The 54,737-nt window shown below is 40.4% G+C and overlaps 1 long non-coding RNA gene across 2 annotated transcripts; it reads left to right on the top strand.

The window, feature by feature from the left end:
• The first annotated feature begins 13,430 nt into the window (after positions 1–13,430).
• LOC308197708 lies at positions 13,431–48,851 on the top strand. Of its 2 annotated transcripts, XR_013953230.1 has the most exons (4): positions 13,431–13,612; positions 22,472–22,603; positions 37,753–37,984; positions 46,598–48,851. It is a non-coding gene; the product is annotated as an uncharacterized lncRNA (long non-coding RNA). The 2 variants fall into 2 exon arrangements; XR_013953231.1 differs by lacking the exon at positions 46,598–48,851 and having other exon boundaries at positions 37,753–39,096.
• Positions 48,852–54,737: the final 5,886 nt, after the last annotated feature.

The raw sequence follows: 54,737 nt of genomic DNA, 5'->3' as shown, positions 1-54,737 counted from the left end.
AGTGGTACTAGTGGGTATATTTTTGTCAGTATTAAGTTGCATGGAGACTAAAACTGTTCCTGTGAGAAATCTCTCAGTGCCTTCCTCCTGGACAGCAAACAAGCAAAGTGACAGTCTGTGAAACACAAGGTACTGTTTGCTTTCATTAGGGCTGATTTCCCATTATGCCATATCTGAGAACTGGTGGTGTTTCCTCACATGCCTAAAATAGACTTGGGGTTTTCTTTCTGCTTCAGCTTACTAACAGATTTTGGACCTGTTAAAAAGAGAGTCACAGGACATTATTGCTCTGCTCTGAGGGCATCTATGAATCCTGCAGCTTCTCCACTAGCTGTACCTTGTGTTTCTCCCAGTTAATCTAAGCTGCATAGACAAGCCATATCAATCAAACCATGCTCTTAAGCTGAGTTGCTTCCTGCCACAATGCAACGGTAATGTATCACCATCTTTCTACAGTAGCCAACCCTCCCTGATAGGACACGGATAACACCAAAGCCTTTCTGTCTCTGTCTGCAGCTCAGCATTTGGATTTTCAGGTTGGCCATGACCCAGGTCCTGCTGTCAGCAGAACTGGCAGTGGCTCATGGTGCACATTGTCTGGCCTGTGGTCCTGGGTGCTCATATATGATAGCAGACTGCCACAGAGGATAAGCTAGCAGCCACACAGGGTGCTGTACCCTGGGCATAGCTCCCACCAGATATTTCTATATGGTTAAGAAGCCTTGAGATGGCTCTCCCTGGGAAAGGTGAAGGCATCTCTAAAGCATAACCTGTAAAAGACCTAATAGATAGTCTTACCTGCAGACATTCAAAATGGAAATACTAATTCCTGAGGTTTTCCTTCAGACACCAGCACTGCAATGGATGCTTTTGCAATGCAAATGAAAGCAATGGTGACTGTATAATTGCAATATGCAGTGGCGTTTCTATTAACAGGTGTCTCGGTAATGCTGCAAGTAGGGAAGTTTTAATAGTCTTACAATCAGCAGTGGCCAGCCCACTATTTTGTGTAAAGCTATAAAAACATCTGGTTGCAAACTTGGTAATTTTACTGAAAGGAAGAATCTTTAATCAACAGAAATCAAAACTGTTTTGATGGAAGAATGTTGAGTTTGTGTCAGAAAACTAACTGCTTGATTTTCTGGATTTCCATCCAATTTAAAATGGAAATGTCTATTTAATCAAGAAAATATTTGGAGAAAAATATTCACAACCATCTGTATTTAAGTCTTCTTGATGACAGATTCTTTTCTTTCCTTAAGAGCTTGTCTCAACATCAAGTTGTGCTGGAATAAGTCACTCAAGACGAGCCACTTGTTTCTGGATAGCACCATGTGTGAATGTTCTTACTCACTAAGAGCCCTACACATCTCTGTACAGATCTTGTGCACAGATCAGGGACAGGAACAAAGATAACCTACACTTCTCACCACTCAGGGAGGACAGGGTGTGAAACCTCGTGTCGACATCCACTCCATGAAGAACTAGTACGGTAATGCCCAGGAGCAGATCAGGCTCCCTGTCACAGCTGACTGTCACCTACAACTGCCTTCCCTGAACATCCACGCCAACAGTCAGTGATCATCTGCTCTACCACAAGTCCCCCTAGTGCTGGGGCAGTGGATCCCAGCTGCTTCAAAAGCACTCTGCAGATGTGTCCAGGACTGTGCCTCCAGCAACACAAGTACATGCAGAACGATAGGTCTCAGGACATATTCATGGAGTGTTTCAGAAATGCTGATGGAAGTATTGTCTCTGTACCTATACCCCAGCACCACAGCTTAAATCCTCCACTAAATCACTGGTTCAGAGATCTCGGTTATTATGTCACTAACACGATCTGAAAGGGACGTATGTATTTTACATTATGCACTTCCCTTTCATTAGAGGATGGCCAGAGTATCCTGTTATTTTGATATGCAATGCTATCATACCCGCCCTTTAAACTTACTCCTCTCCCCCCCCCCAAAGCCTCTGATAATTATGAAAGCAAGAAAATATACACATACACTTTGTTAGCTTAATTTCTAATAACATTTTCTGCTCTGATTTCATTTTGTTAGTCTCTTTTTACATTTAATTTGGCATCTGACCAATTGAAATGATGCTCTATTTATGCTTTTCAGCAAATGGCTTTGGCTTCGAATACTTAACATTTCATTCATGGTTATTTGTTCTTGCATTTAGTACATATCTAGCTTGCCTGCTTTGTAAGTTCCAAATGAGAATCTTATAAATGGCTGGAGGCTTATTAAATCTTGGGCACTTTTCTTTTTTCTTGTAATGTGAATATGAGACACACTTTTAATATTTAATTTTTCATGCATCTGAAGCAATGAGTTACCAGGGTGCTTTGTGGATAATATTCTGAGTACATTTCCTCTGCATGATGATCTCAGGGGAAGGGAGTGTCTGTGTGTCTGTGTCTGTACGTGTTTTTTGATTGCTCTCCAAAACTGTCACTTCACATATGAACCCAGTATTGACACTGGTATATCTACCCAATATGCCATGAGTAAAGACCTAATATCCAGTAAAGTAGCTGCAGCTGTCCAAGGCCTAATGCGTTGACACAATTAACAACAACTACAACAAAAAGAGAGAGACAGAGAAAGAGAGGAGCATGGAGTCAAAATTACCCAGTTAAATGACCTGTGCTGATATCATCAGATTACATGCATGTAGGAAATCCAGCACCCTGCTAATTATGAACCATATCCTTATGTAAAAGTGGCTTCATTAACATCTGGAGGAAGTAAGAAACCAGCACAAAGGAAGGCTCAGGTCTAAAATGTTAGACCTAAAGCTGCCTCTTTTACTCATCTTGAAAAGCATCTTATTCTACTAATATTCCCCCCATTTGAGCATGATTGTGTAAAAAGTTACCGGGCCAAACTGAGAATGTCAGAAATAGCGAGCTTCTGAAATTTACTTTGGAATGTTTTTCTGAGTTACCATACAGACAGCACAACTGCGTCATGGCAATGGTGTAAAAATATTTTTGCTTTCTTATGGACTAATATCAGAATTGGATATTGTTTGTTAATCATAGCCATTAATACCTCTGATGTTTTTTATAAGAGACGTTCTCTTACTACTCTTACTTGGTGTAGTTTACATTTTAATGCCTTACAATCCACCTCCAAGTTTGCATGCAAAATTCCTAATTTCCAGTCCTAATCTATCGTGTCCTACTAACAGCTGAAGTTGATTACATCATATCCTATCACCTTCAAAAGAGCTAAGCTCTGCCCTTGACTTCAAGAACATTTGACAATGTAGAAATCTATCATTACAGTCCTCTCTTACTTTTTTGGAATTAAATAGATCAAATTTCTATTGCCTTTCTCTATAGGTCATGTTTTCTCAACCTCTTTTTACCCATGTTGCTTTCCTTTGGATTTTCTCCCATTTTTTCTAAATGTCTGTTAATGTAGGATGTCTAAAATTATACCCTACCACAAGATCTCATGAGGGCATTGAAATAATTACATCCCAGATCTGACAAATTCAGCAATAGGGGGAAAAAAAGGTCCAGTGAAGGTTATTAAGTACAGAGAGACCACCTTCCCTGAGCTTCAAATTGGTGGTGGCCAAAAGCCTATTTTGGAAAGCGGTCTACATTTTTATCAGCAGCATGCTACGGAATCCTATTCATCTTATGGCCTACAAAAACCCTCAGTGCCTTATCAGCAGCCTGACTGCACAGCCAGCTCCTCCTCACTGTACTTTACTGAGTCTGCCCTTTTTCTTTCTCACTGGGATACCTTGCATGTTTCTGCTCTGAATTTAATCTGATTAATTATAGTCTGGCTCCCTCCTATATAAGCATAATCTACCAAAGACAGAGAAATGAGCTTCCTCTTTCCGTAGGGTGATTGTTCCCCTGTTGCATATTTGACATATCTTTCCAAACCTCAGTTGTGCACACAGCAAAAGACCTAAAAAAAAAAAAAAAAAAAGGAGTCTTTCCAACGGGGTCAGTAAATGCGCTGTGTAATGAAGATGTGTAAAACAAAGGTCTACGTGTCTGTCCATCTGTTTTGGCTTGTCTGGCTGGGAAAAGTGCCCCACAACAAGCCTATGTTTAATGCCTGGACGTGGTCTCTGGCCTGTCAATGCTCATGTCCGTCTGTTTGGAGGGCATGGTACCCATTCCATGTTGCTGAGGCACTTGGCATCACTTTAGGCACAGAGAGATTTGTGTGGGCAGACCACACAGGCTTGCTGGGTTGCATCTGTTCTTCTGGATCCCCCACTGCTGCGTTTGCTGGCTGTGCCAGCACAGCTGCCACATGTCTAGTGTTTACCTTGTGTCTGTGAAAAGCCTGGGCCAAGGAAAACCAACAAGGAACCAGGAGAGACTTGGAAAGCAAGACAGGAGCTTGCGGCTACTGGCTTTTTTGGGCTAGGCTACTTGGAGCTCAGCTGGGTGAATTAAACCCAGAAGCACTCTCCTCTATAGCACCAGTGCTTTACCAGGCTTGAAGGAGGGGCTGGCTGTGGTGGGAGGTGACCGCAGATCCTGCAGGGCTGTCAAACCAGAGGGGACTTTGGCACTAAAAAAGACGCCCATATTGTCCTGTTGGCTTTGTAACTAGAAGGGTCTCCCAAGGGTCTTTTCACAGATCCAGCCTCTGCTGTAAGCAAGCTCATTATGAAATTGATTTTGTGTTCCTAGATGCCACCTGAGTTAGTGTTGGTGTGCTTGAAAATGTAAGCATGACCAAAAGGGATCAGAAAACAAGGCCATTAAACCTGGTATATTTTCTCTCACTGTGCTTACATGTGAATAAGAACAGGGAGAGCAGGGAAGCACAGGTGCTTCCTGATCCAGGACTGTTACTTTCATGTTTCACAGCTCTCAAAGGATTCCTATGCACAAATTTGTACAGTAGCTTTTAAACCCATGTCAATCTGAGCATCCATACCCATGACAAGGAGTTCTACCAGTGAAGTACTTAGTGCGTGAATAACAACCGTAGTCCACCTATATCCAAGACATCAGCAAAAATACCTGTTTATTCACTTAGCAAAGCAAAGCTGCTTCTTTCACTCCTCCCTCAATGTCTGTTAAATTAATGATCAGGCTCAGGCTAGGAAGAAAGTGACTTCAATTCCAGGCAGGCTGAGGAGGACTAAAGACTAAAGTCTCATGATTCTTGGACAAGTCTTTCTATCCTTTTTTTGGAATGGTTAGATCTTTTCTCACTACTTTCCCCAGAAAGAGATGAAAAGGTACTTTTCTTCTTCAGTCAACATATGAGTCTAAAGCCCAATATTATCGGCAACCCACTTAACTGAAGGAATCTCTCCCTGTGCCATGATTAAAATAATAACTACAGTGATTGATTATTTGTACTGCAATGCTACTTTAGAGCCCCAGCTGTGCACCCAATGAGACGAGCACTGTACAAGCACAGAATAATAAGCCAAAGAATGCTTTTAAAGGTATGTAATCACTACTGGTTTTGTTCCAGAAGCATTTCAAGTTTCATTCTGCAGCTACAGAGCTGTTCTCCCAAAGGCTGCATATGCCTGTGTTAAGAGCCAACCCTTATTCTCAGACCTTGCCTATATAAGAATTGAAGTATTTGCAAAAGGTCATAAAGTCTTGTGACAAAATCAGACCTTGACACCAGTTTTGGCTTAGGCTTTTGAATGTTGATATTGTTATGTCTGCTTGTGCAAGGGGAAGCTGCCTTCAGCAGAAAAATTAATTTAGAGATTGAGTTTTTCATTTCTCATAAAGAAAAAAGTTTATTAGAGATATTGTCTATGGTCTGCAGCCTATCTGTTATATCTAAGCCAGAGAGGATATAATATATGCATAAAAATTAGGGGTTTTTGACAGTCTAGTTCTGATATTTCTCCATGTAACACATACTGAATGAGCTGAAGGTCTTTCTGACAGAAGGCCAGGATGGCAGGTGAGGTGACTCAAGCATCTGGCATAGCTGCATCATAAAATTTAGACTTGACCTAAAAGATGAGGTAATAACTGAAAATTTTACTTTGATAAAGATGGCAAGATTTGAAAAAGAGTTGTTATGACCACAAGAATGAGAAATGAGTTTGAATTTGCTGAAGGGTTGTCACCTTTGACTGTTTATAATGACCTCATTTGAATGACAGCTGAACCATGAAGTTCAGTCTATGCTTACATGGGAACTTTTACATCCATCACAGATGCCCATGTCTTTGTTTAAGGTAGAAATTAATTTAAGGTGTTTGTTTAAGGTAATAATTACTGATCTTGGAGTCAGCTGCTAAAAAAACTGAGCAATCTTCAATAATTTGAGGATTAGGGTAAAGGAGGAGATAAAACTGAAATGCAAGAAGAACAGCAATCTGAAAAAAAAAATGTGTAGAGGTTGCGAAAGCCAGCATTATCTGAATGGCAAAAAGACCTTTCTTTCTGCATGACTGCAGTTTGGTGCTGCTGGACTAGTGCTCCACAGTGACTGACCATCTTGAAACTCCCACAAACCCACCCTGACTAGTCAGATCACAGATTCTTCACTTAGACATTTATTTTGTGCTTCATTTACCCCCCTCTTTGATTTTCTTCTCTTCTATTTTGTCAAATACATTTGATTTAACAAAAACTGCGCATTGATCCAAGATTGACAAAGAAATTTTTAAAAGAACTGAACCCAGCAAGAAACCAACATGGGTAGCTCCAAAACAGCCTGAACAAAAGAGAGTGTTTTGAATTTGTGAGTTTGTTGTTGTTTTGTTTTGTTTTGTTTTTAAATTAGGGTAAATGTTTTCCATTAAAGTTTCCAAATAGGAATCCAGAAAACAAGGAGATAATAATAGTAAAAATAATAACAATAAAAAAATGCAATTACATTCTGTATTTCTTGGAATAGAAGCAATTTCAGTTATTGTACAGATTAAATTCCCTCCTGAGGTTTACACAGAAATGCCAGAGATATAGCAAAGGACAGTGCCAAAAAAGCCTATTACAACACAGTGTATGTCTTCACCTTTTTGTCCAGTCCTTCCAAGGTTACTGTCAACAGTTTAGGGGGAGATATTTACTGGGGAAAAGTGAGGGCTAAGACAGGCAAGGGTACTGGGTTCCTTATTACTGTAAAATTTGGTTGTTCTATTCTTTGAAAATTGTCCATTTCAAAGAAGGAGCTGTCTTTCTTGGATTTAGCTGTCATTTACAAGTGTCTCCCATTTCCTTTCTATGAATAATTCATAATCTGCAGATGGAGCCCAAGCCATCCATCACAAATATCAAGCTATTGAAAGCCAGACACTGGTCCAACAGTTACAAGTCTATGTGCTCCAACTGGAGAGGCATCAAATGCCTGGTTAGAATATGATGAATATGAAATCCTCACTTGGAAATATTCTGTAACAGGGATTTCAAATTTATTCCTTTCTCCCATAAATTCATTTGATGAATGTATTCATGGAAAGCTGGAGATAAAAATCAAGAAGCAGATAAATAGATTTGCGCTCAAGCCTCTGCATGCCATAGATCTAGATACAGTTCTTACAAACTTCCTGTGACCCATTAGGCATACCAGTTAAACTATTTTATGCCTCACCAATTCCCACTTTGAAGGCGAAGGCATAATAAAGGATATGTGGATGAGTATTTCTTTGTTGTTTCTGTATTCCTTATTCTGTAAGTAAAACCAACCAGGTGAGGTATTTTCCATCAACAGGAAATTTCCAGTGAAATTTCATTGCAAGGGAGAACAACAAAAACAAATAAATAAATAAACACAGCAACACAGAGTCTGGTATGTCTGTCATGGTAGGACTTTGAAACTTTTTTTTTTAAGAAAAAGTATGGTTTATAGAAGTTGGTATTCACTTGAAATTACACTGAGAATAGGAGGTATTCCAGGAAGATGAATTGCGGAATTTGTTAGTGGTCTAAAGTGTTTTACCTAAAAAGTTATACTAGAAACAGTTCAAGTCTCTGTGGCAGTCCTTCCTGCAACCCAATTTGTTATTCTAGTTCTTCTTCTCAGCCTCCCAAAAGAGGGACCCCGGAAAGGTAAGAATGAATCAAAAAGGAGGTTAGTGTATATGAAGGTGGCATATGTATTTCACCCTGTCTTTATTCCATGCCAGAGTGGGTAAAATAATAATAAAGCTTTTTTTTTCTAACTGGATACTACTCAGGAATTATGGACTTTCACAGACACAAAAAAAAAAAAAAAAGCCACTGTAGCACTGATTGCCTGTTTGATTAGACTACACTGCATAGCTGTAAAGCATAGTCCAACTAAAGCACAGTTCAAAGCACAAAGAGGCATTGTCTAATCACTGTGCCCTGATAAGTAAGAGTTTCTTGGTCCAGCCCCTACTCATGTCCCTTTACCTGAAAGGGATGACTGGGCTGCAGGTCCTCAGCTCTTTTTGCCCTCCCGACATTTTTCATTAAGGGCAATCAGCCTGCAAGGGATGCATCCCATTTGTTAAGTTAGGCACCTGTAACCTCTCTTCTGTATGTTTTTACACCATTATAAAGCATCAAAAAAATATTTGATTTCATGAGTGGTACATTTCCTCAGAAATAACCTGGACATCCCATCCTTCACCTTATTTTCTGCCTGTATCAAACTCTGAATTAAGAGATGAAATAAAGTGAATTTACACAGGCATCTAAGAGAAAAATTACCTCGCTGTTAGTCCCCACTCATTGTCCTCACTCTTGTTTGTGGGATGGGGTAAGGATGGAGCTATCACTATTGCACATCTTCTTTGTCTTTCTCTTTAAGCTGTCTGCAGCACTATTGCATCTGGTCCTGAACTAAACCGTGGCACATATGACAGATTTTTTTTTGGAAGCTCTTGGGACATACCAAAGGCAGTAAATATATGGATGAAAGACAGAGTGAGTGAAGGGATCTAGGTGAACTATAAATACGTGGGACACTTCAGGAACAGGACTATGTGGAGAGGTGCTTCGGATATCCTGAACCAAATGACAAAAAGAGCAGATGGAGCAAGTAGGCAGGGATTTGAATCCTGAGTCTTACTCTCTCTGTGGCCTTTGGAAAGCTACATGGTTGAATGAAGCTGTAGATGTCAGATATATTGGCTATTCCACAGGGGGCTGGTGGAGTCTATCTCACCCAAATTAGTCACTAATGCTGCTGTGCAGACCCCTGCTTAGATAGTCTTATTTGAGTGATGTTGCAGTGAGCACAGCACAGCTCTGGCTGCAAACAGTGTGAATGCAGAGGTGTAGGGGTGGTATAGAAAAGCAGGGAGGATGGATTTTGGAGGTGGTGCTCTAACACTTTCATGAAACATCTAATCTCTGTGTTTTCTCTTCTATTATTAGAATTATTCTCCCTGGATGGGCTAATGACAGGGTAAATTTAAAAGAATGAGGTGCATTAAGAATAGAGTCATTAACAAAATTAAATTTTGCTTGTTTAAAATACTGTGTAACAACTGTGAAAGCTTCCCCCACCCTTGTTTACATCTAGCATAGATTTATTGGCAGTTCTCTTTTCATTGTTGAAGCTATATTCAATTTTACCAGCAACAATGTATTGTGATTGGAGTGAATTGAATTTTCTTTTCTATTCAAAAATGATTAGATGCACAATGTAGAACTGAATAATAAAGACCTGTCCATAAATATTTTGCCTGTGGTTATATAGCATCCTATGCCTTCATGACTGCTATGTACAGAAAATATCATTACAGGAACTCAATAGGGTTGAACCAAATGGTCACTTCTGCTTAGTTATGTCAGGTACTATACTGCTTTTATAACCTTGGAATAAAATTCCTACTCAGTTCCCAAATACAGACTCCTAAGGAGAAAAACCTCACTCAAAATTGTAAAATCAATGAGGATTGAGTTATAAGTGAGTTGACTCCATTTTCCTATCCTACACTTTTATAAATATGTTATAGACCCACTTTAAAGTGAGTCTTCTAAGGCAGGTGGTTGAATCTTCAGGCAGGGAGCAGGGGTGATCTGAACCTTGTCAAAATCAGTGAGACTCTGTGTATTTGCCTTCAAAATAAATTTCAGCTGTGTCTTGGAAAAGGGTTCAGTTTCCAGAAAAGAAGGGCATTTCTCACAGTCAAGCCAATGTGTCCAGTATTGCACAGTCTTAAGCATCATGTTACCTTCCAACCCAGTCAGTGAAAATGCACAGCTAAACTGATGAGCTGTATCAGAACTGGTTAAAGGAAGGGAAAGAAAAAGAACAAGATGAGAGTCCTCAGACCCCAGAATTTCTTCCTGCACATATTCCATCATAGCATTACTTCTCCTTTCACTTCCTCCTGATGTCAAACTTCTAAGAGATAAAATAGCAATAAAGTCAGAGAAATCTGGAAGGGAAATGAGGCTGCTCATTTTATTACTCTTGATTAACAGCAAATTATTCTCCTAACATTTACTTTCCCTTCATTTATTTGATAGTGATTACATACAAATAACAGTTAAAAACATCAGGTTTTTATTAATAGTTTTATTTACTGCTGCAATTGCTTTTGTAGCATCTCTGAAGCCTGAAACACACCCCTTCTGACACAAAATCAAACAAGCAGCCTTGCCTCTTTCTCTCTTTCAAGCACAGTGTCCAAAACAGTATAAGGAAGATGAGCCACAAGATGTAGGAGTTTATTATGTTGGTGGTTCAAGCTCAAAGACTGCACCCATATTCCCAGATGAAGATGTCTAAAAAGCCATTTCAATTTCCTGTTCCCTCAAAGATGAGCCATGCTACTTAGCCAAACTACTGATCCACAGTCCCCTGTACCTGTTTTCTACAATCACACTTAAAGCTCAGAAGATCTGACTACCAAACTAAAACTTCCACCAAAGAACACCAGAGGTAGCATGGTGAAGTTATTACTTGGCTGTTCATTACTGAATGTTCCATGAACAATTTTTTTTCCCTTTCACCTCTAATGTGAATATTTTTGAAAATCCCACACCAATAAGAAAATAAATAGCTCAGACTTTTACTTTTAGCTCCAGGTGCTGGTTTCTGTCCTTCTTTAAAATCCATGGCTGGGATAAAGCCTGAGCATCTGTTCCAAAAAGGGGATGGAGTGTGTCCTCAGATAGCATTCATTGCACTTAGTGTTGTTGTGCACTTGTCTTTTTTCATTTGTAGTTGTCACTTATGTTGATTTCTTTAGCATCTGGGAGCTAATGCAGACTGAATGGTCAGTAACAGAATGGCCATACTTTTCCAGAAGTACTGTGTATCCGGGAAGAGTTCACAGGATATCCACCAGTACAGATTCAATCTATTTTGTTTGAAATATAGCACTGGTGGGAGCTGGAAAAACATCATCTCAAAGTGAACATGACCTTCTCATGAAGGAGCACAAGCAACTATCCTCCATGGAATTAGAGCATGGCTACATTTCGTTACCGGGAATAAATTTTCGATGTGGGTTTCTTCATGAATGTGTATTTGGTCAACTTCACAATATATGCAGATCCAAAAATAAAACATAAAAATCTTAAGTAGAACCACAATGCTGGAGAGTGGGAGTGCAGAGAGTATCCAACTTGCTGCCTTCTTGGCAAAAGGAGTTTTAAAAAGCAACACAAACTGCCTTTCTCAGCAAACCAGTAGGTCTCTGAGGACTTACAAGGAGTAGATTTGTTAAAATCAGAATTGCCAATTTTGCAGTTACTTTCTGAATAACACCACACTTTTAAACAAACTTTATTAGAATTCAGATCCAGTTATGGAGCTGCACAGGGCTCCCTTAACAAGCATAGTCTGTCTGGAGGCAATAAATCTGTCTTTGTCACTAATGATGTTTGTATTATTTTAACACTGTTGATACTGTGGATTCGTGTGTGGGACTGCAAGCAATCATCTTTTAACCACAGCTCACCTGCCCTGCATCCTGAATAGAAAAATCCTTTCCCTTGGTGATGTCAGAACCACAGTGAGGTACACCAGGTGTGCCTAAGGAAGCCACATAGGAGCCCATTGAATTACAAGGTCCTTTACCTATGCCATGTCAGGGAAAAAGGTCCTCTGGCAACATTTTTCAGTAATCTACGTATTATGTGGCAAAGGTGGTAACCAGTCAGGAGGCTTCATGCTGTGCTCATTTGATAGATAGGCATTTTCTGAATGACTGAAGTGTCTGTTATACTTTTGAACATGAAGGTTGTCCTGGACCAGGTCCAAGCAGCTCAAGAGCTGGGAAATGTGTTTCCCAGGTGCAGTTCAACTGAATCCCTTAAACACATTTCTTAAATTCATTTCTTTCGTGGGATTTAAGTTCTTGTCTAATGTTCCAGTTTACAGTCCTTTATCTCCTGAGCACGAGCATTAAAAAGATCTGTTTTCTTCCAAACGGTTCTGCTGATAGCCTGTGATGCAGAAGATCCATCTCTGAAATGAGTGAGTTCATCTGCCCTCTGTGGAGGACATCAGGTTTGCAACAGGACAAGGCATCCTTCATCAAACCCTAGCTGGGAATCAGGACACTGGTGTCCTGGTTGTCCTGGGTGAAGTAAAGCAAAGATAGCTGCCTTCTTATACCTCAGATTTGATAATGGTCAGTGTTATGTGCTATATCTCTTCTCTGTCTTGTGATGCTACATGTGCTCCCCCAAACACAATAACTATACCCTTACACTTACAGGTGCAAAAGGGAACAACTCTGCATCTCCCTTTGAAATATTTTTTCTTACACTGAATTTTCTTCTGATTTTTCTGATTTGGCTAGGAAAAAAAATGTATTAAATACAGGGCAGGGATGTGATGGTGGTATGGAACGAGGCTGCCATTCCTTGCCCTTGTTTGTGGGGGCAAGAGACTGACAGGGGTCCCTGGGCAAATGGGGGGGGTGGTCTAAGAGTCAGGTCTGGAAGCTGGAGGATGAGGGATCAGGGAGAGTTTCTGCACTTATTTTTCTTCTGACTGTGACTTTTTTTCTAAGGCTGGGCTAGAAATTCCCTTGTCACACTGGAGAGTACGTCCCTTTGAACAGAGTTGGTCATACATCCCTGCAAGCTCATTAACACATGGCAAACAGTGCAGGGGCTATGTGAGTGCTCTTCACCTGACGCAGGAACACTGGAACATGGGCAAGTAAGAAAAATCTCCAGATGAAACCCTACAGCATGTTCCAAGCTGAATAATTTCCCCAGCTTGTGCTAAGACACCACTTCACCATGAAAAAGGGCTGAACTCTTGGCACAAAGAGCTGACTGCTGACCCCTTCTCCCCTAGAAAGCTGCTCATGATGCCACAGGTCCTGCTCATGATGCCGAGGCAGTAGCTAGAAGAAGCAAAGATATTTCTCTTCAGGCAGGAAATTATTTCAGCCTCTTAATCCCAAAGTCAAAATGTCCCTATTATCTCAACAACTAATCACTATATAAGCTCATGTATTAATGTTTTAAGAAATCAGCATTTAGAGATACTGGGAAAGAGGAAAATAGTGTGCATAAAAGTTGGGGAGGGGAGACAAGAGGAGTATTTGGCTTTTACACTTGATCAGATTTAACCTTCTAAGCAATATTTTTATGTATGTTTACAGGGTGCCCTTTTTGTTGAGTCAATAAGAAGAATATCTACAGGACAGACACTGGTAACTCAATTATGAAATCAACCTGTTATTCAGATAGGTATAAAATCTCATATTTTGCACATGATTTTGACATCAAATATCAAATTTCACTAAGAGCCTTGGCCATCAGGAATTTTCAGTCCCTGACTCTATTTCTTTGTGGAGTTTCAAACTGGTCACCTAATACCGGGGAAGGAGGGGAACATCACCAATGAAACTTTAGGCCATGATGAATTATACTTTTAAAATTTCTAACCTTGAAACTTTACTTGTCTATGTAACCCCATTTCTGTGGAGTTTTATTGCTGATTTCATAAGGGTTATTTGCTGGAATCAATTTATGAGCAGTGTATATTCATAACCATGCTTCTTGATGAATTGAGATCTTGTGTAACTTCAAAAGCAAATTGAAGAACTCAAGTACATCCACGCTTTTCACTTGAAAAAAAATATATCTTTGCTATTATTTCATACTGCTTAAATACTAGGCTACCTTGTTTTGAGGTCTAGTACAGTTACCTGCAAGATATCAAAAAAAGGGAAGAATTTCATCAGTGGGTGGACACCTCCCAGACAACTGCTGATTTCAGTGACAGAGCTTAAATGAAGTGAAATCACTCTCTGCCATGTATTATCCCAGGCTGGTGATGACTCCTGTAACAGACCTGTGGGGTTCAACCATCCAGATGAGTCATGTAATCATAAAAGAGGAGCACTGTCCCTTTTAGCAGTTACCGTATTGATGGCTTCCTCCAATCCACTAGCTGGGAAGCAACTTAGTGCTAAGAGGCACGATGAGATAGAAACAGGATCCAATATTTAAGTTATGTCTCAAAGCAAAATGAAACTTATTTTGTGTTCAGTTTGCTTCATTGCTGTTTTCATTAAAGATAGGTCATTTTTAAAGTAGTAAATGTTAGCTCTTTGCTGTTGGCATGTGAGCATCAAGAGCCCACCCTAACCTTGTTTTCATATTTTGCTCCTCTAAAAAATAGAGAGAGTTTTTCTGCTTTAAGCAAGTGAGGTTAGCTTATTTTTGAAGCAAGCAGCTAGGACTTGTACTGACACCTGAGAGAGGATCGACTGACTGCAGTCATAAGCACAGGTTGTATGGCTGCCCTAACTGATGAAAATTGGTGGCAATGAATCTAATTCTTTTGTTTATGTGAATCACCAGAAACTGTTGCCTTCTTTCCCTCCCAAGGCTTATTCCTAAACAAAGCTGAATTGGAAAGTATAGATTCACAAAGTCTCCCTGGAGAAAGTGATCTCCTGAATTTAACCCAAGAAAAAAAGAGAAGCCTAAAATCCTGGTACTGAGACTACCAATTTGGGTCTGTAGCAATTAATTATATTGAGTTTCATTAAATTTCTCCATGCTGGAATCATGAGATTGTCTGTAATTCTGCCACCTACAGTGTAAAGAATATAAACTGTTCCCTTTGCATTTGTAAATATTTCCAACTGTTATTTTTAATCAAAAGTCCACTTAAGCTTAATTGTTCCATAAGGTGGTTGTGGATAAAATGCTCAAATTTCATGTTACTTGTAAGCAAGACAGTAGTGTGATCACCTTTTCTATCTGGGAGCTCTTCACTGAGATCATTTATCCATGGACTAAACATTTAAATTAGCATTTAAACCTGGGTCAGGTCTGTGAACTCTGGATCAGAGTCCCAGGCCTGTGTGAAATCCCCGTTCAGCAGTGTGAATAAGAAACAATTCTTGATTGATAGTGACCCAAACTCTCACCCCATGCCATGGTTGTATGTCCTGTTCCTGGCTACTTTATGAGTAGCATCCACCACTGTGCAAGGAATGTCCTTGCCCCATGACTCACTTGCATGGAATAAAGACAGGTTCATTGAAATTTCATCCTTTGCAGCCAATATAACTATCATTTTTTTTGTAAGTAGTGATGAGGCCTCCAGCAAGATCAGACGAGTTAAGAAGAAAGAAACACCCCCCCCCAAAAGAAAAAAAAAAAAAAGGTTTTAGAGCAAATCCTTTCTCACTGGTTCTTTGAACAACACAAACTATATTTTTCCTTCCTATTTCGGGCCAGAGAGTCAAAGGCTCAGGGATGTGACCTCTCTCATTTGTAATGACCAAATAAGTCCCAACTACAGCTACCCCCATGTGACTCATCTGAAACAACACAACTCCAAATGAAATTGCTAACGGTCCAGATGGCAAATCAAGCTTCCGAGAGACTGATGGACTGAATTTCATTTATTCCAAATGCATTTTGAATAATATTGAAGGACTTTTCAGAGTGCCTATGTACTGGATACTCTCCAGATGTGTCAGATGTAAAAGTGGTTGTTCACTTTAGAACCTGAAAGAAATAATCAGCTACTTTTATGCAAAGGAAGAAGACTGCACCTGTAGTTGACATTACTTAACAAGTTTCATTGTGCCAATACATTCTGCATGCTTTGAAGTGAAACCTATTTGTAGTGTTCCTTATGGGCATTTAGGTATCAGTATTGGTCTGGAGACTTGTGATGGAAATACTGCTTGAATTTCTTCAGCTGTCTTGGTTTGACATCATAAAAGACTTCTGTATTTTGCTCTGAAATGTTTTTAAAATAAATGCACATACCCCCCCCCTTTCTTAATACATATAACTTATTACGGGAATACTTGATTTGAAACAAAAATAAAATTTATCCAGACAGTTATTTTTCTCTTAGCAGATACAGATGCAAAAAAACACCTGCTTGTTTTCAACTAGCATCTCTAAAATAAATAAATAAAATGAAACTGGTTTAAAGAGTTCAGTCTTTAATCATTTTATCATTATTTAATGAGGTAATGAAATTTTAGCTGATAGCTTTCTGGTATAACCAGCAGGGATGTTTCAACAATTGCCAAATCCAAAAAACAACCATCAGACAACATGGAAAGGTAATCCTGACAGTTATGTTAATCTCTACAAACAAAGCTGACCCAGAACTCAGTTTTCAAGCAGTGCCTCTTACTTCCCTGGCCAGAGCCTACAGCACTGTCTGGAGCCAATTCCCAATTTCTGCTGAAATATCCAGCCCTGAACCTGGCCAGGCTTCATGCGATACCATGTGAAGTAAAGGATATTAACTTCCCCAGGATGTCTCGAATCTCTGTCCCTTAGTCAGCAGGATCAGTTCACTTGGGCTAGTGAGTACCTAGAAAGCCTTTCACTAAAGCCTCTCCAGAGCCTTCTGTCTAGAAAGCATAACAGTGATATTACAGGTGGTCTTAGTGCTTATAGGTGTTTTGACATGAGAATTGTGAACAATTAAAAGAGCAACAATCGGCATTGCTTAGAGAATAATATTGCTGCAGGCTTCAGCAGAAGCATGACTGAGCCTCTAAAGGATGGTCTTGCAGATGTGTAGTTCCTGTAAAAGGGTCTCCTGGGCTGAGCTCTGCCACAGATAGCTGGCCACAAAGCATCCTGCTCCCAGAGGCTCTCTGAATTTGATTTGCCTCTCACAGGGGTTTTGCAGCTGACTTAAGCCACCTTTCCTTGCTCTTTCCAAACCAGATCTGCTCTTGACAAGAAGAAATCCTGGCTGTTCAGGAGTGGTTTAAAGCCAATTTGGGTGAAGAGTGGCATTGGAGCCATGGGGGCTTCTCCAGGTAACAAGGAGAGCCCATGAAATAGGTAGGAACTGGTAGTGGTCTTGATTTCCAGCACAGGGAGATTTTTGTTGTTGTTGTTTTAATTCCATGTTCTGGTACACATACACAAATGCTGAATTAATATGTTTGATACCGTCTAATGCATTCTTAGTGAGAAATCTCACAGTGTGGTGGCAAAGAAAATTCAACTGGTTTGTTTACTTACCCTAAAAGCTGAATATGCTGCAATAACCAGCAGTGTATCAAAATGTCAAATTTATATTCAAGCCCTTTGAAATTGTTTCCGAAACAATAAGGCAGTAGTTTTTTGTTGTTGTTTTTTTTTTTCCTTTTTTTTTTTTCTAGTGTTGTCCTGCAATCCATCATTGCAATGCAGCCAAAACTCCTAGGTATGAAATGCTTCCTTTTCCAACACATAAAAGCATTACAGACTATTAATTACATTATGATTAGCTGGGACATCTTAACTATAAATCATTGTTGCTTAAATATAGGCTACAAAGAATTAATTGGCAGCCTGCCAGTTCAGGGAAATGAAATCTAGCACTAGAAATAATATCAAAGCCAAGGTGTCTGTGAAAGCCTGAGTAGTCTAGAGATATGTGTACTTGCACTGTATACCTACAGGCTCAGCTCCTCGAGACTCCTACAGTCACTTGTGACAGGTGACATCAAGGAAAAAGTCCATCTGACCTTCCTGCCTACTGCTTGCCCCCAAGAAAATTGTTGCAAACCATTGCAGACTTCTTGTTAAAAGACAGCCACAGCCACCAAGCTGGCTGGCTGCTCAATATTAAAGGGCATGTTTGGGTCTGTACTAAGTTGTAAGGCAGGTTCAGAGATCTTGCTGCAGATTTTCTCCAGCCTAGCTCAAAGTCTGTATCTGCATCTAAATGAACAGTTTTTGAGTGAATTCAGAGATGTGAAGACTTACAAGTAGAGATACAACCACTGTCTCTGTTTCAAACCAGAGAAGTCAGAAAGTTTCCTCAAGACAGGTACTTACAAGAACACAATTGATGTTAGTACATCAACACCATGTGACAGAGCTTTTACAAACTGTCTTGAGAACTTATACTAGGGATCTCAGCCTTGTGTGTGAGATTTTCACAGATATAATCTTTCAAATAAGAGAAAAATAGAGACTGCTGCAAATTTAATAACTAGAGTGAGATACATTTAGCAGTCTTTGTAACTTATCAAACATGGAAATATATCCACACTGCAGGAAATTCATTGCTGTAGTACAAACACAGCCAGCTTCTGACAATAATCCTATTAAAGTAACAATCTCTGTTCATGTTGCTATCATTCATATCATACTGAAATTCCATTTAGCAAGATTAAAAGTGAAATAACTGCCTTTTACTTTCTCATTTTTTCCACCTCTCTTCATTGTGTTCAGGAGAGACATTGCTTTTCCCTTTTAAACTCTGTCTGTCCTTTTTAAGTTCTGTGGTCTGTCTTCTGGCAAGCCCTATATCCTATGCTCTCACTAGATGTTTTTGTCCCTAACACTCTTACGTCTGTAATATCTACCCCCTGAGAAGCACCTTCTGGCATCTGAAGAAATTTGGATTAATCCTATTTGTTGGATCCAATCCAGATTTCCTTCCTATAGCAAGGCTTTCTTTCTAGTTAGTGGATCAAGACCAGAGGGGTTCTACTCCAGGTTGAAACAGCTGCCCAGGAGCAAGGTGGACAAGATTAAGTCAGGTCCATAAGGGTACCTCTGCGTATCTACACAAAAGCATTGAATTGTTGCCTCCAGCTTGAAGATCTGGCCGAACTGGGATTAACAGAAGATAGTGATTTGTCTCACTTCCTTGATTATGCAGTACCACAGAATTTGGCAGAAGTTTTGCAGGAAATGACCTTGTTAAGTGCCTTGTAGGAACTGGGTAGTTATCCCCTCAGGGACCCTAGGAAGTATCAATTAGCATGGGATTTCTTTAACGTCACATCAGTGTCTCTGCTTTCAGTTCATGACAGAAATGAGGGGTGAGGTTCATAAGGTAGACACCTCTCACTGAGCCCCCCTCAACATCCTTGGCAGTCAAAGGAGAGAAACAGGCACTTCTAAGATGTGATTAATCCAAGCATTACCAACTATTTTTCCTTCAGTAATTAGCATGGAAGCCTAAGGGAACTACCTCAGATGTAGGCATCCAGAGTTGTGTGGGATAAATTCCAAATACAAAGAATAAGATCTTCAAGAGCAGTAATCCTATTTATACTGCAAAATACCCTGTGCTTCCTCAGGGTGCAAGAAGCTTTCATCTAACATGAGCACACTGCCAGAATGGATAGTCTTATCCCTGGCTGTGCAGTCTCTCCCACTCCGTTGTGCTGGGGAGAAGTATTGATGTGGCCATGTGCTAAATTGTACAAACTGCAATAGTTGAAAACAAATGAATTTCAAGGCTTCATGTGCTGGTAAATCTACCAAATCCTTAGTCACCTTGTTCAGTGATTCCCTTCACTGTTGCAGGAAGGGTCGTACTTTTTTTTTCCTGAAATCCATGTCACTGATTCCTAATCAACCTTTGCTTGCTAGTTTATGGCAGTATCTATTGTTAGCAGTTTCTCTTTGTTTTAAAAAATCAAAGCCAAAACTGTCATGGTCAGGCACTTGTTTTAAACAGACTGAAAAAGAAGAGTATTCAATGCCACTTTACCATCTGATCTGTAATGAGTCTACTCTGATTTCTGATTAAACATAAACTTTCATTAGGGTTTGAGATCTAAAAAATATCTGTTCATGAAATACTGCGTTTCACATCACATGCATTTAAGTAGCTTCTCCAACTGGTGCTGAAGAATATTTAGTCCATGCCCCTTGAAGGCACCGGTTTTGCATGCGGTGTGTTTTTTTTTGTTTGTTTGTTTTTTAATCCAAAGCGACATTGTCTCATTAAGTGGTCAGTAATTGTCATTATTCACCATGTATTGTGACTTGTAAATGAGGATTTCAAAGTCTATTCAGAAACAAGTTGTCTGTAAATACACAGATTAAGAAGACTAATAAAATTTCCCTTGCTTTAGGAAAAAAAAATGACCTTTTTATTCAGCAAGGGTTCTGTAGCAGTATGAATCTTGATAAACAATCCCTGTCTCTGCCACGTGGAGACAAAAGGAGCATTGTGCTATACGCTTTGGTTTACCAGAGCTGCAGAGGACTTGGACTCATACCAAAGTGGATGTCTTGCCCAAAACAGGTCAAAATCTCCTGCTCTTCTGGCACTTCAGAACCTTGGAGCCTAGACACTTGACACTCACATCCAGCTTAGGTTATGAAGTATGCTGTGAAGTAGGCTGTGTAGTAGTTTAGGCTACTACAGCTCAGAGGATGAGCATGGGTAAGTGCCAGCTAGTTGTAAAAATGAGAGTTTCCCTTGACGTAAAAATAACAGAGAGCTGTGTCAAGGACCAGGTGACAAATCTCTACAGGGTTATGGGTGTTCCTTCCACAGCCCTGTGAGTGAATCCTGAGTCTTCCAGTGGGTTTGTGAAATATCCTTGGGCTTGCTACCACCCTCCAGTCTGCCTGGGAAACTCAGTCATCCACACTTGCTGTTGATATCAGGAGGCTTAGAGACAAACCACAGCCTGTGATGATGGTGCTCCAGGAGATGAGAGATGCAGTTGTCTGTGTAGCAGATTGAGTAGTTATTGTCCAAGTAGGAAAGCACATTTTTCAGCCTTTACTTGGAACCAGCTGCTTCTGAGGATCTTGTACCACACAGATCAGATCAGAGACTCGGGTATCAGGCATCTGAGGGAGCTGACATCAAATCTTTCTCAGGTTTTTGGTAAATTTGCCTGTTCTCCTCCTCTGATAAGTTATATACCTCAGCACACTGTCTGAGGGCTAGTCAATGCTTATTTTGGGAAGTGTTTGGAAACCTACAACCACAAGGAGCTAGGAAGTGAAAAAGTAGATTTTGAAACTGAAATGGTTAAAAATGATCTTCAAATGTCAAGCTGCCTGAAGGAAAGGCGAGCTCACCTCAGCTCCATTTAGAGTGATGTTGGGTAGAGGGAATTTTATTCTTTCAAATGTATGTGCATTTATAATGCATAAAAATGTAGTTAAATGCAGGTCGCTGTGTGACTGAAGAGCGAATATTAAACATAAACGGGTTGCTTCACATCTGGAAGGAAAGCAAATCAGCATTGCTTCTCCACAGGGTGAAACTGAAATGTGTGCTTTGCAATGCTGTTACTAGGCCAGGGAGAAATAAAACAGAGAGCTGAGAATCAGTATGAGGTAAAATATGCCATTAAACTATCAGATGAAATGGGGACAGAAGAGGAAAAATGTGGGTAGAGGAGGTGAAAGAAGAACAATTATTGTCTTTTGGACAGGAATGAGGGTTTTTTTGTGTGTGATGACCTTATGCATACTTTTAGGAACTGATATGTCTCAGTAGGTAAAACATTAATTTGGGAGGAGGTTTGTGCACTCTTCAACAATTTACACCTCTTTCTTTCTGTTTTCTCTGAGAGCATTTTTTTGTGTCTTGTCCATTTAGATGAATAATGTGAGGTAATAAAATGCTCTTCCATGAGCTGGTATGTTAGGTTTTTATCCTCAGCTGGACTCATACCATATCCTCAGCTGAGGATAAAAAAACAATTGGGAAAGGTAACTTCCTTAGATATGGAACATGAAGGCAGCACAAACAGGTAAGAAAAACTTGTGTATAGATTCATTTGTGATCACTGCAGCTTGCATGATCATTTTCCATCTTTCTCCTTTTCACCAAAAACCTTCCTGAGCGCAGTCTTATTCAGCACATAGCACTAAAGCATTCCTTGAATGGATCACTGTACAGTGTTTGAGATCCTGGAGCCAGCTCTCATTAGCTGATGACTAATTCTGCTTCCAATAAGAGGAACAATGTAACTGGGTGAATCTAACCTCTCTTTTATTTTCCTCCTTCAGACTATGAAGCTCTAGCCTGTATAATTCACAGTTACCAAACACTGACTACTCCCATAAACATACTCATTTATTTAGGATTTTTTGTAGTACATTATGGCAATGCATATGCAACTTCCACACCTAGAAATGTAAAGATAAACAACATATTTGGAAAAGCAAAAGTGACATCTACATTTTAAAATCAGAAGACAGAAAAAAAAAAAACCACACAAAAAGAAAAAAAAAATAAATGCAAGAAGTAGCTCTGAAGCTGTCCATATGTGTGCCTAACTGTTCACTGTTTCTTATTCATTGTCAGGAAGTGCTAATGTCCAAATCTGTGTCATTTCTGTCTTGTTTCAGACAGTTACAGACAGGAACTAGAAAACATTTTCTGTCATCCAGCTCACCAATGAAAGTGAATGGTGGAAAATTGAAATAAGCATTCTCACCTCGGGTTATTGTCAGCAGGCATGGTGACTCCACAAATATCAGGTAAGTCCGGGATCACTGTGCTCTGCCCACAGGGGGTTGTTTTCACCTCTGGAAGTAGAGTGACTGAGTAGGATTATAAGGGACATCAGACAGGCAATGACAAGGAGTACAAATATAAATCTCTATATACAAAGGCTGAAATTAGCTCGTATATGCTCCTCGGAGGTACTTTATAAGTAAATGATTTGTTGAATAGGATTGGACCCATTAAAGTAAAAGATTTGGAACAAGAAAAAGCAGGAAATGTTTATCAAGGAACCCAGAGCACATAATGCTGTCACTGTTATACATTACCCAACACAGTTGCAGTTTGCATGAAATGCTCCTTGGGCCCATTAAATTTTTTCCAGGCAAAGATTAGAGTGAGTAGTTTCAGAAGAAGATAGACAAGATTTGGCTGTTTTAGAGATGTGTGGTGGTTTTTCTTTGAAATCTTTCTGCTTTTAACTGAAGCTTCAGTCCTGGAAAGATTGAAGTTCTCAATGATTGGCTTTGCTTGGCTTTGTCTTTTACCACACTGCCATCATCTTTCCCCTCAGTCAAGCAAACAAAACCATGTCTCTGATTTCTCTATTGTGAACCTTTTGTTAATGCAAATTAAATGAGCCAGAAGGAACTGTAACAGTTCTAGTATAGGTTTTGGGTAATCTCCCCTGATACACCAGGACTTGGTCATATCTAGAGATTAAACAAGGCTAAGGAATATTACCAGGCCTGGTCTTGGCACAGCCAATCTAGGACTTTCCAAAACAGTTTTGTTTCTGGGGACTAGATGAGAGCCAACTGCATTAAGCATTTTAGATACAGCCCCTCTATTTCTTCAGGGTAAGAGAGCTTAGTAATATTGTTAGAAATGCTGTTTGATGCTGTCTGGCTTCAGTTCCAACTAAGGAATATGCTAATTTAATACCACCGATATTGCACCAGTGTCCACTCTTGTGGCTTTTCATACAATGAATGAGATTGCAGAACATTTGCTTTATTCCATTCATTTTTTTCACCCAGCACGTTAGAACTTCTTTTCACCCAGTTTATTTTCTCATTCTTGAATCTAATTTACAAGTCTAAACCCTACTTTGTGTTTGGTCCCTCATCTGAGAAGGTCAAAGAAGTATGCAAATGTGATAGTTCTCCACCTTCCAAGGTAACAAAGTTTAAATTCAGCCCAAAGAAATCTGCTTTTGATTAAAGATTGGAGAGAGAAACATCTTTTCAAATATAGAATAACATCTGTAGTTATCAATGCATTACGATTTTGGTCACTGAACAATTTTGGTAAGAAGTTCCCACTCCCATGAGCAGATATTTGAATGTATCTGGCTCCTCAATTACCTTTTCTTTTTGCAGTTGAACAATTTACATTTCCTCCTCTTGCTAAAAGTGGGCTGTTCCTTGGGCACCAGTCATTTCTGTGTCAGCTAATAAACCCTTTTTTATTCCCTACATAACTACTGTGCATTAGAGAATTGTTGAGTTGGAAAATATTAGCTTCATTTAGTTATTGTTAAGCTTTGCTGAGAAAGGAGAGCCTCGTTCACATACCAGGTCCATTTTCAGAAGCAAAATGTATTTAATTGGGCTATTTTTGTTGCAAGTTCACAAAGTTTCTCCAGCACAGACTCCAATTAAGCAACTGAATCTGATATGAAGTAATTGAGACTGACCCAGCTGTCTTGTAGGACTGCAATGAGTTGCTGTGGAAGGGATCTTTGATCCCCCTGAACACCATTCACACCACGTAATACAAAGATGAATATCCACACTGCCTCCATCTTTGGCCTCAACCCACTTTTTCTATCTTGATTTCTCAGAGGCACATAGACTCTATAGCTGCTATCAGTGAGCTACATAAACTCTGATGCCTCACAAAATCAAACCCAGGAGTTCATCTCACCGAACTGTAGTTGTGTGCAGTGTGAACATCTCCACCTTCACTAAATACTATCCACATCTTTCACAGTAAGTGGAAAGAAAGAAACACACATCTAGGACTCAATCCATTTAACTTCCTCTAAATTTCTATTCTATGCTGAAATAAATTGTACGCAGTTCCTCTCCCTTCACCCTGCAAGAGAGCTCTGAGTGATTAGCTCAGATTCAGGAGTCTACTTCGAAGATACACTATTATCTTCCTGAAAGTGGTTATGTTGTTGCTCTCAAGTTGTTCATCCAGAATTAGCCACTGATCTTAGCTTCTCTATTTCTCCCTCCTTCTCCTTATTTTCACACTGAATAGCACTTGTACAAAACATTCTCCATGTTTCTGAGTCAAAAAAAGGAGTTTCTGGAAAGGTTGTTTATGTATAAATTTATGAGGCAGAATGAAGTAGAGAAGTTACTATTTACTTCCCCTCCTAAAAGCTCTATAATGTAATGACAGTGCTGCAGGTTATAGTTGTGATAGATTCTGCAAAGAGCTCACTTATACTGATGAATGCAGTAAAACCACAGATAATTGTTAATGCATAGTTGTTGCTGGCTTTTAGTAGGTATTCCTTGGCATTCCTGAGCTGCTTTGGGATTTTCTATGGGTGTATATTATTAGCAAGGAGGATTTATTTCTGTTGTTGTAAACACAGGGGTTGTGAGGTCTGGATCTCCCATCATCAGGGTAACCACCTGCCTCTGCAATAGTATATACATTCCCATTATGCCTCTGAAGTCAGGAAGATGTTTTCATGTGAGTCATTGGTTATCTAACCTAAGTGATACATCCTAAAACAGATGTTATTAATAAATTAAGTGACTTGCATACTAAACAAGTTAGTTTCTCTCCACTAGGAGAACTGATTTAAGTTCAGGGTACAGAAGTCTTCACACATCTCCATTATCCCCTAGAGGGGAGAGCTCCTGCTCCAACTCCAATCTATTTTCACCAACAGCTGTGAGACCTGCAGATTGTGTTGGAACTGCAAGTTCTTAAAGCTATTTTACAACATTCTCCCATCCTTAGAGCTGCTAAGGGAAGGTCTATAACTTTCTGCATGCAGCAGCCTCTTCAGCATCCTTAGAATTGCCAGGTGTGATCACATAGCTGGTATATCTTACCCAGCACTTTTTTTTCTTAGTAAAACCAGCAATACAGGAGCTGCAGAATGGTATAAATCTTGGGTAATACAGGTTTTCTTTGCCCATTGCTGAATTCCTGTTGTATGTCTTGATCTCAGCTTTACTTAACACATCCAGCTGTCTCTCTGAATATCATTCTTAGCACTGCAGTACCTCCTTCAGTACCTCTAAAAACTACTTGTGGTCATTAGGAAATGAGATATTTCAGCAGGAGACACTCTCCCTTGTAAGATGTTGCGATACCTGAATGAGATGGAAAGCTTTGTTAGGCTGTCCCTTGAATATCCTGAAGCTCCAAGATCCTGGAGTAATTGTTGGAGGTTTCTAGAAGAGCTGGCAGAAGACACCACTTTTATCAGCATTACGTAGTAAATTGTGAAGAGAGCTTTGAACTGTGGTCCCACAAAAGCCATGTTCCTCCAAGGATGCTCTGCATTTCCTTCTGTATCATGCTCAATACAGCCTAAAGCATATGTGCAGCCATGGAGAGAGGGCATGAGGGGGAGGTCACATCTTGTGAGGTATGAGCAAATAGCCAAAGATGTACATAGGGGCAAGAAAATGTTTATTCCCCAAAAAGTATTTCTAATTTCTCAAAACATAAAAATCTTACCAGGCAAGGAAGCAAAATATAAATGTGAGAGATGCCAAGAGAATGATAGAGAGAGAGAGTACTCTCGTATTAACTTCTGTCTTTGAAATGAGATTAAGTCTCTGCCATCCCATATGTTCCCCATTCATACATTCAGTTTTCATTAGTTCCTTGAAGACTGTTCACTTTGCTTAAATATCATTCCCTGTGGAAGTACGATTTTAAGTATAAAGTAGAAATAAGATTTTAAACATAAAATACAATTTAAAAGGTTTTTGATTTTTTTTTTCAAGTACAGAAAAAGATTTAACAATTGGCTCTGTAACCTGAAAAGGTAGAAAAGCCCAGATTATTGTTCCCTGTGTAAAAGATATTTTCCTGGATAAAGGTTTAAAGTAGGGTGTCCTTTCTCCATAGGAAAGAGACTCCAAAGGGAGTCTTCCACTCCTTCCTCCCATACAATTGAGTAAAACACTTCATCAGAAAAACTGAAAGCTCACTGATGAGGACCAAAGAGATTTAAGAGCCGTTAAATCATTACAGTAATGAGTGCAGTGAGTGTGTTCTAGAGGAAACAAATATAATACAAGAGGCAGAATGGCTTCATCCAATCAGCTTTCTGTTAATTTAAAGTGAGAAATGTACGTTCATGCCAGGAGAAATAGAAAATATTGGAAATAATAAGTAGTTGGGGAATACGTGGCTCCAGAAAACAGAGATTTTTCTCTCAAGAAGCCTGACTGTATTCTTACTTACAAAATGGCATGAATAAGTGTGCTGGTGACAACAGGGAGAGTAGATCAATCGTGAACAGAATGGGAGCTGCTGTGTAAATAAGGATAGCAGCACTGGAATCATGAACTCTAGCAAGAACCTGTTGTTCAAGAGCTGATTTAGTTTCAGAAGTCATTACTCTGCTATGGACAGAACCCTCTGTAGGAGGGTTAGACTGTCATTCAAACTCATAGTGGACATCCACCTTCCCACCTTCTCATCACATCACCTGATTCAATAAAGAGATCAAAGAAATCAGACATCAGGAATAAAACTTCTTCTGGATGTCTGTAAGAAAAAAAAAAAAAAGAAAAAGGGGGGGGTTCATCTCCATAGTTCTTTTCTTTTCATAGCAATATTCATTGGTAGAACATTTCTTCTTAATTTTAAGCCATCTTGATATCTAATCAGGTTTCCTTTCTAGCATAATCTTATAATGGTTATAATTTCATAATTTTATAATGCAGCCATGCAATATTTATGCCATGTGGCAATACACGAGAATGATCACAGCCCTCTCAAGAGCTAACACAGAGCATGAAACTTCTAGACAAATGTTTAAGGTGTGACAGCTCTTCTCACTGAAGTCTGTCACCTTCAGACACAGCTCCAACTGCATCCACCCACAACCTATTCCCTCAGTCTTCCCACATTTGTCCTTGGAACCTTATTTCTTGTTCTTTAAGGTGCAGTAAGGTGAGACAAACAGAAATAATCTTGGTGACACCAAAAAAGACAGTGCTGTATGGTTTCCCTGTTTATCTGCATGGGCTATGGTGCTTATCTGACCTTTGCTGAGCTGATTCTGCTCAGTAAGGGATCAGAAAAGCCACCAGCAGCAGAAAGTCAGGAGCTTTCTGCCTCCTTTGGGAACCGAATCATTTCAGCAAGGGTCACATGAACCAGCACAGGGAAAGGGGAAGAAATGGGAGGAGAAGGAAGGAAGACAACGCTCTTTCATGGCTGCAAACTGTTTAAAGCACGTCATCCCACCCTTTGTCCTATAAGTTCAAAGGAAGCCCCAAATATTTCTAGTGAGATCAGAGGGAGACAGGCTCCCACATCAGAGAGTAGGAGAGGGTGATGTTGAGAGTCATGATGAGATCTATATCTACTCCTCAGTCCTAACACGTCCCCTTTCCCTTTTCTCGAACACTTCCCATTTCTGAGGAAAGAAGATAATCCAGGGCCATAGCCACAACTCGAAAATAAACTGCATGCCAACCTAACTAACACCTTTTCCCACTCCTCTTTTAGTTCATTTCAGCTAGAAAAATAACTAACATTAACTGGTGTTAGCTAATTCAAATTGGCTTGCAAAAACTCATCTGATTATACCTTTTGTTACAGTTGCAAGAAAATTGCCTTTATTGCCTTAATAATGTGTAGGTTAATGTATTTGTCTCTACAATCAATACTTTTTTTCTCCTCCCGTTGTTGTTACTCTTGGGAGGATAGACGGGGTAATTTTTATGCTACTAGGAACTGTACGGCATTTTTATTTCTTTAAATCTCCTATTTCTGGAGTCTTGTTATGTTAGAAAATCATAATTCATTTTATTTAAAATGTAAGATTCGGGGGCTCTTCATTTTTTTGAAATTTGAATTTGAATGCTTCAGAGACTGGTTCAAGCAGAAAGGAACCTTTATATTTTAAAAATTACCTCCTAATTCATCTTATTGTTTTTCAGGATATATGCAAGTTTTCTACTAGTTTTGGAATTGTCGGTCTAGACAGTAATAGCCTGTACACCAGCTGTTGTTGTTAGACGAGTGTCCCAACTTTTCTATCTGCCAGACAGCTGTGGGATGGTCTTCTGCACAGACCTGGTTGAAGTGTCCCAGATCAAACTTTAAAACAAAGAGAAAGAAGAAGAAAACCACACACAGACACACACACTTCTGTTATTCATGTAACACTAGTCGTACAGCTAGGCCTAAACAATGACAGCTCTAGCACGATAATAATCCTGTTAACAGGGATTTTATGCCACATTTAAATGTCGATAAGAGAAATACCCCTGCTTCGTCAGCTAGCTTATGTCAGTAGATACCTAACACCTTGTTAGACATGTGATTGCCAATAAGTAACATGTAATTCCACTGCTCTTAAAAATCCCCACAGGGTACATTATGCAACAAGGATTAATTTTGATTTCATTTTTTTCTTCTTTCTTTTTTTATCCCACTTCCCTACATTTCCTTTACCCCCCCCCCCCCCCTTTCCAAATACTTAGAGGCAACTTCGTTGCATGTAAAAATACCATTTTCTTCCTTTTGTAGTAATTTCCTAAGTCCTAACACATTTTCCCCTCTATACTTGGTCAAAAAAAAAAAAATGTTTTGGTGTCTATCAGGAAGAAGACAAAAGATGGGCGGGGGGCGGGGGGGACAAAACCAAATCTGTAAATATTTACTGACATTTGCAAGTTTTAGCTCATTTATACTAGCTGATGATCTGGTTGTCTGGCTGATTGGAATACATGGGGAGGTATCTATATCTAATTTAGCTAACGCTTTAGGAACCTATACCTTCTATACAGCCAGTTAATAGAAACCCCATTCCAAGTGTCTCTTTTTTAAGACATATTTATCTAAAACAAACAAAAAAAAAAGAAATAAAACACTTAAAACTTGGAATAGCCCTGCTAACACTGAAAGCTGTCTACAGCTCAGCTACTTTATAATTCAGCAAAAAGATGTACATTCACCTCATGTAGGTCACGGTCAAAATGGGTGGGCTCAAAGCCTTATATTCCCATTGCTTCCTGAGCATGGGATTTAGTGACTTCAGGAGACTGATCATCTGTCTGAGCCAAAAAGCACTTAAGTATTTGCTCCAAAAGAAGGAGGAAAAAAATAAAAAGAATGAAATAACTCTTGCTGCAATTGCCAGGTATGGCATGATAGAGAGGGAAGTAGTGCATAACTGATGGGAAAAAGGTGAGATGTTCCTCTGTACAATACGAGGAGTAACAGCTGAGCTCTGCACTATGAGCATGAACAAAAAAAAGAGCCTCTTGCTTAGTCAAATGCCTATGCAAATGAGGACAGCAAGCTGTAAAGAGAATTCATTACTTGTTGGCTTGGTTGATCAGCCTCATAAGTAGCCAAACCTAACAGCCGTGTAATAATCAGCAACTTGCATTGCTGGGTACATGAGCAAAACTCTGCACGTCAAATTAGTTTAAGTATAATCAGGTTGAGCTATAACTGAAGGTAATCTGTGGATGCACAATCTGAGGCACCATATTGATAAGCTATGGTGGCAGAACTTCAGTTTCATGAGCAGGGGTCCTGAAGCAAGGCCAAGGGCTGGTTTATTCACCTTGAAAGGATACACATCCCAGCACCTGGGAGCTCTGAGGTTAAGGTACAATCTCAGCATGATTCCTGATACACGGTTGAAACATGCTGCAGGCATCGTTGTTGGTATTTGGAAAATGACAGAACATTTCAATAGAGCAAACACACCAGTCTAGACCAATGTGAAAGCACCTACAGCAAATCTCATTGAAGTCCTTCACTAGACCCTGTTGGAGGGCTTCCCCAGGCATCTGGGCTGTGCAGACTGACTAGTAATAAAGAGCACAAAGAAAAAAAAATATGGTGGGAATGTTGTATATGTAACACAACCCACAACCCCATCCCTGTTTTATTCTGCTAGAGAGACTAGTACAGTCCTGGGAGACAAGCAACGATAAGGGAAGTTGAAGCATAAAAAGTTAGTTTGCAAATTAGAATGCAAACCCCTTCCTACTCACCTCCTTGCTTAGCCACACCTGCCAGCTGAAAACAAATAGAACTGACTGAAACCAGTTTTTTACTTATTTAAGGAATATTATAATGTATGCTCTGAGGAAAAGGAAAAGCTGCGCTCATGCACACATCCCTGCTGGCTCTAGACATCCTGAATATGCATCAGTACCTGCTACTTATGGCAGTATTCCAGCTCCTCTCCTCTCCTCTCCTCTCCTCTCCTCTCCTCTCCTCTCCTCTCCTCTCCTCTCCTCTCCTCTCCTCTCCTCTCCTCTCCTCTCCTCTCCTCTCCTCTCCTCTCCTCTCCTCTCCTCTCCTCTCCTCTCCTCTCCTCTCCTCTCCTCTCCTCTCCTCTCCTCTCCTCTCCTCTCCTCTCCTCTCCTCTCCTCTCCCAGCAGAGCAGAGAGGAGCCAGACTTTGGAATAAGGCATCTGACTGTGTCACAGCAGTTGCTGAGTTGTCTTTGTCCCTAACAGGGAACACAGCCCTTGAGGTTAAATGAGCCCTTGGGCGTTGAAAAGGCCAAACACCTACACAGCAGCATTAGGCAGCCATACAGCCAGGTATAACCAGCTGTCCTGGTGTCTGAAGCAAAGCTCCGGGAGACTTGCATGCTTAAGAGACCAAGCAGGGTGTAAAAAAGCCAGAAGCATCTCTGCTTACTTTGGAAACAGAATGAATTTATTAAAGGAAAATGACTGTGAGAAAGAGCTCGCATTGCAATTTATCTCCTGTATCTTTATGCAACACCTTTCATACAATCATACTCCAGATGCTTTCTCACACAGACAGCCCGAGGTTGCTTCTTATGATGGAAATGCTTAGGCACTCCATTCTAGATCATGATGTTTAGGTGTTACACAAATTCGTGGGAAAGACGAAATTCAGCAGTCTAAATAAACACAGGCAGGGGGTGGGAACAGGATTTGCAAAGTGACTTTTGCAGTGTGGCACATCACAGTCACTGATGGGGCAGAGAAAGGAGACCAGATTTCTGAATCCCAGCCTGGACTCCTGGCTAGTGACGTCCATGTTACAGCTTCTTATTCTCTGGTCCTTGTAAATAATCACACCAAACATGACCCACAACATTTTTATTCCTTTCCTTTTTTCTCTTTTGGCAGTGAGGATAACAGCCTTGCCTTTTGTATAATGCCCATGTGCACTGGCATGTTTATATGCTCAGGGCTGGGTCCATCAGAAGGCTGCAGGCAAAATCACAGGACTTTCACCAACGTTTCTGACATGGCACAAACCCAACTTGTCCCGGGATGCACCAACACATAACATTAGGAAGAGTCAAGGGACCTCTCAATTACCTTGTAATCCTTGTAAAACCAGGATCAGGACCTAGCTGTCTGCATAAGTCAGTGTGGAAGAACTCCAGCCTGAATACCAGGCTGGAAAACAGTCTCTTTTACATTGAAACTCAAGGCTAACCTCTGAGGGGCTGTGTCCCAATACACATGTACGCACAGAGCACACAGACTTCCCAACTGAATCAGCTCCTCAGCACACACAGGCCCCAGCTGCTGCCCTGACAGCCCTGCAGCAGCACCAGTGTCCCTGGTCCCCGGGCTCTCTGGGCTCTCTGCCGAGCTCTCAAATCCCGAAGCCAGTGGGGACCCAAACTCAGTTTGTTGGGCATGACGGACCCATGTGGTGAAGTTAACATGTTCTGCTGTTGGGCAACGCTGTGTTCAGGGCCACGCATAAACACTTTACTGCTAGCCATTAAATTTTACTGCTCTCTCTAATATGCTTTGAGATAACTAAACTGATGCCTGAAAGAGACATTTAAACTGTTTTAACAGTATCTACTTCACATAATCTGCTTTATGGCAGTGTCTTATGGTTTTACCCATTTAAAATGTGTTTGTTGTTGTTTTTTAATCAAGGGATTTATACTATGACCTTTGAGCAATGGTAGCCCCTGCGAGAAGACAGCTGGCAATGCGGTATGCAGCACGATCTGTGGAGATTAAATTCATTTCATTCCCTCTTAAGACAGATGACTGGAAGGCTGGTGGATCCACTGGGATTTTGGTGGATTGAATTTCTTTTTATTTCAAAAGGAGAGCTGAAACTAAGAAATAATAGACATATTTTTTCTCAGTGGATTAAACCCTGCCCTGAATCACTTATCTGGCCTGGATAAGCGCTGGTATCAATATTCGTGCACCAAATCCACGGGGTAGGCAATGGAAAGAGGTATGGATGTGTGTGGTGAGGGACAATACTTCTATTCTGGTGAGCTGCCCTTCTGGCTGGTGCTATGAGGTTCAACATAATCCCTCCTCATGGACAGCCGAGCTGCTCAGAAAGGTTAATGACTACCCAGATAACCCGGGCTTCTGCTGCGCTGCTGGGCACTGGGGCTCAAAACTTCCTGGTGAAAACAGAACCAGAAGCCTGCCCAACAGACCCCCATCTGGTCAGGTCAGAGATGGCGAGCCCAACTCCATGCTGCGGTATAGCCACTGGGGAGGAAGGAGAAAGGGTGCTTGTCTGGAGGGGTGCCCTGTGGGATGCAATCTCTGGGACACGAGACCCCTAACCATTGCAGAGTGAAACCCTCTTCTGGGACAGCTTCTCTCTGCCTTATTGATTTTTTTCTACACTGTGTAACAGCTGGTGCAACTGCCTAAGGTGGGTTGTTGAGGCGGGCAGGGTGCTCACCAGGGAGTTAGCAGAGAGGCAGGTTTATACTTTTCACAGGCAAAGACGGGAATTTAACATGTCCTTCACTGTGGGGAGAACCAGAGAGGTAAGGAGCCAGCAGGCTCCTCACAGCCAAAGATACCCCAACGTCTTTTATTAGACAGCAGTAACCACTTCTGGCTTTGGCAGATAAGCTTTTTTGGGCCAATGGGGCCCATAGGCAGAAGAAAATTTGACTTTGGGGAGATGTTCAGGCTTAGGCGTAGGACCAACAAGTTTTCAGGCCTGGCAATAATGAGATCTATCTTGGCACCTCTGTGCAAGCAACTTGAAAGCTAAAAACGGAGTTTTGGTTCCTCCTGGATTAGCATGGATCTAATTTAAATTTTTAGTTTAGGTACCTAAAATAAGATTTAGCCTTCAGCCAGAAACAGGTGCTTAATATTTTTGTTTGTTCTTAACATCAAGCAGAACCCCCCACTATATGACTTCACATCAGTGACCCAAGGGCCCGGATGAGCTGGGCAGACCTGGAGAGGAGGGACAGCTTGGTGGGCACGTCGCCTGAGACAGCTTCACCAAACCCTTTTGCATTATGTGACAAACACAACCACATAATTACAATTTACTTCACACCAGTTGAGGGGTAAGAGCAGTCATGACCCTTTCCATCGCTCAGCTGACACAAACCTCTGTTGAGCCCAGTGGACTAATGCGTGCCAAAGGCATGTGCCATATAGCGAGCTGAGCAGACAGACCAAACAGATATTTCGAGTACCTAAAAACTTATCTCTGCACACACCTTCCAGTTAATTAAGCTATCCTTATTAATATATCACTGGGCTGTCTTTGAAACAAATTAGGCTATGCTTTCTCTCTGGCACAATGCAGGGTACCATCATCAGTGAAGGTTTATCAACAGGGTTGCAGTTAAATGTCCTTGCATCTCAAAAGCTTTGGGACTGTTTCTCCAGCTCATGTTCCTGCCCAAAGCTTCCTCACATGTTTCACATGACAGGTACATGGCATGGCCATTTTGAAAGCATTTGTTCCTACTTCTCTTCAAAAAGTCTTTTCACCATGATGTTTTCACTGCAATGTTTTACTTTTCATGATTGCTCAGAGCTGCCTGAGAGAGATTTCTGTTGAACCTTCAAGGGAAGCTAAACCTGCCTCTTCGATGGCAGCCCACCGACGTTTTAATTTAAAATCAAATTCGAGAGCCTCCTACCTTAACTCCAACCTTATTCTACAAAGCACAGAGCAGACGTGAGCTGCCAAGTGATGCAGAGAAGTTATCCCGGTCCTCTCTAAGGGGGTACATACCTTCAGAATGTTTTTTTCTCTCTTTCTGTAGAAGCCAGAAACACTCAGGAAAGAAAACAATGCTCATATATCCCTTTATTAGTTTGCCAAAGCCACATGAATTAATGAACATTAACAGAAAAGCATATAGGTGGAAATCTGCTGGCACACAGATGCAGAAAATCATTTTCTTCTGTGCCAAGATGAGAAACATGTTTGGGATGATAACTGCGAGTTGGAGAGTGTGGTGGCTGCACTATGGGGTTTGTAATTGTAAGTGGCCTTTCCATTTGGGGGTCAGTATGCTAAATTAAAAATCTGAAAGAAAGCATTTAATTTAGGTTAATGGAAAGTTTAAATGTTAACCGGATTAAGGCAAATGAATTTATTTTTTTTTTTTGTCTTTTAAAGGGGAATTAGCCCACTAATCTCCCAGGCCAGATTCTTAGAAGGTGTAAATCAGTGTTATAAACTGAAGCTCAAGGGAGCCTATTAAGTTTTTCACTAGGTGAAGGAATCTATCCCATTGTACCATTCCATGTACATTTCTATGAACCATACACTTGGATAAAGTTTGTTAGGGCTATCTTCACACACATACACACACCCCATTTTGGGGGTTAAAAATAGAATTGTAGCATTGTGCATTCATTTGCAGCCCATTAGCTTTATTCTGCTGCTTTTTAGGTTCGACAAGTGGAATGGAAAACTTCCTTTATGCATAGGTGATGGGTGGCTGATACCCTGAAATCCAAGGGGAAGGCAATCTCGGACAGTATTGTGACGACATTCAGGGTTACACTTTAATATAAAATGAGGAGGAAAATATATTTCAGCAGAGCTGTTTGAGAATTCACATTTGAAATGTTTGGTGGATGGTTAGTTTTCACAGCATGAAATATATGTGATGGGAAAATGTTCCTATTGCTTAAAATCAAAATCATATTTTTTTCATCAAGGAAATACTTTGTTCCATCTCAGAAAGCAAAAAGCACTACTCTCATGCTCAGAGAATGCCCATTTTAAATTTTAAATTTCAGAGAAGGGGAAGTCTTCGCTGCAATAAAATAGAGTAAATGTTTAAAATTATCTCTAAATCACTGCCCCTTCATACCACATCTTCATGCAGGATTGCGAGCTCAATGCTACAGAATTTCAGAGGCATCCATTTTACATCCAAGACACAGCAGCATGGAAACTCTTGTTTTGGCTTTGCGGTGACTGATTTTTATTAAAATATATAGGATGTTTTGGGGATTTTTTACCAAGATATTTCAATATTAGAAATATTATCATCACCCACAGATATTAAATGATCCTCTGGGGACAATCTCCATAGAGAGAGCAAGGACTAAATGGGTCAAGAAGACTGAATAAGACTGGGAATAAAAGGTAGTGGGGACACTTGTTTATAATGAAGGCCCTCCCAGGTAGGATAAAGTTGAGGTAGTTTTAGACTGCTGCCAACTAAATCACTTCCAATGAGTCCCTCATATGAACATTTCAAGGTCTTTCTGTCCATTTACTTTTGGTCACTCATGCAGACTGCAGCCTAAGATTTCTCACTCACATGCCAGATCAATTTTGTACTGTAATCTAAGAACAGAAAAGGTGTTCTGTTCTTGTCCAGTTTTATTCATTTGATCAACATTTGCATTTGCAAGATAAAAGCGTCAGCCCTATCTTAACTTCACAGTGTCCAACATCAGTGCTGATCTTTGCTTGTGTTCTTGTTATGAGTGCCTAATAAAGAAACCAAGCTGCTATTTTACTCAGTACCACAAGTAAATAATGAAAAAGCAGTGGGGAAACTTTGTTTTCTTCTACCTTATTTTCTCACAATTAGTTTTCACCATCTGGTTCAATTTTCCTTCACGTTCTAAGTCAAAATGTACACGCTTTCTCCACCTCTCCCCTCTTCCATACTCCTATATAACAGTTGAATTTTATGTCTGACCAACACTAAACCCAACTTGAAAAGCTAATCTTTGTTTTAGGACATTGTCTGCTAACTAAATTTTAAGGGATGTCTTTGAACATGAATATCTTTTGCGTAACTCCCAATCTGTTCTGAAAATGTCCTCTATCCAGAGCTTGCTATGAGATAAATTGTAAATGTGTGTCAGCAATCAGACTGAGAATCATTCAGTCTTTATTACTAATTATCATCCTACACAGAGAAAAAAAAAATGATTTGCAGTCTGGCTGTCACAGAATATGTAAAGTTTCTGCTGCAGGGAATGACGTTAATTCATACTAAACCCAGCTGAGCACAAGACTTAACTTTTCTTCTATTTTATTCTTAAAAAAATAAAATAATAATAATAATTAATAATAACAAAATCTGAAATGAAAAAAAAAAAATAAATCCAGCTTTAAAACCTGTCTTGCTTCTCCTGAAAATGCATGGCAGCACGTACTTACTGAATTGGCATAAAATGAGACAGCCACAGAGCAGATCTGGGTGATGCCATCCAAAAGGTCAGAGTTTTGATTCAGCTTGGACTTTCTTTCCTAAAAGAGTAATAGAACATTGCTAAGCAATGGTTTTTAATTAAAAACTACAACATTTTTCAAGGTTTTCATTACTGAATTTCATCTATGCTTTTATTATAAAATGAAATCTGAGATGACAAAGTTTTTATGAAAATTTAAAAACATGCTTCAACAAAATTATTTTGGAAAGAAGAATCATCATTTGGCTTGGAAGACTGTTAACTAATTATCTTCATCTCCGTAGTCCTAATTTAATCTAGTTGAAGATCTGGTCTACTGTGTTAAAAAAAAAAAAAAAAGTCAAAGATTTTCTTCTAGTGGATTTTCCCTCCCTCCCTCCCCTCAAAAAGATTCCTCTTCATTATACCTTCTGTTTTTTCATTCACGGTAGGCAAATCAAATCAGGTTCAGGAAATCTACTGATACGAAATTGTCTGAAGGAGTGAGAGTATATGAGTGAAAATGAAAAATCACTTGTCTCATTCTTCCTTAGGCGCCCGCTGATGGCTACTGCTGGAGACAAAACTGACAGCCTTTGATCTGAACTGGTACAGACATTCCTGTTTTCATCATACTATTAGTACAAACGATCTGCAAAAAGAGATTAACAGTCTCTTCCTGGGCTTCAGAGAAGATGAAAACAGTGATATGTGCCAAATATTTTGCAGTCAATGTGTCTACTGGTGTTGCAGCCCCTCCAGTCCAGGATAGAAACAGGCTTTGGGGTAAGATTTCTAGCCCTTGCTGTTTGTGGTCCCAAGAGAAACACAGACCAAATTCAGGCCTTTTTTTTTTTTTTCCGGAAAGTTATTTCTAGCAAGCCTGTTTCTGTGTCTAGTAAAAACTTCAGACTTTCATAATGGTATTTATTTGAGCCTCAGGATTACTTGAGTACAAATACCCACTTACTGAGGGCAGATCAGCTTCAGCGTGCAGTTTGAGCAGTGCCCTACACTGTGCAGCAAAAACACGGGGACGTGGGATATTGCTACTCGAAGGGAAATTGTCTGTACCATAACTCCATAACTTCAGGTAGGGTAAATCATATCCATATTCAGCTGTCAAACCATCCCCTGTTTTTTCTTCTGCAAATATATCCTCAAGGTTATTGGCAGAAATACGGGAGTTGTGATAGCAAGATGCTGGGCAGTGCCTCTCGGGGGATGTACTTTGCAAGGGGCTGTGAAGTGCCATGAGGCTTCTTGGGTGAAAGCACCTGTGTCCCACCTGCTCAGGACATGTTTCAGGATGGATAAAAACCCTCTAAAACCCTTGGTCCAAATGAACCTGTTGAAAAAATCCTGACCAGTCAATTGATCAGGCACCTGATTAAAAAAATAGACTTCTTGCTTCTTCTATCAGCCACCACTAATTACAATTCTTCTTTGCTTGGCTTTTAGATTCTCTGTTGTTCTTTATTTGCCATACTTATAATGTCCAGAGCAGAGTCTGGATTAACTCACACATCCGAAGGCTCCCATGGAGAGAGAGCTTGCATCTGTCTGTGCAGCACTGAGAGGACATACCCTAAAACTGTGCTTCTTTAATCCAGACCAATGGATAATTCAGTTCTGATTCAGAGAATCATCACTGGGAAACTAGCTTTTAGCTTTTAAAATATCTTTTATGTTTTGTTACCTTTTAGGCTGGAATTTAAAGCATGAAGGTAAAGAGATAGAAAAACCTTGTATCCCAAAAATCAGTCTATCAGAAATAACTTTTTTCTCTGCTCTCACTTGACCTCTCTTGTTAGCATCTATTTTATTCTCCCCAGCTTTTCTTGCCTCAAGCTTCCAGACCCACAGAAGAGAACAGGGAATGGCAAGACTGCAGCTATTTATAATAATAATCCATTCCCAGACTCCACTGCAGTAGTTTTAATCATCCCCTATTGTCAGGCATCAAAATCAAAAAGATTTGAGATTTGATTTGTTTGGGTTATAAAGAAGCCCTGAATGCCAAAGTGCTGTCGCTTAAACTGCAAAGCACAGTCCCCGTGTGAAACAGAATGAACCGGTATTGCCCTCTATGATCTGATTTGTAGCCATCACAGCTCTTTAAAGTTATTTGATTTGACATCAATTAGCCAGTTTTCACTAGGGGAAAGTCTCTTTTTGCATTTAGTCCCGTATCAATGTCATTTTCCTCCTCAAATGTGACAAGGAGCAGACTGCTTCAGCATACTTTGCAACCGACATGAAGAATAGGATGAGGAGGAGGAGAACGGGGGCTGGATGACTGCAAGATCATTTCAACCCCATCTCCCCATTTATCAACCGCCTCATAGAGCAAAGAGACCTTCTGCTTAGCATGTGCTGTTTATTGGTGCACTGGCAGAGATTGCTGTCACTGTAAGGACGTGGTTCATCTGACTGGTGTGTTCTTGGAGGACAGCAACTCTGGGAACAAGAGAAGAGCATTTGGGAAGGTTTAATCCCAGCTCTGTTTCATCTTTCGATATTCTGTCTAGGACATTGTACAATACCCAAGCATATACAGAGTTAGTACAACAAGCTGCTGGTAAATGTGTTACACGCACAATATTCTGCCCCAGAGCGAGAAAGCAAAATGTTCCCAGTAGAAAAGAGTGATTGCAGACTTCTAAAGCTGGTCTGAGAAGGAGACATTGAAGAAGACGACCTGTTTTTCTTAACATAGTGATGCTTCTTAGTAGTACAGCTGTTGCATTGTTGTATTCCCTACTTGTAGCTGGATGCAACAATGAGATGAAGACTGTGTATATTAGTAGAGGGAGAGAAGAAAGAGTGCAAGGTTTCTCTGTACATGGAGTCAGTTTGATTGAATAAATAGGGGCTTGCAAAATTAAGAGCTGATCCAACTGCATCTCCAGATGAGGACACACAAAAAGGAGACCTGGTGGAAGATGCAAAAAATGGGCTATATTGTAAATGAACACTTTGTGAGCAGTGATCTCTGAAGAGAAGTTGTAGTCTTTTAGAATGGCATTTTTTTCACTCAGAAAGGATATACAGGGAAAAGCTGCTTCTGGAACATCTATCATAACGATTTTTATCTGTGTCCCCACCCACCTGCAGTATTTCTGGACTATACACACAAGTCCCAGAGGCTAACAATGCTCTACAATTTAGATCCCTCCCCAGGATGCTGAACGATCTAGTTATCGATCACTTCCTTGCCTCTTTGCCAATAGCTTGTAATGTAAAAAATTGGAAAAGGATGGAGGAGTACTGTCATACTCACTGAACTATAGTTAAACCTTTTTTTTTTTTTTTAAATAATCCCAAAAGAGTATAGATCAGATCTGCCACTGCATGAGAACTCTTATCAGAAGTATCACATATAGGCTTAAAGTAGGACACTGCTATGGGCAAAGAGGGCACCATTGCTGCTTCTGGGAGGAAAAAGAAAACAAAGCATATCCCATTAAACCCACCTAGCTATAGAAGCTTTGGTGGCAGTTCACAAATTTCAAGCTACCTAAATATTTTTCTCTTTTAGGAAAGAACATATTAATATTGCCAATACCAAGCACCACTCGATTCAAATCTCAGTTGTAAAGTCACAGAAAAGCTCTATAACTTCTCTGTGGGGATAAGGCAACATCCCAGTCCTGAATGCTGCAAAAGGTTTTGGACAAGGGTCCCTTTCTAACTTGTTAGTCGGAGCCCTGTCCCTAAAAGACACATGGAACCATAAGAATTTCATAGTCTTGCAGGATACAGTGTGAACATTTCACACAGAAGGCCTGTTTCACCTTTAAAAGTATGAGATCCAACCTCATTTATCACACAGAGCATTTACCAGCACTCGATATATGCACCAGGCTGCATTCCTCTATGATGGAGGTTCAGATGAGCAGTGTAAAACCTGCTGGTATCATACATTTCCATCCTGTATTTCTACAGGGAAACAGTCTCTGTTTTGTTAATTACAAATGAGCTGCAAAACAGTATTAATGCTAGAATGAGATTCCCGTAACTGTGGTTCAATGAAAGGACACAGATAGCCACTCATTCACCCAGGCTGTACCAGCACGGCAGCTTTCCAGCCATGCTGGTGAGAGCTATTGCAGCAGGGCTGCTCATGGGCAGTAAAACAGAATCCATGTAGAAAGCCTGTGTGAAGATAACCCTGGATCTTTTCTGGGTAATGACTCACCCCACATACAGCCCAGCCTTCTCCATAATCTATCAGTTAACATACATTACATGGTATACAAGGCAATTTGTCAGGAGGCCACTCCTCATATAGTAGACATGCAAAGATGGCTAATGTAAGGTTCATTTCCAAAATCACTTCCCCATAATGAAAGATAGATAGGATCTTGAGATGGCAACTGAAGGCTGCAGTGAGGGAGGGTGAAGTTTGGGTTGATTTTCCATCTCTCATAAGAACTCAAGCTCCTCCTATTTGCCATGCTGTGGTGCAGCTGGGAATGAAAGTCAGAGATTTTGCCCTGTGCTCTGTCCCTGAGCTCTTGCTGACCTCTGAAAACTCGGCAGAGCACATGCCTGTCTTAGACGGTGGACTTCAAGGTACTCTCTTTTACCAGGATTACAACTTCTGTGCCCTGCAACCCGCAACTTTTATCTTTCAGTTTCTGAAAGTGAGACTGAAGGGAAGCATGCGTGTTTTGGAGAAGAGGTAATAGAGTTGTTAATTTGGGCTTGTAATTATTCACAATTAACACATCTCTTTTTTTTTTCTTTTTCCTTGCTCCTACTTATTTAGTTATCAGATCCAATTACTAGCCCAAATTATCTACCCTAATTTTAAATAACAGTTATTCAGACATGAATAACAATGAAACTGAAGCAGCAGAAGGGTCAGGGAAAGCTGGATAACCTAGCAGGAGCTAAATCAATACTTGATAAATACTTCATCTGATAGTCCATACTAAGCCCTACCCTACATTGACAAACCAACACAGTTTGCAGTAGATTAAAGTCAGGGGAGTCTGAAGCAAGCTGCAATCACAGCTCTGACTGCAGGCCATCGTTACATAGCTTTTAATTCAGTGAAAACTGCAACTCCCTTCTTTCAGCACCGCCTCTCTCTCCTCTTACCGCTGAAATGCCATTACATAAAACACCAGTTCAGAAGCACTGATGTAACCACCCCGTGAATCACGCAGTTCTCCGATTCGCTACTCAAGGATTTGATCCAAATTAAAAATAAACCTTAAAAAAGTGGTTAAGGGAAGGAGAAGTTATTTTAAATTCAGCGCAACTCTGTGATCTGGATAGCCCCTTAGAAGGGAGCTGTGTGGGAGCAGAAATGAAGGCCCAAGGGTGGGAATGAGGTGACAAGACAGTAGGAGCTTAGGGGAGGAACAGGAGGATTGGCAACAGCTAAAATCCAAAAAGCTGCCAAGAGAAGCTTTTGTCTATACAGCTTTTGGAGTCTTCAGGCCCACAGACAAGAGGTATTACAGCTCTCATTTCATAAAACAAAGTGCTTGTGAAAACAAATGATTTTCTTTTAAGTATTTAAACCACTGAACAAACAAAGAAAATAACCTACTAGTGTAGGCTGACCCACAAAGAAAGGATGTCTGTTTTTCTCTCAGTAATTCCTTCACTACAGAGTAACTACTGTTATTAAAAAATAATAATGTTCTGTTTTCAGGGATTGTTGTAAAGATAAATTAGCAAGAGATGTGCAATTCTATTTCCAAAAGAAAAAATGGGGCTTCTGCAAAAGCTTTAATTTTTTAAAGCAAAAGCTTTAATTCAGCACAGCAGGGCTCTTGCCATGTTTTCTTCAATATTTGCTTTTTGATGGAAAAGATTCACCCCAAACACCCCGAACTTCTCAGCTGGTCCAGTCTCTAGCTGCTCATCTGAAAATGTTTTTCCCAGCTCAAGGTATGACATAGTGATGGACTGTGAATGAGGGTCACTTGAAATGAGAAATTAAGTATAGGGTATAAACCCCAGCAAAAACACCCCATCATAACTGTGTACAGAGGAGGAGAATGTGTATGAAAAGGTAGATGTCCAAGAGGAGGAAATGCTCATTGCTGATTAATCCAGGGACAAATTTATCATGCCTGGGACACAGCTAAAACAGTTAAAACCTGTATCTTGTATTTGTAGGCTTTGGGGGTTTTGTTTTTTAATGAAGACAGCTTGTCTTGCACTGAGATAACCCACTTGCATATCCACAACCTAAGCCTTTGCTCAAGCTTGTGCAGGAGACCAGTGAGACTATCTGTAGTCAAACCAAGATCTCTTGAGTCTCATTTCCATGTGTGAAAACTGCAAGACTATACTTCCAGGCAAGTAACCTGGATATTTTAATAGGCTCTTAAAAACAGAGAACAACAGCAAGATTCAGGAGAAAATCGTAAACTTTGCTGGTATGACAGCAATAGCATTAGCATGATACAGCTCTACAAGGCAAAAATACCGTCCCACCATCAGGATGAATAACTGAGTTTTGAGATTCAATTTTCCCACCCAGAAACCACTTCAGTAGCGTCCTACTATAAAAAAAAGCCACCAAACCATTCTTACAATTCTTTTTTTTTTTTTTTTTTTTTAGTCAAATATATTCATGCCTCTTATAAAGCCTTTTTTACTGCATTTTTAATTTGGAAATTTCCTTGCAGCTTGATAATGCACATTGTTTGCAGCATCCATCAAACAGCTGAATTGCTAAATAAACAAGTATAGGCTTCTTCATCATCTCTGAAACTGTCCCTGTCTTAATGTCATTTTTTTGCCAATTGGTGTTATCAGAAAATGGAAATCAATTGTTCTATTTATTTTTAATTATTTATTTATTTTAGCTGTGGTATCAGAAGGCTTTTCCTCGGATGTCTCTTTTATAACTTAAACATGCACTACCTCAGTCAAGAGTCTTGGTCCTGTCATTGGGTCTTCAAGGATTTTCTCTCTGACTTAGCTGAGGACTTTGGCTCAAGTCTTCAGCAAACTGGTAGGCACAAGCCATGGTAGCTGCTGGTTCCCTCAGCATGTCAGGATACCTGAGCAGGGCCACCTGCCTGGTCAGAGATGCCACATCTCTGAAGACACATGATGTGTTGGTGAGATACATTCACGCCCTGGGCTATCCTTAAGGCAAAGAGACAAATACAAAGCTGACAGTGATTTACACCACTGATTTGTCCCTGTTCTGTAGGAACAGTCCTACAGAAAATATATCATTACCCACAACAGTGTAAGCCACACCATTTTTTGTGTAGCGTAGTGCCTACTATTCAAAAATACTTAACCAAAATAAAATATCCCTAGAAATTAGCCTTTCCTTTTCATTTGTGCCAGTGTCATGTTAGGCTGAAGGTCATGCGCTCACTGAGGATCAGCTTCCACACCCTGCACTGCACCCTGGCAAGAAGATTAGGTGCAGGTACCCCCCCACACCATGATTCAAACCCAACTTTGGCAAAGGATAGTAAGGCAGGGTGACTGGGAAACAGAGGCACAAGAGAGCTCTGCATGTTTTTTTCTGGGTGCACTGGGAAGAGGGGGACTGGACCTCAGGAGACTCCCCAGCTCCAGCTTGAGGTCTTCTTTCCAGTGAAATGAGAAGAGGCTTTTCCATGATGCATGAGGGAGGAGAAAAGCTGTGACCCTGCCAGTTAAGGAATTTGCTGGGCCACATCTGACCTGACTCCTGTTCAGTGGATTATGGCTCATGAAAAAAACAGCATCTGATTCAGCCTTCTCCTTTCCCTCCTACCCCGTCTTATTTGAACAGCAACCCCAGGCTAACGAGAAAAAAGGCTTATTAGACTTTGTTTCTCACATGTAACCCATGTCCAGGAAATAATATTGAAGATTGTGTGATACTGAGATGTTCTCTCCGTATTTGTATTCTATAATTGTTTCTCCAAAGAAATGGGCAGGCAGGACTTCTCTGCTGGGGCTGTGGTCACCTACCCTGCCTGTGACTTGAGAGAAACAACAGAATATTAATCAGATTCATCCCACTTCCCTCAGCAGATCATTTACTCTCTCCCTGTTCATTGCTCATTTACAAATAAAGCCCAGGAATGAGTGACTGGAAGGAGCTGCCAGCCAGGGAGGAAGGTGGGGGAAGTCTGCACACAAGCACAGCTGGCTGGAAGCAAAAATATTCTCCCAAAAATATGTGTCGGTTTGCAAATACAAAAGACTTGTCCCTCAAAGCCATAGGACTCCAGCTTTAGATCACTATAATCAAAAGCAGGCTCCAGCCTGTAATCCTCTGTGAAATTCTGCCTGAGTCGTGCAGTGTGCAGGAGCTGAGGGACCAGAGGAAGAGAGCTGAAAGATGCCCTTTCTTAACTGGATCCACTCCTGGTGTTAATGGGGATCATGCACATGTACTACTTGATCTCTTTAATGGGAGTGGTATAGCTCTTCACTTGACAAAGCTGAAAAGGAGGGCACAGAGAAATTTCTGGGAGTTGTCCTGCAGTAAAAAGCAGTTCAGATCACCTCTTAATCTGTTGACCAGATTCCTAATCCAGCACGGGCACAAAATAAAGCAGATTCACTTAAAACAGATTCCTGACAAATTTCTTTAGCACGTGTGTCCCAGAGCTTGGCTGAGCAGTCATTACCCTGCAGCGGTGTAGAAGCTGGAGACAGTGGCTGCTTGACGCCCCATGCAACACAGCTGTTTTCCTTCTGGAGTTCTGCTGGGCCCTGTTAAGCAAAACCTTGGTTTAATCCATGCGGCTGAGACGTGTTACACAGGTCAGATATTACCAGACTGTGACACTGAATGAGAGAAACCGTTCTGTCTTCAGGGGCAATGTAAAGAGATGGCATGTTCCCCTGCTGTAACAACACAAACCCCACTTTCTGCGGCAGCACAAAGCATCTCAGGTAACAGCAGCCTGGGAAGACTACCATAACTCTAGCAAAATATACTCCCCTTAGAAAGTAATTTCAGAGACATGGCTCTTGCAGCTAAGAAAAAAAGTCTAAGGTATTTTATTTATACAGCACAGCAGGAAATTAAGTCACAGAGAGATGAGGTGGGTTGCTTCAGATACCTGAAAAAAAATAAAGTCTCCTGAGGTGCCAGCACTGCAAGGGATCCACTAACATTGACTTTGCACACACACAGAGCTACCAAAACTGGGGCCACATATATTCAACCAATAAAATACAGTGGCAGGTAATGAAAGTAAAAGATGGCCAAGGATGATGCAAAAACAGATGCAAGACCCCCCACTCTTATAGATGCAGTATTCCAACATAAAACAAAGTCCTTCAAGCCTCAAGCAGTGAAAAAAAAAGCCATAACTGCTCTGCTCAGCTGTCAACACCACCTTATTAGCACTGAGCAAATAACTTGTGCCAGTTTGACAAACCTCATCTCTTTTTTTTTCCCCCCAGCTCATGGAGATTTCCTCAGCCTTATGCATTATTCAGACAAGAGACTCCCCAGAGGTTTTTAAATCCAAGGTTTGATGGCCAAGAGCTGCCTGTGTCTGAACTGAGTGGAGGAGTAAATATTGGCTGGTCATGATGGAACACATGGCAACGGGTTCGTCTCCCTGGTAGGGTGAATGGCTCAGGTTCAACGACATTTGCAGCTGTAATGATTCTTTCTTGGGGTATTTTCCTATGAGAAAAGCTAAGGGGGACAAAGAACTCTGGTCATTTGAGGCAAAGGTTTGTTGGTGCTCGTTTATGTTATGCTCTCGTCTGCTCCTAAACCCACTCTTCTGGGAGCACAGGCCAAGCCTCATGCCTGTGCCTCTACCTGTCTGTCTATCCTGTTTTATATGCTTCTAAAATTACTTTTTAAAGTACGTATATAAAAATATTCATCTATGAAGCAGGTCATCATACAGTCACTGAAGCCTAGAGAAGCAGCTGTGAACGTCAGGCAGAGCGAAGCAGTGTTGATTTGATCCCACAGGGACTTGTTCAGTGGATGTAAGAGTGGTCTCTAACAGAAGTTCGAGACCTGAGGAGCTCTGGGTTCAAGGATTCATACTGCTCGCTGGGAATAATTCCCACAGCTGAAACTGACCCAGATGGTGGAGTATTAAATGTTGAGAAGAGCAGGTTTGAGGATGATGCAGGTTAAATACACCACCTGGATGCATGCACGAATGAAAGGACGTTAGGGATTTGCTTGTAGAGACAGTTATACATATACTGAAAAAGGGCCAGGAGTAATTCGGGAGCTTATGGCACTGTTTGCCTTTGGGATATAGATTTGAATCCATTCCTCTGAGCTACTCTTAAAATTCAGTCATGGCTGGAAGTCACAAACACTTCAATCTGTTTGCATGGATTTTTAATGCTGGGAAAATAACAGGTCTGGCCACCTCCCGAAGCCACTCGGTGAAATCCATGCACACCAGCTGTGCCCACCCTCTCTAGCAACATGGGTTAAAATGATCCAGAATTAAAAGATCATCTAAGCTCTGCTCTGCTCCCTGTTTCATTATGCCATTAACTGTTTGCCCCCATATAGCATTAAGCATGGGAGCCTGTTCGCAAGGAGCAAAGACTACCATTTTCCCTGCATAATAACAAGGTGATCCTGAAAGCAGTTCTGCACTTGTCAGTGGGTGTCTGTTTCTCTGCACATACTTAGGGCACAGAATCACTCTGACACCACATCCCACTTTGCTAGCAAAGCACAGTAATTTCAGTCCCTGAAGGTCTCCTTCCAAAGTGCTTTAAAGTTGTCTGCCTGTCCAATTTATGTAGGCACAGTGATTTCGTGGTGAGTAAGATGGGTATGAATAGGTGTCACATTTTGTGATTTCTCTACCATTAAAATAGCCTCCCTCCATTTTAAAGTGTACTAGCTGGGGGATGGAAAACAGCAGCACTCTTAAGTAGTTTACGCCAATGCTAAGGAAAAGTCAAGGTCAAGATCTTAAAAAGACTGTACTCTTTTTGGAGCAACAGTGATATTATAATAATAATTATTATTATTATTGGCATTATTACCTTTTTTTAACAGTAGTAATGCCTTAGCTTCTTCACACAGTTTCTTCAGCCTTCTTGGATAACTCCTTTTTTTTTTTTTTTAAAGTATTACAAAACACTCCCAGAAGACAATAGTGGTGAGACCACAAGACTGGTAGTGAGGACCATATCAAAGGTCCACCACAAGGTTTCCCTCCATCAATTCACCATCTCCAACACTAGACTGTAAAAGATCCCCTAGGAAGAATACAAGAGCAGGGCAAGCAAAAAGAAATATGACCTTGATATACTCTCCCAAGCTGCGCTAAGCCACTGCTTCTTAAGGCAGAAATGGCCCTTTTGCAGTCCATATTTCTGATGGATTTTCTTCCATGATGTTGTTTGATACTATGGGAATCACTAACATTCATACTGCATTCCTGTTTCTGCTATTTCTCCAACAGAAATATTGTGTACTTGCACCTTTTCAGCTGCAGCCTTCAGAGTCAACACAGCTTTTTCTTTATACATGTAGAAAGAAGCTAACAATTTTCAGTGGGAAATCACAAAAAAGTTTGCTTTCCCCTACCCTGGCCAGCCCTCTAATACCATCCAGGTGGCCTTGGGGCACACGAAACACATTCTCATCATCATAGTAGGAAAACAACATTTCAGCAGGCTGCAGTACAACACTCTCATTATATCCGTCATTTTGAACTGAAACCTGGGGCTCAGAGGAGGCTGCGAAAAGTCCTCAGCTGTGTATATGGCCACTTAAGTCTAGATGGTATCCTCTCTAAACTGTGTAGCCAGGAGGCAGTCTGCATTAGTTGCTGGAGACAGCTGTGCTCCCTCTCTCGTGGGAGCAGTTTGCCTTCGGGAGTCAGACAGTTTCACAGCAAAGGCCTCGTGGCATCAGAGAGTGGTCAGGATAACTGCAGTGTGTGGACACAGAGACCCTGCTCAGGTCTTCAGGCATGATGGGTGCTGTCCTGAAGAGGAAATGCTGCTTCCAGATACATTTTATTTGTTTTCTGTAGCGTTAAAACTGGATTATGTTCCTTCAATTTATTTTTTTCCAGACCAGCTTGGTTATTATTACAGATGAAACTGAAATCCTCTTCACGTCCCTGTTCAGCAGCCAGCCACTGAATGGTGCTGAACCACTCATCTGATGCCCCTGAGCCTGAAAATTTTAGACTTAAAATTGGGACGATAAAAGTTCCTTCCTTCCTTCATTTGGCTTGTCAATTTAAACAGCATGCTGTCTGAGATGGGTATGTTTTTTTTTTACTATTTGTACACACTGTACAGTGCCACCAGTTGTCCTAAAACATAAATATTACAGCAAGGATTACCAGGTAATACCATTTCATACAATTGCATATTCTGTCCTAAGAAGGTAAGCACTGCAGAGTCTTTCAAGAAATATGGTACAGCTAAATATGATGCATTGCTTCTTTTTTCAGGAAGATACTGCAAATAATTGGAGTTTATTTTGCACTTCAATTTCTCATTTATATCACGTTTTCTCAGATACAATCATTTCTTGGGAAATGGTGATGTTTTGGACAGAGAATCCTCATAAAAGTAGAACTGTCTAGCATCTGGTTTTGATCACTGCTGACCAAAGGTTTTGATCACTGCTGACCAAACACACAAAAGGTAGGTGGCCAAGACATAAATGAAGGCAAGATTGCAGTATCTCATTCCTCTCCATGAGTTTCAGAAGGAAGCCACCCAGAAGAAAAACAAAAGAACTCAGTGGACATTTGATGAAAGAAGAAGAATAAGAATGGGAAGGAAGAAAGGACAGGCCTGAGACATGGCCACTTTGATTATATTACAAAAAGAAGAAATTATATGGTAAAGTAGATGAGGTTTGTATTTATAGTAGCATACAAATATTTAAGCTAATTAGCTCTATCTGTGTGTCACATTAATTTTAAACAGTAGCTTCCAGCAATGTGGTTCAAAGGCTAGAGAGAAGACAAGGAGAATCAGGAAATTTTGCAGCTGTATGAGCAGAAAAAGCTACTTCCAAATTTCCTGTGAGCTGAGAGACTCGTGCATAGTTCTCCATTCCCTTCCAGGAGCTGTAGTAGCAAAATCTGTCAGCAAAATAGGCAGCCAGCTAGAGAACTGGGTGGGTCAATAAATGGGGTGATACACAGCTACCACTGATAGAGGCTGGTAAAGGAAGATGCACCTAGCAAAAATAAACCAGGCAACAGATCAGATCAGCTTAGATCAGGTCGTGTCCAGCAAGACTAAAATCATGAACTATGATGTAAGATTACCTTAGGAGGGTAAAAGAAGTGGTTTAATAGTTGCTGCCCAAAGAAAATTGGGCTCTAAATTGTTGTACGGTTTGACTCTGGGAGTTAGCAGTTACTAACCTATGTACCTCCCTTGTTAGGTTGGGGGGTGAGGGGGCTGCTGTTGTTTTTTGGTGGTGGTGGTTGTTTTTTTTTTCTTTCTCTTACATTTACTGTTTGTTTAGTCATTCATACCGTGTATTTGTAATTAACTAAATTACCTGACTAAGTTCCAAAAAGCTTACCATAGCTTTCCTAGGATTCTCATTGTATGCTAGTCCCATCCCTCTGCCCCAAAAAGCAGGGTCAGCTAGAGCAGGTTTCCCAGTATCATGTCCAGACTGGTTCTGATTATTTCCAGGGATAGAGCCTCTACAGCCTCTCTGGACAACCTATTTCAGTGTGTGAACACCCTCACAGTGCCATTGCAGATGTTACATACATAAATATCTTGCAGTAGAAGAATTTAAGACTACACATCAGTCAATTTCTCTGCTCAGAAATGACCTCCCTGGTCTTAAAAAGTCCTCTGTTACACCTTCTAAAGTGATCAGAGATTATAGTGAAACAATAAATATATTTTCTTCTGAGTTCTTGACTCCCAACTGATGTTTCAAATCTTTTAAACTTCAAGCTGATTTCTAGTTACCAAAACCAGTGAGCTCTGAAGGAAAAGAGGTAGCTTGCTGCCAAAACATCTTCCACCCATCCACAAGTTCTCCATGCTTTGTCTACCCTGCAGCACAGTTCACATTAATGAAACTCCTGCTACTCAGAGCATCTAATTTTCCATCTTTTCTATTTTTTCTTTCCACTTAATTAATTTCATTAAAGTTCCTTGGTCCTTTTTTTTTCTTTTCTTTTCTTTTTTCTGGTTGGACCAATTATGAATAGTACATAATCATAATTTTGGCAAATTACTTCACTGCTTCTAACTTGTATCCTTTCTTGAAACTACTACTTCCAGTCCCGGGATAAAAATAATTGTATTTGTATTTACAGATTTGCACTGAGCTACATTAGTTTATGTTAGGGGGGAAAGAAGTGCTTCATTAAGAAGCTGAGAATTGGTTAGGCATCCAGTTCTGTGAAATATAGCTCAAGAGCCTGGGCTCCACTTTCACACTGATGGTTATCCTCAGTGATCTCTTCACAGATTGATTCTTCAGGCTCTGAAGGACCTATTCAGACTCACCTGAATGTCATAACCACGTCATTGATATTACTAATTGAAATGTAATTAACCAACATAGAACGTGCCTAGACCAAGTATATATTCTACAAAGGCATCCTTCACAAGAAGGCTTCAATAGTGAACCTTCATTTTATTTTTTATTGTGTTCCTCTTCTCCTTTGGACATGTTGTGCTCTTGGCTAGATAAGGGTGCTGCTGCAGAAATATGTTATCTCAGTGTATGCAGGAAGATGATGAGTAACTAGCATAAAACAGGGGATAGATGTCATGACATAGCTGAGGAAAACCTACAGCAGAGAGGATTTTACGCATGCTCCTGAAGTACTTTTTGAAAGATAGATTGGCTCCAGTTTTTGATGGGACAAAATATTTTCTTTGTCTCTCAATTACATCACATTCCTGTAATCTCATCAAGACAACCAAAGACAGAGGCCATGACCTGGTTCCTGTCTTGAATCAAATGACTTATTGCAAGGTTTTCCACTTATCGTATGGCCCAGGGAGTAGAATCGCTTTTTTCATTTTTGTTTGTAAAACTGGTCACCCTGAAAGTGTGACCATGTTCTTCAATCAAGCACAGAGTGAGAGTTCCACAGGGGGTTTCTCTATGAATCCCAGAGCAGCAATAATGCTGACTTTGCCCTGCAACTGCCCTCTCTCCAAATGAAGAAAAGAACCTGACAAAGGAGGCAAAGCTGCAATTGTAGTTCCTCTAACATGTACTTATATATATTGCTCTCTTTCTATGAGCTTTCCGCTCTTCTCTCATCTAGCAGGGTGATTTCCAAACTTATCTTCTGTTGGGGAAGAGCAACAGAGTACTGGTATCACCTCTGTCTGTGACAGCTTAAGCCACTGTTACTTAGATGGAAGAGACATAGTAGACTCAGCCACTCCTCTACAGGAGGAAATTTTCACCCAAAAATATGGTTCTTGGGATGGCAATCTTTATAACTTTCTATGCCAATGTTAGCTTTGAAACTTCAACCAAAAAAAAAAAAAACTAAAAAAAACTAATTTGGTTTGGTTATTACAATATCATATATAAACTGTAAACTGTTGCTAGCATGCCATGTAGAAAAAGCAGATGGTCATCCCTGAAATGCAGATCAGATTCCATGTTATTGTTTACAAAGGATGAGTATTATTGTAAACTGGCAGCAAAGCAGTATGCCTAAGACTAAAATATCCATGACATAATGGAAGAAAGCATTTCAAATGAAAAGGAAAATGGCAGCCTTAACGCACTTTTACTGACAGTCTGTAAAGATCTTCAGGAGGCTGAGAAGTCAAAAGGAGAAATCTATGCTATCTTTTGCCTTTCTGTAACATCAGGTGAAAGCTGAACATTATGATTGAGTAGCATTTGAGCTCTGGGACTTTACTCCATGGGATGGAAAAGGGAGCCTAAGATGTTAAATGTCAATGATACTGATCTCATGAGGTAACTGAATAGCCCAAGCCAGGACATGCTCTTTAAAGATGCTCTTTTGCAAAACCTAATATAAATAGCCATTCTTCCTGCATAAATATCCATACTTTGCTTAGTAAAGACTTTATGACTGAAGAGAAAGGTGGGAAGTAATGACTGTTAATGAAGTTTTAGTGAAAACAGATCTGTCAAGTGAACTTTCACAGTAGCTAATTAACAATATTGGAATCAACAATATTCATCTGCATCCTATTTGCAGAAGCAAAATAAGAATCCAGTATCCTGACCCCCTGGTATCTACCATACAGATCAAATATGTTGGGTTATTTCTGGGATGTTGTTAGTTTTTAATTTTTCACCCGACAATATTACAATGACGTTGAAGGATGATGGGGTTCTTGTTAGCTGAATACTTTGTGTTTCAAAGCAAATCGTCAAGAACCCCTCCAACCACAATGTCATTCCTCAGAATTAATAACAAAGATATATTATTTATACACTAATACAGTTGAAGAGAAGTCATATGTAATTATGTCTGTTCTTAAAAGGTCACAAGTAATGTACCTTTAATAACTAAGATGGCTTTTGTTTCTTCCTTTTCAGCAGAACACACTCTGTGCATAGCATGGAAATCTTCTCCATATTGAATAATATTTCCTGCACTGTGATTGTACTGGCCTCCAAAAGATGGACAGTTTTCAAAGCAAGAGATTGTTTTATGAAAGTTACAAGTATTAAATGATCAGACCTAACTACTGAGCAGAGCAAATATCTGGTTAGACTTCTGTCAGGGATTGAACTGAGAGGTTCTTAACGTGGACAGTAGATAAATACTAGCCCTCAAACTGACCTCAGTCATTGCAAGGACAGAGCCCTTCAACATATATGACTTTGCTGTATAATTTCCAGACTCCTTTCTCAATCCACCTTTTGATCTGAAAACAAGCAAAGTCTCTCACAGACCAGTTGCTGAAGTGTCCTTCCATGCCCAGGGGACCCTTACTGTTCTTCAGGTGTTTTCAGTTCCCTCTGCTCACTGAGATGCTCAATAAACCAGGGACAGCCCAGTGCTGAATTAGACACTGCTCCCCTACTCCTTGTTTTCTCACAGCAAATTTTATTCCCCAGCAAAGTTTATAAAAGCTGCAGTTGCAGTTAAGGCTGTGATGGAGCACACATACTTTGTCAGCAGGGTTCATTTAACAGGACATTAGTAATAAACAGCACAAGTATGATCACTCACCATATTGATCCTTGTCTGGTGGTGGCAGTGGTAACGCTAGAGCAAGAAGTGGGATTAATTACATTTTATGTGCCAGGAATCTCTGAGATTTCAGAGGGCTGAGGGTGACGGTTCTCTCCTCCTCCTCCACGCTAGCTCCCTACTCCCCAGCTGACATGGTCTTTCTGGGGAACTGAAACTGGGAAGCCCTAAATGGACTTCACACCTTGGCAAAAACCCTTGAGCAGGATATGGATCTCCTCTAAAGTCATTGAGACATTTATTGATTTAACAGCTAAATCCTTTGGCAAAGGGACTAAGATCACCTGGGACAGGATGTGATCCTGGAGTGAATTCTAAGTTTCCCAGAGCATATCTTTATGGGCCAAGAAAGGGAGGGGGAAGCAGAGGACCCTGAGCTAACTCCTCCAAACTGC

This window comes from Anser brachyrhynchus (assembly GCF_964034855.1).
Source record: "Anser brachyrhynchus genome assembly, chromosome: 6".
In the NCBI taxonomy this organism is placed as follows: Eukaryota; Metazoa; Chordata; class Aves; order Anseriformes; family Anatidae; genus Anser; species Anser brachyrhynchus.
The sequence above is the reverse complement of the archived record's forward strand: the minus strand, read 5'-3'. Positions and strand labels throughout refer to the sequence as shown.